Source organism: Rutidosis leptorrhynchoides, chromosome 4, assembly GCF_046630445.1.
Source record: "Rutidosis leptorrhynchoides isolate AG116_Rl617_1_P2 chromosome 4, CSIRO_AGI_Rlap_v1, whole genome shotgun sequence".
NCBI lineage: Eukaryota > Viridiplantae > Streptophyta > Magnoliopsida > Asterales > Asteraceae > Rutidosis > Rutidosis leptorrhynchoides.
The window spans coordinates 72,204,317-72,257,896 of NC_092336.1; the positions used below are offsets into that span (position 1 = coordinate 72,204,317).

At 33.8% G+C, this 53,580-nt stretch overlaps 3 protein-coding genes across 3 annotated transcripts; 2 read left to right on the forward strand and 1 right to left on the reverse strand.

Annotated features, from left to right (window-relative positions):
* The first annotated feature begins 12,545 nt into the window (after nucleotides 1-12,545).
* LOC139840052 (hydroxyacylglutathione hydrolase 2, mitochondrial-like) lies at nucleotides 12,546-17,063 on the forward strand. The gene is made up of 8 exons (XM_071830277.1): nucleotides 12,546-12,687; nucleotides 13,468-13,650; nucleotides 13,809-14,012; nucleotides 14,536-14,659; nucleotides 15,149-15,249; nucleotides 15,877-15,951; nucleotides 16,397-16,495; nucleotides 16,689-17,063. The coding sequence occupies exons 1-8, from the start codon at nucleotides 12,628-12,630 to the stop codon at nucleotides 16,833-16,835; spliced, it is 993 nt and encodes a 330-aa protein (XP_071686378.1). The 5' UTR covers nucleotides 12,546-12,627; the 3' UTR covers nucleotides 16,836-17,063.
* Nucleotides 17,064-21,927: 4,864 nt separating this feature from the next.
* LOC139844150 (uncharacterized) lies at nucleotides 21,928-31,749 on the forward strand. Its single transcript, XM_071834355.1, has 7 exons — nucleotides 21,928-22,135; nucleotides 22,271-22,384; nucleotides 22,469-22,636; nucleotides 23,277-23,438; nucleotides 23,567-23,680; nucleotides 30,067-30,171; nucleotides 31,080-31,749. Exons 1-7 carry the CDS (start codon nucleotides 22,118-22,120, stop codon nucleotides 31,548-31,550), a joined length of 1,152 nt encoding a protein of 383 aa, XP_071690456.1. The 5' UTR covers nucleotides 21,928-22,117; the 3' UTR covers nucleotides 31,551-31,749.
* Nucleotides 31,750-39,343: 7,594 nt separating this feature from the next.
* LOC139843954 (calmodulin-like protein 3) lies at nucleotides 39,344-40,028 on the reverse strand. The gene has a single exon (XM_071834140.1). It carries the CDS (start codon nucleotides 39,997-39,999, stop codon nucleotides 39,367-39,369), a length of 633 nt encoding a protein of 210 aa, XP_071690241.1. The 5' UTR covers nucleotides 40,000-40,028; the 3' UTR covers nucleotides 39,344-39,366.
* Between the last annotated feature and the right edge of the window lie 13,552 nt (nucleotides 40,029-53,580).

Here is a 53,580-nt window from a genome sequence, read left to right on the forward strand (position 1 = left end):
TCTTTTCAATACTCGTCCAATACGTGAATTCATTATTAAACGAAACGTATAATCTAGCAAGACATGATCCATATCGTTACGGGGCCAATTATCCTCTAAAATTTAGCAGCCTTAAACCCCGTCCCCGAACCCAATCTTTTGTGAACGAACTAAAAAAATGTATAATCTAGCAAGCCATATGATCCATATCGTTACGGTGTCGATTATCCTCCAAAATTTAGCCACTTAAAACTCCATTCCCGAACTCAATCTTTCGTGAACGAGGCAAAAGATAATGGGGTAGACCATCTAACGTACAACCACCGAAAAAGTTCCGACCAAATCAAACTCGTCTTGATCTTAGAGTTTATTGGAGAATAATTCATTGCAGAAAATTACGACAACTAAATACTAAGTAACATACAAATTAACGGCTAATAGAAAGGTCTAAAATATATATTTTTTAAAAAACAAAAAAGCGTAAAAATAATTTTTTTTTATATTTAAGTTAAATTGTATTTAGGGTTTGAAATTTCAGGGTTTATGGTATATGGTTCAAATTTAGGGTTTAGAACTTAAAAACTAAACTTAAAATTTGAAATCGAGTTGAATTTAATAAAAATTCGAGGGAAAAATCTATTTTTTTCAGTTATTTTTTGACAATCGCTAATATTTCTGTTACTTAGTCTTTACATTTTGCGTTTTCACCAATCATTAGTTTTAACGTGATCTTCACCCATTTTCTTATCTTATAAATAATAATTATGTTTTTTTCAATAGATTGAACTTTAACACTTAGATAATTTTTTAACTTTAATTTTTTAACATTGATCCAAGCAAAAAAATTTGAATTTCAATCATTATTTCATTATTTCTAATTTTAACCTTTAATTTGATACATAAAATCTACTTATTAAAATTAATCAAATCAATAATTAACTTGCTATAATTATTAATTATTAAATTATTAGTTATTCCACTAAATTACGACTTATTATAAACTAGTATTAAAATTAAATTAAATTAAACAAATCACATCACAAATATATAGTTTCTATTAAAATTCTAAAATGATGATGTCATTATTAAGCTAATTCCTTTGTTAAGAAAAAAATCAAAAATACAAAGAAAAAAAATCTAAGCATGGTGGGTGATGTCATTAATTTAAATAATTTTGAATTAAAATTAAATCTTATTAATTAATTATTATTATTAAATCTTATTAATTAATTATTATTATTAAATCTTATTAATAATTATTTTAATTACTAAAATTAAATAATTTTGAATTATTTTAATTAATTATTTTGAATTGAGTACGAGAAGGTATAAAAGCTATGTAAAAGGAAACAAATTCTAAATTTATATTTTAATTTACACTTTTAAAATAGGGAAAAGCTAACAAATGCCCTAAGGGCATGAGATAAAAGCTCCAAGATTCCTATCTCAACAATATTACCAAATTAGTAGGATGTGGTTTTCCTTCCTCTTCTATTTATACCCTTCCTTGATATAAATAATTAATTAAAATTAATTAATTTTTACGATATTGTGAAACAGAAACGTGGTAGCACTTATTTTTATGTATAACCTCAATAAACATTATATTTAAATATTGTATCTCAAATCTCAATTAATTTACCACCTCTAGTAATATTGCAGGCTATTGATGCTCTAATGTCTAGTAGTAGACTGATAATGACATCTTCTATTATCAATCTATCATATCTTCCCATGCATTTATTATAATGAAATACATGACCAACTGTGTACAAAACTTGAGTAGTACTGCACAAAACACCGTAGCCAAGTTGATTAGGCTGACTACGCATCAGTAAAACCTGTAGTAGTTGTCTCACCGCTTACCTTATGTACAACAACCCATGCAAAAAAATTATAGCATGTCAAAAAGTAACACAAATAAAAACTTGAAGACTTAAATCCATTATTACAAACCATAACAATAATAAGTTGAAAGAAATATAAACGATACAATCATAAAATCCAAGCAAAATATAAATCTCAACGATGAAATTACACTCCTAACATTTCTTAAATAAAATTGGGTTAACATCTTCACAATTTGAATCAATTCTCTTTTTCTTATGAAACTTATGATAATGTGCTGATAGAAAGGACACAAAATATTCATTTTCTCGTGGACATTGGGTCATCTGATCATGCTGAAATTATGATCATATAATAACAAAAGCAATGTTACTTTAAAAAAAAAATTGTAAAGGATTGTACCTTGAATATTGAGTCGTACTATATTAAAAGTACGAAATATAAGAATGTAAATATTCATGAAACTTATGATAATGTGCTGATAGAAAGGACACAAAATATTCATTTTCTCGTGGACATTGGGTCATCTGATCATGCTGAAATTATGATCATATAATAACAAAAGCAATGTTACTTTAAAAAAAATATTGTAAAGGATTGTACCTTGAATGGTAGTCAAAAATTTAAAATTTGATGTATATTGAGTCGTACATAAAAATAGGGAGTATCACTTTTGAAAGGACCCGTTCATATACATTATAAACGATTCACATTAGTTGATTACATCGCGAGGTATTTTGAGCTCTATATGATACATTTTACAAATATTGCATTCGTTTTTAAAAGACAAACTTTCTTTACAACGAAAGTTGACGGCATGCACACCATTTCATAATACATCCAACTATAATTGACATAATAATAATCTTGATGAACTCAATGACTCGAATGCAACGTCTTTCAAAATATGCCATGAATGACTCCAAGTAATATCCTTAAAATGAGCTAATGCACAGCGGAAGATTTCTTTAATACCTGAGAATAAACATGCTTTAAAGTGTCAACCAAAAGGTTGGTGAGTTCATAGGTTTATCATAACAATCATTTCAATATATTAATAGACCACAAGATTTCCGTTTATAAATATATGTACACTCGCAAGTGTATAAGAGTATTCTATAAATTGTAGGCACCCGGTAACAAGCCTTAACGTTCATGTTTTACCCTCTGAAGTACACCAGATCAGGTGTGTTTAATATAACCTCGAAGTACTAAAGCATCCCATAGTCAGGATGGGGTTTGTCAGGCCCAATAGATCTATCTTTAGGATTCGCGCCTACCGTACATAGATAAGTAGTTTAATGTTACCAAGCTAAGGGTATATTTCTGGTTTAAACCCACGTAGAATTAGTTTTAGTACTTGTGTCTATTTCGTAAAACATTTATAAAACAGCGCATGTATTCTCAGCCCAAAAATATATATTGCAAAAGCAATTAAAAAGGGAGCAAATGAAACTCACCATACTGTATTTCGTAGTAAAAATACATATAACGTCATTTAACAAGTGTAAGGTTGGCCTCGGATTCACGAACCTATATTAATTATATATATTTATATGTTGGTCAATATTTGTCTAACAATTTTTGGTCAAGTCATAGTGTACCACAATTCTAATGCTCGAGACTAATATGCAAAAGTCAACAAAAGTCAACTTGACCCAAAATGACTTCTAAAATTTATACGTGCTTATTATATAACTTAACTATAGTCGTTTTATATATTTAAATATATTTATTAGATTTTATAATAATAAAAGTCATTTATTAATAAAAATTTATATTAACGTTTATATATGATAAAATATACTTTTATATATCTTAAGTAGTAAAATTTATAAAGTTCACTTAATATCTTAAATCTATAGTGGTAAGTATTATTAATGTAATTATATTACGCGTGGTGAAAAATATCTTTGTATCCCTTATTTATTTGATAAAATAATATTGATCATAATAATAATAAGTAAAAGTTGTATTATTTTGTAATAATAATTATTATTATTCTATAACAATATTTATATTTACTAAAAATGTTATTATGATAAAATGATAATACTAACATAATAGTAATAATGATATTTTATAATAACAATGATATTTCTATTAAAATAATAACGAAGATAGTAATAATAATCATTTTAACAATAATACTAAAATTCAGTTGACTATAACTTCAAATCCGTTCATCGAAACCATTCGATATCTAAATGAAAAGTTCTTAATTTTTTTCGCTAGCTTTCCAATGACATGCATATCATATACCCTATCTCAGTAGCATATGTATCTAATTCAGGATTCAACAAACCTATCTAAGGATAATATCGAATGTACAAGCATGCATAATCCTATATACTCGAGCACTAGTCAGGGATACACTATTGATATATAAAAGTTAAGTTATGAGTGCTCACGTATCAATATTGAGATTCAATATTGCAGGAAAGTACGTAGACGCAACGGAGATGATAAACACTAGATTGACCTCACGAGCATACCCATGAACCATACCCATCACCTCCATAGCTATAACCCATAATTTCCTTAGCTTCGACTCATTCAAAAAACTATTTTGAAATCACTCGGACATCACTCCGTCGTAATATTTTATGTATACTAATAATATCTTGAAATAATACAGAGCAAATATATATATATATATATATATGTAAATCGATTGAGAGAGTTTAGAGAAATATATTTTTAAGTTTCTATGAAATAATGAAACCTATTGAATTTTATTTATAATAGATTTTTGAATTATTAAAGTGAATTATTAAAGTTAAAGTAAAGTAAAAGTAAAGTAAAGGTAAAGTTAAAGTATAGTAAAAGTATAAAAACTATGTATGTATAATACGCGTATAAATATATATTATATTAATTTAAATCGTTATATATATTTAATGAAATAAAATATAAATATCGTTATATTTATTATACTGGTTAAGTAATGAGTTGTCAAAAGTGATTCTAGATATTTATAAAAGTTATATACGTTTTAATAATAAAGTTCTTTTTAAACTGAAAACGTTTTTGTACGTTTGAAAATAGATTAATAGAATATTATGGAAACCAATTCTCCACTAGCTTTTGTCTAACTTTCGTAAATGACACTTTTTATTTTTATTTATAAATAGCTTTACAAATTATTCCGAATATCATTAAGAGGAATAGATTTTTCAAATCATAGTGGACCTCTCAACAGAGACTTGTAATCATAATTCAATGTTTCTGATAATTCAATCATTTAATATATATTTTTTTTAATTTCGTCAATAATCATATTGAAACAAATACGTTCATATAAAGCATTATACTTTTAAATACTTTGTTGACATTTTCAATTTATAACATATACACATATACATACATATTCATATATGTTCATTTAATGGTTCGTGAATCATTGGAATTTGGTCGAGGTTTAAATGAATGTATAAACATAGTTTAAAATCCTTGAGATTTAACTTAACAAACATTGCTTATCGTGTCAGAAAAATATAAAGATAAAGTTTAAATTTAGTCGGAAATTTCCGGGTCATCACAGTACCTACCCGTTAAAGAAATTTCGTCCCCGAAATTTGATAGAGGTCGTTATGGCTAACAATGAGAATGTTATTATGACGATTATGAAGTTTTATCATGTCTAAGAAGTATGGATAAAATAATTCGATTACTCAAAGCGCATGAGGGAAGTTATCGTAAATGAAGGAAATAAGATTATAGTGATTCGTCATATCTTTTGACGTCATCACAATTGATCTCCGAATTTAAAGAAAATCTTTATAATCTATGTTGGATTTGATGCTTCGGTGATTAAGGAGATTATGATTCTCTTTGAATTAATACGATAATCCATCTTGATTTCTCCGTCGGGTATTTCACTATAAATCCACCTCCTTCGTTTCCTTACAACTCACACCTTCTATTCTTTCTCCCTCAACTCATATTTTAAAGTATTTGTCAATATGCTTCATCCAGTACTGATTCTCGATATACTCCTCACTTTCATATCTGTCGTTCTTCTTTTTCATCTGCCTCCGGAAGAATCTATTTACTTCTGCTATACTCTCGGTTTTATAGTATTTTTAGTTCTTCCGTGTCTTTATATTGCTATATGCATCGATATATACGGTTTATAATTTTTGGGTGGTTGTTGGATTTTATATCTTCCCTTATATTTCAAAGCCCCTGCTTTTGTCTCCTATAATCATTGACATCCACAGTTAATGCTCCCTTCTATTTGCTGCGATTTATACTCCAATTTCTATTTTGGAGTTTTGTCCTTTTGTTTCTTCTTCTTGCGATTAAGCAACGTTTGTAATGGTCCAGTATTCGCAGATATGAATTTCAGAATGAACATAGTTAATGTTCTAAGAAGGAAATGGTAATGGCACGATCTTGATTTGTTAATTTACCAGAATACCCTGAAAAGACCGAATCATCAAGAAAATATATTCTTGATATTTTTAGAGAATAAAATAGAATACAAGAGTCGTGTAACATGGAACATGATGACGGCATGGTCTGTGAATCGTCATGTCCCATTAGAAACTCAGCATGACTTACTGTAATATAATCACGTTGATCAAGTGTCATTATATTATACTAACTCATGCTTCAGTTCCCAACACTACTTCAAAACATTCATAATTTAAACTCGAAAGTTTATAGAATATAGAAACTAATAGTTTCTTATATGATGTAACACTGATAGCGCAAAGAGATAAATGACTTCAGATAAGATTAGTTGTGAAAATATCTTCAGAAATATCGCGGATATTTATAATGAAAGATATGATAATATCTTAGAATTTCTAATATTGATGGATGATGATGAAGATTTGTCTGTAAAGGTTTAGAATAAAGAGTAAGGTATTCGTTAATGACTTTAGCAGGCACTGAATCATTTGGATTCTTTGAAGGCAAATTTAGTCTTTGTGATTTGTCCACAGCCTCCTTCATAGTCTGTTCAATCCGTTTTCCATTTCCAAACCTTCTCTTTTTCTCAGCTTTACCACCTTACTATTCTTTGTCATCAAACTTTTTACTGTTAAGATCGTTTACAGTTTTTGATGCTTCGTCAGCATTTCAAGAACTACTTTGCAGTTCAAAATATTTTTCAGAACTTCACATTCAAAGTATGTAAGTCCAGGAGATAGACGTTTTACGTACACATATAACTGTTGGTGTAGACATGCTGCGAGATTTCAAAATACTGGTTACTATTTTTCGATGATTCGTATGAAAATTCTCGTTACAAGATGCGAATGAGTAAATGATGTGATTTCAATAAATATAATGATTTTCCGAAAAGTCAAAGATAATTGAAGTTGTTGGTAAGTTTATTGCTAAGGTGGCGAGATATGAAAGGTCCCCAGTAACGATGACGAAAGGGCAACGTATCTATCGAGGTTATAGTAAGACTAGTTCGACTGAAAAGTCGAAGTTGACTTGCTGGAGCTGTGACAAAACTGTCTACTTTGAAAAGGAATTGAAAAGTCATTTTAACTAATAAATGCCAAAGGGTCTGACACGGATACGCGTCGAACTATGACTTTGGCTTCGAGAGCTTTTTAGGTACATAAATGTGGGTAATATGTGGTTGGATCATCATCTCGATTGTTCATTGTTTGAAGTGTCTTCGAAAACTTCGGAGAGTTTGAACACAGTTTGTAATCGTTAATATACATATGATGTTCTACCACGGTTTTAAAGTCAAAGTATAGCTTTGAAAGATGTAGGAATCTAAGAGTGATGTCTTCTGTTAAATCATGACTTGGATTTTGATTTGTCAAAATCAGAATGCGTAATCAAATTTGGGTGAGAATGGTTGTTTTGATTTCTATACAAGAATGTATATTGTTGTGAGATTTTGGGAGTATAGTTGATGATTTGCTTAATCAGATTCGAAAAATGTAATATATTAATTGTGAATTTATATATCTCTCGGGTATTACCTACCCGTTAAAAAAAATTTCACAATTAATATTTTGTACAACAGAATTTTATTACAGTCTTTATGAAAATATATATGTGCATATTTTCTTCAGATGTAACATAGATTTAATGAGTTAATATTAAATTAAACTCATTTGATTTACGGTTGAAACTAGAACTGAATAATCCCTAAAGACTTTAGAAATTACATAACTTTTACGGAGTATTTATTCAATAAAATTGAAATTATGAATTAATACTTCGTTATTTGTTGGTTTTTGTAACCCTTGCACCATATTCTCTAAAGCCACTACTCGAGCGCGAAGCTCGTTGACTTCTTCTATTACACCGGGGTGATTGTCGGTTCGGACGAGCGGATAAATAAAATCTAGAATTTGATGTAGTATATAATTGTGACGAGATACTCTGAAAATGAGAGAGAAAATGGTGTTTCGGACCGGTTCGCCGGTAAGTGCTTCAGGTTCATTGCCAAGAGGGCAATGTGGTGGATGGAAGGGATCACCTTCTTCTTGTCTCCAATTATTGAGGAGGCTACGAACCTATCCCCAATTTATCCAGAATAGATGATGGCTAATTGGTTGATCCATTCCGGTCACACTGCTTTCGGAGCTTGAGTGGGATTCCATATCGGAATTCGAGGGACTTGAACTAATGACGAATTCCATTTAGTTCGATTGAATAAAGAATTTTTCGATATGAAATGATTTTTCGGCTATCGGGTGGTATTCTAATTACATAGAATATCTATATATATAGCGCAAAAGATTTCGTAGATTATGGAGGAAATTACGGGATATGTCAGGCAAAGTTTACAGTAACAGATACGCTAAGATATGAATTTTGTCTATACATTATTCATGCAATCAATGCAGTAAGACGTGTCTAGACTAAGAATGATAAGCAGGCAATTTCCGACAAAAATGATAAGCAAAACTTTTGACATGCAGACACGGTCGAAGTCCAGGCTCATTAATGCATCCTAACGACTATCAGTTAGACACACTAATACAGACCTGGTTCGCTAAGACCACTGCTCTGATACCAACTGAAAGGACCCGTTCATATACATTATAAACGATTCACATTAGTTGATTACATCGCGAGGTATTTTGAGCTCTATATGATACATTTTACAAATATTGCATTCGTTTTTAAAAGACAAACTTTCTTTACAACGAAAGTTGACGGCATGCACACCATTTCATAATACATCCAACTATAATTGACATAATAATAATCTTGATGAACTCAATGACTCGAATGCAACGTCTTTCAAAATATGCCATGAATGACTCCAAGTAATATCCTTAAAATGAGCTAATGCACAGCGGAAGATTTCTTTAATACCTGAGAATAAACATGCTTTAAAGTGTCAACCAAAAGGTTGGTGAGTTCATAGGTTTATCATAACAATCATTTCAATATATTAATAGACCACAAGATTTCCGTTTATAAATATATGTACACTCGCAATTGTATAAGAGTATTCTATAAATTGTAGGCACCCGGTAACAAGCCTTAACGTTCATGTTTTACCCTCTGAAGTACACCAGATCAGGTGTGTTTAATATAACCTCGAAGTACTAAAGCATCCCATAGTCAGGATGGGGTTTGTCAGGCCCAATAGATCTATCTTTAGGATTCGCGCCTACCGTACATAGACAAGTAGTTTAATGTTACCAAGCTAAGGGTATATTTCTGGTTTAAACCCACGTAGAATTAGTTTTAGTACTTGTGTCTATTTCGTAAAACATTTATAAAACAGCGCATGTATTCTCAGCCCAAAAATATATATTGCAAAAGCAATTAAAAAGGGAGCAAATGAAACTCACCATACTGTATTTCGTAGTAAAAATACATATAACGTCATTTAACAAGTGTAAGGTTGGCCTCGGATTCACGAACCTATATTAATTATATATATTTATATGTTGGTCAATATTTGTCTAACAATTTTTGGTCAAGTCATAGTGTACCACAATCCTAATGCTCGAGACTAATATGCAAAAGTCAACAAAAGTCAACTTGACCCAAAATGACTTCTAAAATTTATACGTGTTTATTATATAACTTAACTATAGTCGTTTTATATATTTAAATATATTTATTAGATTTTATAATAATAAAAGTCATTTATTAATAAAAATTTATATTAACGTTTATATATGATAAAATATACTTTTATATATCTTAAGTAGTAAAATTTATAAAGTTCACTTAATATCTTAAATCTATAGTGGTAAGTATTATTAATGTAATTATATTACGCGTGGTGAAAAATATCTTTGTATCCCCTATTTATTTGATAAAATAATATTGATCATAATAATAATAAGTAAAAGTTGTATTATTTTGTAATAATAATTATTATTATTCTATAACAATATTTATATTTAATAAAAATGTTATTATGATAAAATGATAATACTAACATAATAGTAATAATGATATTTTATAATAACAATGATATTTCTATTAAAATAATAACGAAGATAGTAATAATAATCATTTTAACAATAATACTAAAATTCAGTTGACTATAACTTCAAATCAGTTCATCGAAACCATTCGATATCTAAATGAAAAGTTCTTAATTTTTTTCGCTAGCTTTCCAATGACATGCATATCATATACCCTATCTCAGTAGCATATGTATCTAATTCAGGATTCAACAAACCTATCTAAGGATAATATCGAATGTACAAGCATGCATAATCCTATATACTCTAGCACTAGTCAGGGATACACTATTGATATATAAAAGTTAAGTTATGAGTGCTCACGTATCAATATTGAGATTCAATATTGCAGGAAAGTACGTAGACGCAACGGAGATGATAAACACTAGATTGACCTCACGAGCATACCCATGAACCATACCCATCACCTCCATAGCTATAACCCATAATTTCCTTAGCTTCGACTCATTCAAAAAACTATTTTGAAATCACTCGGACATCACTCCGTCGTAATATTTTATGTATACTAATAATATCTTGAAATAATACAGAGCAAATATATATATATATATGTAAATCGATTGAGAGAGTTTAGAGAAATATATTTTTAAGTTTCTATGAAATAATGAAACCTATTGAATTCTATTTATAATAGATTTTTGAATTATTAAAGTGAATTATTAAAGTTAAAGTAAAGTAAAAGTAAAGTAAAGGTAAAGTTAAAGTATAGTAAAAGTATAAAAACTATGTATGTATAATACGCGTATAAATATATATAATATTAATTTAAATCGTTATATATATTTAATGAAATAAAATATAAATATCGTTATATTTATTATACTGGTTAAGTAATGAGTTGTCAAAAGTGATTCTAGATATTTATAAAAGTTATATACGTTTTAATAATAAAGTTCTTTTTAAACTGAAAACGTTTTTGTACGTTTGAAAATAGATTAATAGAATATTATGGAAACCAATTCTCCACTAGCTTTTGTCTAACTTTCGTAAATGACACTTTTTATTTTTATTTATAAATAGCTTTACAAATTATTCCGAATATCATTAAGAGGAATAGATTTTTCAAATCATAGTGGACCTCTCAACAGAGACTTGTAATCATAATTCAATGTTTCTGATAATTCAATCATTTAATATATTTTTTTTTAATTTCGTCAATAATCATATTGAAACAAATACGTTCATATAAAGCATTATACTTTTAAATACTTTGTTGACATTTTCAATTTATAACATATACACATATACATACATATTCATATATGTTCATTTAATGGTTCGTGAATAATTGGAATTTGGTCGAGGTTTAAATGAATGTATAAACATAGTTTAAAATCCTTGAGATTTAACTTAACAAACATTGCTTATCGTGTCAGAAAAATATAAAGATAAAGTTTAAATTTAGTCGGAAATTTCCGGGTCGTCACAACTTTTCTGTTACAGACTAATCCTAAAAATTAATTTTAATTATTAATATTACAGAAGGGTATAAATGAAAGAGGAAGGAAAACCACATCCTACTAATTTGGTAATATTGTTGAGATAGGAATCTTGGAGCTTTTATCTCATGCCTTCCCTTTAAAATAAAATGACAATCAATATTATCTCTTATGGTTAAATGTTAATTGTTTAATATCATTTTAGGTGTTTGATGAAATGTTCAGCTGACGAGTTTCTTAGTCAGACTCTGTAGTTCCACGGGTCATTAAACTAAATAACTTTAGCATTTACGTTCACTTAATACCTAAAACATATTATTAAACTATTTCGTTTAAACAAACCCGTAGTTCCACGGGTCATTTCACTAGTATTTTCCTATAATATAAAGGATCACACACACGACATGGTTAGACCACCCCCTATGGTTAGTTACCCGCCCATTACCCGCTCATTACCCGTAACTAACCATAGGCACCACTTAGTTACCCGCGTTAGTTAACCGCTTTCACCATAGATTTAACGGAAGAGTTATAGGAATTGCGGGTCCCAGTGTTTTTTATTGTTGGACTTGATGCTTTATTGCTTGTACGTTGTATATTAAGAGGAGTATTGTTTTAGCCATGATAGGGAGTGTTTAGTTATGAGTTAGTTATAGGATATTGGTGTTGATGTGACGCTGATGTGAAAGGTTAAGAGGATGAATAGTTTAGTTACGATAGGGGAGTAGCCTTATATGATGCCCTAGAGTTGTAGATATGTAAAAAAGTGAAAAGAAAACGCGTGGAAGGTATAGTTGTGAAAGCACTTATGTAAACCCATACCCGTTTATTGTTGTATCAAAATCAAAATACATTATATTTCTCTCTCTTCTTGTTGTTAGTGTATTGCTTTCATTACAAAAAGCAAAATTCGCACAATAAAAATGCAAATGCTTTGTAGATCATTCCTACCTTCTGCCGTCTCTGCACTCCCTCCTACTGAGGTTTCTCCCTTTTTGATCTCACTAGGTTTTCACTATTTGTTACTATATGTCAATTCACTATCTGATTGATTTAAATTGCGGTTTTCACTAGTGTTATATGTCAATTATGTGTTAGATATACGCGGATTGTATATTCTCCGACGCTATTATCGTCATTGAGGTTTATTGATTTAGTTACTGTTTATAGCGGATTATACCTTTAGGTCATTATGATTTTGTGAATTATTGATTTGTTATTGTGGAACGATGAATTTGGGGATTTGTGTGGAATATGTATGATACTTGAGATGTGAATTTAGATAGATATATGTTTAGTTGAGTGACGTGTTGTCTTGTTAGGGTTAGGGCGTATGTTGAATTTTTTGGGCATTTAGCTAAACTGATACTGTATATAGTATATTGTGTGTTGATCAGGGTAAAAAAAAAAAACTGAAATATCAGGAGCCTTTGTCAAAATTGGAAGAAAAAGTAAAGATGAGTCAACCAAATAAAAAATTTGCCTAATCAGGACAATGTTTGGGAAAAATAGTTAACTTACTTTATATCTTTTGTTTTAGTTATTATATAGAGTTAGGTCAACAATACAGCTTGCTCATATGTACTAGGGGTACTAAATGAGGGAATATTGGAATATAATCATCCTGATGCCAATATTATGATAGCGTGACAGAGAGGTATTTTATAATTTATGTATTGATGTGTACATTGTGCTTTGTCAAAGTTCATATTGTATCACAGCTTTTAATAGATAACACGTAGATTTTTTGTTTAATGTGTCAGGCGAGAAGGATGGTCCGTGCATTGCCAGGTATAAGACAACTCAGCCTTCGAAAGAATCTTATGTACGGGTTTATGCAGTTGTTTTCGTTTCCGTTCAAAACCTTGCGAGGAGTCAGTCGATCTCTTGGTGTTTCTCATTTGTGTAGCATTTCTAATATGTCTTCATCATTGCAAATAGAATTGGTGAGTTTTCACTTCATTTATCTTCAGTTCCCAGATATTCGTTGTGTTTTATTTTCAGTTTAACTGAATCATGCAAACATAGTCACCCACTACCTTCTTTGTTGTCCTGTAGTTTTACCTTCGATGGTGTTAATAGTGTTTTATTGTGCCTATGTTAGGTACCATGTCTCAAGGACAATTATGCATATCTTTTGCATGATTTAGATACTGGGACTGTTGGAGTGGTTGATCCGTCTGAGTCTTCACCGATAATAGAGGTTTTGAGTAGGAACAATCGAAATCTGAATTACGTCTTGAATACTCATCATCATTATGATCACACAGGTGGTAATGTGGATTTGAAAGCAAGATATGGGGCAAAGGTGAGCCATTTATTATTTTGGTGCAATTTTCAGTATATATGTGATTAAACTTTCTGGTTAGTATAATACTACCTAATTTGCATAAATTATATATGTATATGTGTGTACTAAGTCATAGCTAAGACAAAGGGGGGTGTATGTGTAATTTTGTTGGTGGTGAAGTTGTTCTTCTGTGGTTGTATATTAATATTCTTTTGATTATTATTTTTTCAATAAGGTCATTTTGAAACTTGCGTATAGGTGGAACTAGATAATATGGGGAACTAGATAATAACAACATAAAATAAGAATTACTAGGCAATACTGCTATTTGTTGGTTGTGTTACCAATCCAATATTATTACTTAGTAAATTCATGGTGCCTTTTGTTGCGAGAATAATTGACGAATCTTAAACGAGAGTGCAAGAGAGACATTTGAATTGAGAACTACTACTCGAAGAGTGCTCAGAAAGGGAATAGTTATCTTATGCTTATTAGTGTCTTTTTTATTTTTATTTTTAATGATGTGTTTGTTATCTTTCAGGTAATTGGATCAAATATAGACAAGGAAAGAATTCCCGGCATTGATATCAGCTTGAATGATGGGGACACGTGGATGTTTGCAGGGCATGAGGTGCATGTTATTGCAACCCCGGGTCACACTAAAGGTTTTCTTCTAATTTGCTACTCATTTTTTTTTTTTTTTTTCAAGCTTTATACATTTAGATAGGCATCGTTTCATACTGAAACTTTTTCAGACAAAAGATATATATTGTCTCTCTAGATATTCTCCAAACCCATTTTTTCTACACCAGGTTACTGTTGAAATTTATGCGTCTTTGACTGTTGCGAACTACGATTATTTCCCCTGTGAACAAAACTATTACTTTGGGGTCATGAGCATAAGTAATACAGTACGGGATTCTCGAAGCATTTTGAAAAAATAATTACAAAAATGTTGAATTTTGTTGTTGATAGGGGATACTTTTTTGGATATAGACCAAGACCTAATTTTTGTATGTTGGTAATTGTTATAATGGATGTGTCAATGGTTGAAAAATTGGGATTATTGAAATAGGCAACCAAATCTTTCCAAAAATAGAAATAGAGGATAATTGACGTAACAAACTGTTAATTCTTTGGTTTTGTTCATGCAGGACATATCAGCTTTTATTTTCCGGCATCTGGGGTCATTTTCACTGGAGACACTTTATTCAGCTTATCATGTGGCAAACTATTCGAAGGAACACCTGAACAGGTAATCAAACTACACATTTAGTTGTAACTGATTGGCTTCCGATTTGAGGTGTTTAATTTAATAATTATTCAACTTCTTTACATATCAACACCTAAATCTTTTGCATATTTTTTTTGTTAAAATTTCCTGAAGAGGATTGATGTCTTTGTTGGTTATTACTAAATGTATGTGTTAGTGATTACATAACTCAAAGAAGAAAGACAATTGCATTAAAAATTCATTCATTGAAGGGTAATTGGAAAGCTTTAGAACCAAAAGTTGGTAGCGTACTGCATCTATGTGTATGTGTTAGTGATCAAATACTATGTACTACATGTATGCATTGTGATTGTATATACATTCCTTTCTGGCATCTTCATCCACTGTTTGAGCATATATCTTTAAAGTGGTATGTATTGATGAAAATTCCAAAGTTCGCTTTAGATGGATGACTTTTCTATCTCTGAGTTTTTATTATTTTTTAAGTGGTTTTCCTACTGATTTAATGTAGAACGATGCATGTTTTGGTACTCGCTTATGCTAGTTTACTATGTGCTTGCCAGTTACAGTTTATCTATTTTAACAATTTACTTGTGCTTTATATAACACAAGTATTAATTGTACAAGTTGTTCTTGTTTGTGTTTCAGATGTATACGTCCCTTGAGAAGTTATTATCGTTGCCAGAAGACACATCTATATATTGTGGTCATGAATATACATTGGTAAGTGCTGCTATTCTTTTATATAGATATGAAAATCTTGAACCATTTGCATACAAATGAGGCATATTGATAATATATCTCTAACGTGTAATATCGAAATATTTAGCTTAAAGTAATTGAGTCCAAAGTTATCTGAGTATATTCTTAATGCATACTAAATTAAATTAAATATTAAGTATTATTAAATATCAATATAATATGATTTTGGTAATTGTATTTGACACATTAAAGTATTATTATACATGTGTTTTCTTGGACAAATAGTGTTTTGGATTAACCTAAACCCAACTTACCAACATAACCTGTTTTAAACTATACCAGTGAGTTAATCATTCTGACTCAAACCACTTAATCTTACTACCTCCGTTATTGAAATACTTTTCACCATTCCTTACCATGTGGTCAGCAATCAAGCTTATTTTAACAATGAGAAGGTCATTTTCAGAGTAATTCAAAGTTTGCACTATCCATTGAACCTGGAAATGAAGAACTAAAGTCATATGCCGCAACTGTAGCCAATCTTCGGAAAAAGCACTTGCCTACGGTAATTTTGACCCACCTTTGAACTTTGTCATGCAATAACTTTGACTTGAACCTCATTCTTAACTTTTATATGATTATAATCGATTGAAATTCCTAAAGTTATCTACTTTTATTGCTTTTATAGAAGAGACCTGGGTTTTATTGGACCTTGATGTGAGTTTTAAGCATCTTTGACCATTGGTTTTGTGCTTCAGGTTCCAACCACCTTAAAGAAGGAAAAGTTATGCAATCCTTTTCTGCGTACTTCAAGTCAAGAAATACGTCGTTCGTTAAATATTCCAGCCAATGCGAGTGATGCAGAGGCATTGGGTGTGATCCGACAAGCCAAGGATAACTTTTAAATATTTTTTGTATACCTTTTGCTCCTGTCATGCACATAAGATTTAGGTCTAGCATCTTGGAAGATTGTTTTAGCAACTATACGCAGTGTTGGAGTTTCACAAAATTAAGAATGAATGATCACTTGGTCCTTGTATCTGTGTTCAATCTTCGGTGCAGAATATTTCCCTTGATGTCACATGCATAACCATTTGACCAGCCTATAATTTCATAATTCCTGGTTTTAAGCACTTTGTATTCCTTAAAGATAAAGTGTCTATCTTGATAACACCAAATTGCTTATATCAAGGATCCAAGATCAAGTATATTACCCGTAAGGTTTGTTAAATAGGGCGTGCACTTAACAACGAAATGATATTGTCATTCATGGTTGTTACTGTTAGACCATTTGTTACGAGGCAAATTTGTAGTTTTGAGGAGTTTTTTGGGTATTTTGATTGACGTAACAGTGTCAATTAATGGGTGTACTAGTGAGTGTCAAATTTATGTGGCAAAATATATTTGGAGTTGGAAGGAAACGAAAAAAATATTAAAACAACAATATGAAAATGAGGTGTCAAATATGATTGAAAGTCAAATCTTGGTTTTTTCATCATCCAATGTAGGGGGTTCATAATATCCGAATCCGTCAGCCGAATAATCCGAAAATCCGAAAGTATCCGAAAAATCGGATATCCGGATTTTCGGATATCCGATTTTTCGGATTCGGATTTCGGATGGCATTTATAAAAAATTCGAATATTCGGATATATCCGAATATCCGAAATTACATAAACTTTGTCACCTAACACAAATCTAAAAGGAATAAAAGGAGCGTTCTAGTTACCAAAAAGTAAAAACTTTAAATACCCCAGATCTAACGCTGCATTCTTGAGTATTTTTTTTTAAGGGAAAGGAAAGGAGATTAGGGGATAGTGTTCCAATTAACCATTCTTGAGTTTTTTTTACAAAAGAAAGGAAAGAATAGGGAAGGGGTTGGGGTGATAGTCCATGGGCTTTTTGTCTACATTCCTATCCGTCCAAAATTGAGAGGGTTTGAGCTGATAGCATGTCTTATATGTGTATAATGACTATTTTATCCACTACATTGTAACCCTATTATTTATTATTGTTTACGGTACCAACATTCTCCAACTTTCATACTGCCGCATAGTTCCAGTAGGTAACAGTAGCAGTAGGTGATTCAGGTACTCATACTATCTTTTGAAAGTCAACAACATAAGAGCATGCATGTGATTGTACTATATTAATATTACATTATATTATAATATATGTCACCATATGAGTATGTAATATGAATGACACGATGATGATTTATATTACAGAGTATATAACTAAATGACTTGTTCTTAAGTTCTTATAATAACAACAATCATAAAATCAATATTGTTATATCATTATAAATAAATAAATATTTAATATGTTTGTATCTTTCTAGTCTATTTGTACTTTTGCAGTAATATATATTCGTCTATATGTTCATTCTTTAGAATATAGTCTATATATGTGCTTTTACAAATCATTTGTAGTAGATTATATAGTTTAAATATTTTTACATGAAATATAATATTATAATATTATAATATGAACTATAATATTATAATATGTGGGCCATATTGAATAAAAGAGGTGTTTAGATTTGATAAATGGGTTGTAATGATGCAATGTTATTTACACATTGGTTTACTTTAATTGAATGCGTTATTAAAAATGTTTTCTCATTTTGTTACATGTTCAGAATTGCAATGGATGATAATCTATATTATATGGCTAAAAGTCAACATTTAGCAGCAATTCACTTGATTTGTCTAGTGGCAGCTCTAATTGCACATCGTAGGTTTTTTAATAGAAGTCGTTTGTGTAACAGGTACAGCTGCTGCAAAAGTAATTCATCACTACGAAAGTTTGCAACTTTTATTTTTTAAGGATAGAGCAACAGGTACAGCTGCTGCAACTGCAAAAGAGAGAACTAATCAACAAACTAAGGAGCCAATAACGGTAACTATTGATGATATTGACCAGTACGTTGAAACTAATGACATTGGTTTAGAGAACTTCGATACTATGGATGAAGTTAACCCTACATTAACCACACCACCATCAAATGGAAAGCTGCCAATTAAATCGAAAAGTAAGAAAAGGAAGCAAAAGAAGTTAGAGGAAGAAGAAGATTTTACATCGAAATTCTTGGGTACAATGACTAATGTTGCTGATGTTATCGATCGAAGTACAAAGGTATTGATTTAAATTACATTATATAATAATATTATTACTGTTATCAGTATTATTATATTATATTAATGTTTGACACTATATATCTATAATAAGGTAATGGAGAGTTCTCGTCCGCACGTTTATTCAGAGGCAGAAATCTATAAAGAACTAGAGTTTATGGGTATGGAAGATGACGATACTGAAAATGCATACCTTTTTTTGGTTGATCGTCCCGACAAGGTGCGAGCTCTATTTGGATGTCCTATTCATAAGCGTATGTCTATGTTGGCAAAAATGATGAGAGCGTAAAAGTGGAGGGTTTTTTATTTATATTCAGAGTTTTACGATCATATATTGTTTTTGTTTGGATTAAAATAGATTTTTGGAGTTTCATGCATTTTTTATTTATCTCTAGACTTAATTTATGGTTTATTAATTTGAATTTCAACCATTTTGCATACATGTATTTTATTTATTATTTACAATTAATTCTAATAATTGAAATGTATGAAAGGGTATAATTGTACAATTATATATTCTAATACTTTCCTTTCTTTTCCACTATAACTCAAGAATATAAATAACTAACTACTATCCTTTCCTTTCTTTTAGTATCCTTTCAACTCAAGAATTCTCATCAAATATTTTTTTATTACAATCCTTTCCATCTTTATTCTCCCTTCTCTTTTCCACCCCACTCCTTTCCACTTAAAAAAAACTCGAGAACACAGCGTAAAACTTAAAAAATCGGTGGGGTTTTTTCTACCTTCTTTTACAAGAACAACAACATTTGGTAGTAGAGGAATTTCTAGCAATGGAGAAACAAGAATATGCAATTGTTGATGCTTCCAAACTGCTACAAACAGCTTCTAATTTATCATTTGATACTGGTTCACTAACTATATATGATGAGTCTTTCTAATTTTAATTATTAAGTTTGCACTGACCTGCTTTCATTGTTATTCTAATTGTTAATTTTGCTAATCGATCGGAAGTTGTTTCGAAGAACTTTTCTGCTTTTTCCCCCCTTCGTGTTATAATAAAGTAGAATTCTATATATGTATATCCTCTTATTTGTTCTACCCATATTATTAAGTAATTACTCCGTAATATTTGTGTTAGTAGTTTAATAACTTTTCTTCAAATTTGTTGTTGAAATCAAGAGATACATATGAAATCCAATAAAAAGTTCGGATATTCGGATATCGGATGGCTAAATCCACTATCCGATTTTCCGGATATCTTCGGATATCCGATTTTGAACACCCCTAATCCAATGTACTCAACATGTGCTATAGGTACAACAACAACCATACCCAATCCCGCACAATGCGAGGTATGGGGGAGGTGAGCTGTAGACAATCCTTCCTCTATCCTAGAATAGAATAGAAGTCGTCTCTGTACTCACAAGTTGAGAAAAATCTTCACTCACCAGAAGAGAAAGTCATTCCTTTCTCTATTCCAGGATAGAGAGATTGCTATAGCTACGTAAGTTAATTTTTCCCGGTATAAAATTATGTGTTTTTTTGTTTTGTTTTATAAAAGGGTGTGTACAAAGTATCAAGCATGATTTAGATTACGAGTGAGATAAAACTGGAAATATTTACGATTTATTTACCAACACATTTAATTTGTTGTATGTTGCAACACTTTCTATTTTCAGTGAAGACATCTCAACCAACAAATATTACTCAATGAAGATAACATTAGAAAGATGCGAAATTTGAATGAAAAATCTTGCGCATAATAAAGAATTAGTGGTGTAAGTTGAATATGTCATAATAGGGTATCTTTTTTTTATGGTTTAGTGTAAAGGTGGATTATGTATGCTTTTTTTTTTTTTTTTTTTTTGTGTGTTGCATTAGTTTTTAGATGAATAAAAAAATGTGTTTTCTGTTGAATGTTATAACTATATGATGTGACGAAATTTTTGAGTATAGATGATCTGTATGTAATGTTTATAAATAGTAAATATGTTGCTCCATATAGGTTTTTGCTTGTGTGTTTTGGGCATGAATCATCCTGACTCATAGTTGGTCTTCTTGCATGTGGTGATTGTTTGTTTTTATTTTATATATTCTTTATATTCGTAAAAAGTAAAATATAATAACTTGAATTGACAACCAATGTTAACTAACATTTATATATCGGAACCGCCGAATTGACATCTGAAATCGTTCAACATGAAAACAAACGAAATCTTTAATTTCGTATGGAAAGAAAACGAACCACTTCTATTCTCGAATGTTACGGAGCGGTATATGAAGAATTTTTGGTTCCTTTCGTCCAGTAGTTATGACATCGTCGTTTCATGTCGAAGACATGAGTTTGATCCCCCTAAGAAATCATTCAATTTTTATTCATTTCATTGTTAGGGTAAAAAGTAAATTTACAATCATTGAGTGAATTCATTCAACGTAAAAGTGATTAACAGTACTCTTATTCACATACTCTTATCCACAATAAACGTGTCATCAATTGACGAAAATAATGCATCTTACGAGCCGTCATTTTTAACAACGCAGGGTATCAAACACATGAAATAACTTGCATAAATTGAGTCGTGAAGGTGATGTAACGGCTTTCGATTTCTTTTATTTTCATGTTTGTTATTTCTATTTTCTTACCATAACTAATAACCTCGTGTATATATATATATATATATAATTTTTCCACACAAACATCATTCATTCTCATTCTATTTTCACAAAAATATCATTCGCATTATAGTTTCACACAACTTATAATTCTCTAAAATAACCCTTAACAATACTCCATAACAAATGACATTTTTTCTATTTTTTTTTTTTTTTTGTTGCATCAAACCAAAACCTAAAAATAGAAACACAACTACCAATGAAACTACTAGTAACCATTTGCTAAAAATAGACAGGTTCTATATCTTTTGACAATAATTTCAGCCTGCACCTACATTCCCTCATCATTGATACCTGCTTATCCACGTCAGATTTGATTTTCTCTCGATTCAGCGCCCATCAAATCGCATTCAACAAATCGAATCTGCTTCCAATTTTCCCTCCTATGATAAAATATACTAAACATCAAAATCATGGAAGATACTTTACGTGTAATTCCAATTCCAATTCCAATTCCAATTCCAATTCCAATTCATTGTTTTATTTTCCTTAATTCAATTCAATTCAATCATTAAGCATTTATCCTCATTGGTTCAATTCTGCTAACATTGTTTTAATTACGTTAGGTTAAAGTTGTGGATAAAAAAGAGGATGAAATTGGTGAATTTAACGAGACTGATGCATTTTTGGAATTACATCCTGTGAAGAAATCCGATAACCTCGTGTTGCGAAAGCTTCTTGTAAGTTGATTTTATGCATTGATTAACGTATTTCAATTTGTTGTAAGCTTGTAATGACTTATTTGATGAGTTAGATATATACAGCGTGGACCTAGGTATTTTGATCCAGCTAGCAATTGGGGAAATTGTTGTAATTGTGGTGAAAGTGACCATACGGTTGCCAGCTGTGCAGTAATTAGTGCCGTAAATAAGCGTAAGAAGCCGTGTTATATATGTGCAAGTTTTGAGCACGATGGAAGGCACTGTGAACAGGTTAGGATGTAAGTTTCAAGATAATATTTGACTAACCTTTTCACACTTTAGGGTGCGTTGTGTTTGCTTCTTGATTGAATGATTCAACACTGAATGACGAACCAATGTGTTTGTTAGTGAAAACTGAATGACAAATGATGTTGAACCTTTTGTCGATATGTGTTGAACCATTTAGAGTCGATATGTGCTGAACCATTCAGAAGTTAAATTACTCTATTACGCATTCTGCACATCAATTTCCTTTAATATCTTCCTTAAATCATATACAAAATACTTATCAAACATATATATTCTTTTATTTATTCATTTAAAAGGTTAATACATTGATTTCACATCTTGCATATGGTTCATTCAATATGATTATCAAACAGGTTATTGTCGTTTAGAACCAAGTTCAGTCAGAACCTTTTAATCATTCAGATTTTAAACCATTCTGTACTTAATCATTATGTTTTATCAAATGCACCCTTACTTACATTCTTCAAGTGTTGTGTGTGTATACACACACACCTTGCCTAGTTAAAAGGTGCTTGTGATCGTTGTATTACTAGTATTAATTATGGTTTTTTTTTTTGGATTAACCTGGGTACCCGACTTGTTTTTCGAACTAATATTAATTATAGTTGTATTATTGTGGCAGGGAAAGGGTTGTCTTATTTGCAATAAAAAAGGTCATCGTGCTAAAAACTGCCCTGAAAAATCCGTTGAAGGATTTCGTAAGACTGATTTATGTTTAAAATGTGGTGATTCTGGGCATGATATGTTCACATGCAAGTCTGCGTACTCCTTGGATGACCTCAAGGTCGGTCTCATATTTTAGGCTTTTTTCATATTTCTAAACTATATACGTCTGTTTTTTGTTTGTTATGCTTGTTACAATGAACTCCCTCAAGAACAAACTCGTTTATGACACTTATAAAACTTTTTCAGGAAATACAATGTTACCTCTGTAAAGGTTTTGGCCATCTTTGTTGTACAAACTATTGCAAAGGTCTAAGTGATGTTTCTTGCTACAGATGCGGTCAGTTGGGCCATAACGGTTTGGTATGTAGTAGCTTATAGTTTTTTATTTATTTATTTTTTTTAAACGGCGTTTAGGAGTCACTGACGGGGTCCGAACAAGATGCCAGAACCCACCCACCCGATCATTTCCTGGGACGAACCATTACAATCCTACCGCCCCTTAGGCGCCGAATCCATACAGGCATCACGTGTGGTAAAACCACTCGGGTGAGGCTCGAAACGCAAGACGTCCGAGACCTCCGAGACCCATGAAATGAGCGGGTAACCTCAAGGCAAATATCTTGCACCTCACGGGGTCGAACCCCTGACCTCCTTATGGGAAGTTAGGTCACCACCAATACACCAACACCTTGACGTTATGTAGTACTAATTTGTCATTTATGAGTAATTACAATTCGTACAATCACAATGTTCTAGTACTCATTAATGTTGGAAGCTTCGACGAGCCCAACACACCCACTATAGAGGATCTAGACTATACAAGACTCACTACACCAATACTTTGACGTTAATTAGCCTTTAATTTTATGAATTCTTAGTGCACAATAGTACTTAGGCGACAGTGTCGACCATATATCATTCAGGCGGTATAACCGACCATATATCACTTAGGCGGCAGAGCCGACCATATAATAAAAATAACACAAGTGCACTAAGAACTTAAACACAAACTACGGCTTAACCGGGAAACTTAACAAAGAACACTTTTATTAATACAAAATACAATTACAATATTACTTACTTACAAGCTTTTCTTCTCTACTCACACTCTTCACTTCTTACTTCTTCTCTACTTCTCAACTCACTCTTTTCATAACTTCCTCACAACTCTCACACCTTGCACACAAATGAAATCATCACCCATATTTATACTACTCCATGGAAGTTTCTAGAAACTAGATATTTCCATGGATAAATTAATATCTAGATATTTCTATACAAATATGTATATTTTTCTTTTCTAGATTTTTCTTTTCTAGATTTTTCTTTCATTTTCTAATATCTAGATATTTTCTTATACATATTAATATCTAGATATTTTACATATATACATCTACTACTTCCATATTTTATAATACCAAATTTGCATTGTATTTTAACCCTCCCCTTCAATGCAAATTTTCTTCCAACGACGTCTTGCAGACCATTCCAAGTGCTTCTCTGAATTTTGTAAACTTCGGTTTACTTAGGCTCTTGGTGAATATATCTGCAACCTGTTCATCTGTCTTTGTTGGCATCATCTTGATTTTCCCTTCAAGGACCTTCTCGCGAACATAATGATAGTGCACTTCTATATGTTTTGTTCTTGCATGAAAGACTGGATTCTCTGCTAGACGTATAGCTGATAAGTTATCGCAGAAAAGCTTTCTTGATAATCAGTTGGTTGGTGAAGATCTTCCATTAGTTGCTTCAACCAAGTAATTTCTTGTGTTGCTGATGCTGCCGATCGATATTCTGCTTCAGTGCTTGATAAGGATACTGTTGGTTGTCTCTTGCTACACCATGATATTACTCCCGATCCAAGACTAAACATGTATCCAGTTGTTGATCGTCGTGTATCATAGTCTCCAGCATAATCGGCGTCACAATATCCAGTCACATGACATTCTTTTGTTTTCTTGTATAAAATACCAAAGTTGATAGTGCCTTTAACATACCTTAAGATGCATCGTACAACATCAAGGTGAGGCTTCTTCGGATTGCTCATGTATCGACTAACCACTCCAACTGCATAAGATATGTCTGGCCGGCTTAGTGTGAGATAAATAAGACTTCCGACCATCTTTTGATACATGGTAACATCTTGAAGACTTTTTCCTTCATCTGCTCGTAGTTTTGTATTCGGATCCATCGGAGTTGAGATAGGTTTGCAATTAAGCATTCCGTACTTTTGTAAAAGATCTCGCGCATATTTCTGTTGTCCCAGAAATAATCCTTCTCTCTTTTCTGCTCTATTTCGAGTCCAAGAAAATGTTTGAGTTCTCCAAGCTCCTTCATATGAAATCTGATAGACAGATTCCCTTTTGTCCTTTGGATCTCCTCATAGTGATCTCCCGTGATGATTAAGTCATCCACATATACTAGCACTATGGCTAGTTTTCCTTGATCTTGTTTCACAAATAAACTAGAATCTGAAGGAGCAACTGTGAAACCACTTTGTACCAAGAACTCGCCAATCTTCCCGTACCAAGCTCTTGGAGCCTGCTTCAAGCCGTATAGTGCTTTCTTTAATTTGCAGACATGCTCGGGATGGATTTTGTTCTCAAAGCCTCTTGGTTGATCCATATAAATGTCTTTGTCAAGTTCTCCATGTAAGAAAGCGTTCTTGATATCCATCTGCCACAGCTTCCAAGATTTGCTAGCGGTTAAAGCTAGTAGAGCTCGAATTGTTGTGATCTTCGCCACTGGACTAAACGTTTCTTCATAATCCAGCCCATATCGTTGAGAAAAACCTCTAGCAACAAGTCGAGCTTTATACCTTTCAATGGAGCCATCTGATTGAGTCTTCACCTTGTAAACCCATTTACAAGATATTGGTTTTACATCTTTTGGCTTTGGAACTAAACTCCATGTCTGGTTTTCTTTTAGTGCATTAATTTCTTCTTCCATCGCTTTATGCCATTCTCGACTTTGTGCTGCTTCTTCATAAGTAGAAGGCTCAATAGGTATTGATTCATCCACATGAGCAGCATTGGCATACCTCGGATTAGGTTGCTTCGGTCTTGTTGATCTCCGTAATTCTTGTACATGCTCCTCGACATCCATTTGGCTTGGACGAACCTCCTTGGATACAGATTGATGCACACCAGTTTTCCATGGACTCGTTTCCTTAGAGTACGACCCATCTCCTTCTTTAATTGGATCCGATATGTGCTCTTTATGTTCTTCTTTTTCTTCTGGAACTTCTTCTAATCCATGAGATTCTGGAAGCTCTATCTTTTGAGGTGACCACCATGAAGAAGCTTCATCAAATACCACATTTCTTGAAGTATGGCACTTTCCAGTATTTGGATCACAACATCTCCATCCTTTTCTTGATTTATCATAACCGACAAAAATGCACCGAATTGCCTTCTTATCAAATTTGCTTCGTAGATGATCTGGCACGAAGACGTAGCATACACATCCAAAAACCTTGAGATGATTGACGGTTGGCTTGATCTTCCATAATCTTTCATATGGTGAAATATATCCCAACTTTGTTTGTGGGAGTCTGTTAATCACGTATGAAGCCGTCCTCATACATTCGGCCCAAAATCTTCCTGGTACATTCTTACCATGAAGCATACTTCGACAAGTTTCAGCAAGATGACGATTCTTACGTTCTGCCATTCCATTCTGTTGTGGAGTATTAGGGCAAGTTAATTGCCTTCTGATCTTGTGCTTCTCAAGATACATATTGAACTCAGTCGATAAATATTCTCCTCCATTATCTGTGCGTAAGTACCTAATCTTATTATTGAGCTCACTTTCTATTTTCTTCTTGAACTCTTTAAACTTCTGAAAAGTCTCCGACTTTTCCTTCATGAAGTAAACCCACACATACCTTGAGAAGTCATCAATGAATGTCACCATATACTTCATTCCTCCAAGTGATGTTTGTTTCACTGGGCCAAAGACGTCTGAGTGTATGAGCTCTAGTGGTGTCTTGGACTGATGTTGTGACTCCTTGAATGGCAATTGGTGAGCTTTTCCAAATTGACATCCAGCACATATTGTATCTGTTCGGATATCAATTTGAGGAAGCCCATTTACTATGTGTTTCACCATCATCTCCTTTAACTTGTTGTAGCCCACATGCCCAAGACGTTCATGCCAAAGATCAGCCGTCTCATTCTTTCGAGTCTTATCCACATATGCTGTTTCAGCAGATAGTACATAGACCGACTCTATTCTTCTTCCTTGCATAATTGGATTGCCAACCACCTTCACTCTCTTGAATACGGACACATCTTCTGGTCCAAAGAGCACATAGTTCCCTTCTGCTGTTAATTGTGGTACTGACAGTAAATTCTTCTTTAGGCCAGGGACAAGATACACCTTCTCGAGTTGGAGCTTATGAGAGTCGCCTTCATTTGAAATTATTGTCTTTCCAATGTGAGAAATAAACAACCTTGAATTGTTGGCTGTCAACACGACTCTCTTTCCTTTGTAATCCTCCATTTCTTGCAGCTTTGTCCCATCGTTGGTCATATGATTTGAGCACCCAGAATCGATGATCCAATCATCTTTGTAGTTTATTTTTGACTTTAAAGTTGTTGTAAGAGCTTGATCATCTATGTCAGATTCAACAGAGAGTCCAGCTTCTGCATCCCATGTTTCCTCATTAATGGTTGCTTCGAATGTGATCTTTTTCTTCTCATCTCTTGCGGCGGCCACATTTCCTTCGAAAGTTCGCCTTCTGGGGAATCTACAATCTCGAGCAAAATGACCCTTTTTGCCACAATTGAAGCATTCACCATTCTTTCTCTTATCATGTTCCCCGTATTGTTGGCGATGATCTCTTCTTCCTTGTTGAGCTCCCCCTGAAGCATTGCCTTTAGGTTTTAGATGAACTTTGCCTCCATATTTATGTCTTTCTTTCGTCACTTCTTGTCTTCGAGACATAGCTTTCTTCTTATTGGAGAAAAGTGCCTCTTCTTCGCCTTTTATGCTTACTTCACTCATCTGCTTGGCTAATGCTTCTTGGTTAGCCAATAAATTCTCCAACTCTATTAATGATGGTTGAGTAGGCCATCCTCTCACAGCGGCTATAAAACCATTATATTCGGACCTTAAGCCGTGGATGATAATTCTCTTCATCCTTGCATCACTCACTTTCTCTTCAGGAGCAAGTTGAGATATCTCACGACAAATAGATTTCACCTTGGTGAAATACTGAGAAATAGATAGACTTCCTTGTGAGATAACTGCGAGTTCATTTTCCAAGAGCTGGAGGCGTGCTTCATTCTTCTTTGAAAATAATTTTTCAAAAGTTTCCCAAGCTGCCTTTGGTGTTTTCTCGTCACGGATGTGCTCCAATAGATCCTCCTCGATTGTAGTCTTCAATATAAATAAAGCCTTCCCGGCCTTGATGTTCCATTTTCTCAAGGCTTCGGCATTTTCTTTCGGTGGAGGCGTTGTGTCACTGCCAGCAACTATTTCCCACAAATCATGTCCTTGTAGGTAGGATTCTATGCAAGTCCGCCAATAACCATAGTTGTGGTTATTGAGACTCTTGATTCCACTGCTCGTACTTGCAAGATCTGCCATCATGACGTCCAACGTCCAATAAGCTTGGTCCCAGACCGATGAGCTTTCACAGTTCCTAACTGTGCTCCGACAGAATCTCCCTTAGAGCTTCGGTGTTAACAAGTTGAAGTAAACGTCCAACGTTTACCGATGTTTTCCTCCACTAGAACTGGTCCCGAACAGCCTTGCTCTGATACCAATTGTTGGAAGCTTCGACGAGCCCAACACGCCCACTATAGAGGATCTAGACTATACTAGACTCACTACACCAATACTTTGACGTTAATTAGCCTTTAATTTTATGAATTCTTAGTGCACAATAGTACTTAGGCGACAATGTCTACCATATATCATTTAGGCGGTATAACCGATCATATATCACTTAGGCGGCAGAGCCGACCATATAATAAAAATAACACAAGTGCACTAAGAACTTAAACACAAACTACGGCTTAACCGGGAAACTTAACAAAGAACACTTTTATTAATACAAAATACAAATTACAATATTACTTACTTACAAGCTTTTCTTCTCTACTCACACTCTTCTCACTTCTTACTTCTTCTCTACTTCTCAACTCACTCTTTTCATAACTTCCTCACAACTCTCACACCTTGCACACAAATGAAATCATCACCCATATTTATACTACTCCATGGAAGTTTCTAGAAACTAGATATTTCTATGGATAAATTAATATCTAGATATTTCTATACAAATATCTATATTTTTCTTTTCTAGATTTTTCTTTCATTTTCTAATATCTAGATATTTTCTTATACATATTAATATCTAATATTTTACATATATACATCTACTACTTCCATATTTTATAATACCAAATTTGCATTGTATTTTAACAATTAATAGTTTTCTCACCAAAGTTAAATAAGAATAAGAATGATCATAAATGCAACTCATTATATACTACTAAAAATTAAAATGTACACAACTCATTATTCAAATCTTTGAAATCTCTGAGATCTGGTTAGTGTTTTGGTTATTGAATCCATTAAAAAAAGTTCCAATCAAGTTGTTTATCCTTAGTTCTGCATCAATTAAATGAGACATGGGTTGTCATTATCCAAAACTTATATCTTGCTTAACCTGTTTTAACCGTTCCTTAATCCAAAACTTAGATCTTTGTTTTTTATATGCTGTTATTATTTAACAGGAGTGCCAAAGTTCGAGTGTACCTGCAGAGACAACTAACACAACATCACGTGCTTCTTGCCGAAAATGTGGTGAGGAAGGACATAAGGGACGTAAACGTCAAAAGGTAATACTCCGTTATAAAACCAGTAGCGTTTGGAGATTGGTAATTTCCTTTTATTTAATAAAACACGCACTGATTATGTTATGCTTATTCTCTGACGGGCTAAGGGTTAAGATGGACTGTTAACTATAGAGGTTTTTGGATTTGATTTTTGGTTTTTGTCATCCGATTATTGTTTTTACTTAAAATTGCAATTATCAGCATTCTAAGCTTGAATCAACAGATTTTTCTTTTGACTAGAAATCGGTCTCACGTGAGCTGCAACAAAACGCATTATATAAGAACAGATTACAATCACATGTATCAGGGGTGTTTAAGTTTCCAATTAACTAAAAATCCCTTTTTTCAGATTGGTATCCTTTTTGGTCGTTTAATTTATTGATTCCCTAAAGAATCAGAATATATTAACATTTAAACATATGATTTATCTTATTTTGGTATATTACAACTTCAGATTGCGTAGGCACATCGAAACACTGTATTCTACACCCTGTTTTATCTGGGTTTACAGTATTTCCATGATGAGATATTTACATAAAATTTAGGAAGACGGGTCAAAAGATAACATTTCCTTTTGACCCATTTCCACTCACACTTACAGTTACCCATTTTGCAAGAGGTCTTAGGTTCGAGTCCTGTCTAGGACGAATATTTAGTGGTGGCCAGGGATGGGTTGAAAACAGCCAAGGAGTAATCCTGCTGGGCTGCGTACATCAGAGTATGGGGTTCGATTACTCGCCCTCCCGGGTAGCCCGAACAGGGAAAACCTTTTACCTTTGACTTACAGTTACACATTATAACCCGGGAACCAACATACCCTGCCCATTTTCTACATCTAGATACTTTTTGTTTATCATGTCTTAGTTTGTCTTCTTAAAGATATCTAAGCAATTCCCCTTTTCTTGATTTAGAGACGAAAGAGGAATAATGGTAAGCAGTGTCATTTAAACGATAACAGAGATAATCCAGGGGTTAAGTCTGCACCTCATGAGCTATCTCAGGCTTATAAAAGGAATAAAATGGAAAATGGATACTCAAATTCATCTCAACCCAAGCGTACGGGTGGGTCGATCATTGAAGATCGTGGTAACAATGGTACGCAGTGGGGTCCACCTTCAACATCTGGGTGGATCAATAAAAATCCTGTTGATCACCATGGTACCCAGTGGCGATCTCCTTCAACACCAGATAATTATAGATCTAATGATAGTTTCCACGAAGAACATGGTGTTACTGGTAATGATTCAGGTTTTCAGTTTGACGTATCGGGTTCTAATGGGTATCAACACAGTTTTCAGCATCCAGATTTGGCTAATCCAGCAATTAAGGAACAAAAGAATAAGGTCGAGATTATTAGCCTTGGCGGGACCTGTGAAAATTGATTTTCGTAAATTTATCATTGAAAATCGAGTGTTGTATCGTTGGTGCCAAAGTTTATGTAACAGATTTTGTTTTTCTTCATTCAACTTTTTCCAGTTAGGTTATCTGTAATCCTTAGTTCTTTTCAAGTAATTTATTGTTCGGGTCATAAACTAGTGAATTTGTAAACATTATATCATGTTGTGTTGTTGAAACAATAAAAATAGTGAATCAAATTTTTTGAACTATCTTGTTTCATCTTTTCCTTATTTAGAAATGTAGGTGTATATGCTATTTTTGTTGCAGTCCTGTAGGTTGTATTCTCGAGTTTTTTTTTAGGACGGAAAGGAATGGAATTGAGCGGATTAGAAAATAATGGACATTCTCGAGTTTTTATTTTGGGTGGAAAGGAATAGAGAGGAGAGGATTAGGAAGAAGAGTTTATATGATTTTTGTTAACAACACTTTCCGTCCATATTTGGGCGGATTGAAAGGGAAAGCGACATATAACTCTTAATATTATCTCTAATCCTCTCATTATTTTATAACCAACGTTAGTTTTTGTATTTTTATTTTTCTCTGAAAATCAAAAGATATTTTTATTATATATGAAATATGAATTGTACAGTTGCTTTAATGCATGTATATGCTTCAAGCATACGAAATGGGGCATCAGTATCAACCCATCGAATGTGTACAGTAGGCAAGCGAGATCAACAGCTACAAAATGATTTTATCCAACTCCAAACTCTTTGATTTGATATGATTTAATGGAGTCAACATTATTTATTTTTTTACTTACGTTGACATAAGATAATAAAAGAAAAATAATCGATTCGTCTTTTATCTACTTTTTCATCTTCGAAAACAATAATTATAATAATATGAATAAAACTAACAATTAAATAGATGTATATGTGAATCATATGATTTATTTACAAATAAATTTAGTTCAAATATGCAAATGATATAATTGTAAAAATGTCTATTTTGCTTATATTCTTTTCTTTTCTGTTACTCTAATTACAACTCGAGAATACATGTATTTTATTCTGTATTACATTCTTTTTCATCCTAATTATCTCTTCTCATTTCCATCCCACTCTTTTCCACTTTAAAAATACTCGAGAACACAGTGGTAATGATTAGCACAAGTAACGATATATGATAATTTACAAATGAGGAATTTACTGAAATAGACACTTTTAACCCCCTCTCCCATATATAAGCATTGTCAGACCAATTTTTACGCGTATAAGCATGGATTTTGCCTAATGTTAAGGCGTATTAGGCGAAACACCTTCCAACCGATAAAAACGTTTCACGTCATCAAAAAATCTCCGCCTAGTTTTATTTTCCAAATTTTTAAAAGACTTCGTTTAACCTACCTTTTTTTAGGCGAATTAGGCCAAATGTTCTAAAAATAGCCTTCTTCTTCCTTTTCAGTTCCAGTTGCAATTTTTGGCAAAAATAATCTCAGAAAGTGAACAAATTCTATGACAAAAAAATAACCACAAGTAAGTTGAGAAAAGAATATTCAAAACCGGGTAGCACAAATTCATATAATGGTAATGCTACGTCATGTACATCACAAGTGACTCTCTCTATTTGATAATGAACATCTTGAAAATCGTTTATAAATGTCATTTTTAAAATAAAAGAGAGTTTCATATCACCCTGGTTTATATGTCATGCCAAACTAAAATTACATATATCATCTTCCGCAAAATCATTCCAACTTGTAGTGATAAAGATACTTAACTGCATAAAACTAAAACTAAAAACCAAAAGGAAATTTTTTAAAGTGTATATATATATGCCTGCCTTTTAAAGTGCATATATAATATATACATCCATAATTGAATGTATGACATTATAACCAAAAATTGCAACTGAAACTGAAAAGGAAGAAGAAGACTTCTTTTTTAGAACATTTCGCCTAATTCGCCTAAAAATGATAGGTAAGGCGAAAACTTATAACACACGTGGCGGATTTTGATTGATTTCATGGCTACGCGTAACCCGCCTAACATGATTTCGCTTAATTCACCTAATAAAGGTTTGTTAGGAGAAAATTTTTAAAAAACTGACAAAAAAACACAAGACGGAAGTTTCTTGTATATGTGGTGAGTTTTGGTTGGTTAAAAAAGATTTCGCCTAACACGCCTTACACATTAGGCGAAATATATGTCTATTGTTTAAAAAAGCATTCTGACAATGTCCATATGAGAGAATGAAATTTGTCTATTTGAGTGATTTTCTCTTTACAAATTATAAAGATTGAAATTGAAATTGAATAAACAAAGTAAAAATCTTTATGACAAATTCATTACTTAAGGTTATTGTGCAATTAACCACAGAATTTTTCCATTTATGATTAAAAGTGTACGTTAGGAGTAATAGTGTAATAAATTAAAGACAAAATTGTGCGGTTGGTCCGTAATCTTTGTACCAAACATGGAAAACCTTTATATATTTTTTTGACTTCGATGACCTTCAACTTTCGAATTTTGACATGGATGACCCCGGCATTTAACTCTGTTACTTTTCAGTCGTTAAGCCCCCTCACATGCTAGGCATGTGAGGGCAATATCGTCCGTTCAGATTTGCGTTGTTGGATTTATATCCCTCAAACTCTCCCTCAAAAATTGAATACGTTCTCATCTGACGCTCCCAAATAAGAACCCTAAGTTCAAGTTGCACGAAATTGAATACGGTTTCAAGGTTTCCTCCCGGGAAGCGATGAGGGCGGGGTTATTATCGCTGCATCGGCATAGTCGAAACAGTAGATGATCGCAACGGGTGGTTTAGTCCCTCTCGGGTGATCCCATTCACTGTCCAAAAAAAATGTAGCATTTGTTTATGCAAGTGTATAATGACACTTTCTTTATACACTTATTTATGGAAGTGTAACATGACAGTTTCATCGTGCTCCCCGCCGGTTGTTGGAACGACCAGAGGCGGACCTAGTATACATCGAGTGGTAGCACAGGACACCACTAAAATACGCGATGTAGTAGAATTTTTTAAGGTTTTTGACTAGTGACATCAGTGGATAAAGTCGAATCTTGCTTGGGACACCCAGATCAGGTCCTCCTCGGTGCAAAAAAGATAATTTCATAAAATTTTGTGTAATTTTTGAAAAAAAAAGTTGAAGGTGAATATTAGTTGGAGAGGAGGAAATGAGTTAGGATGAAGATGGAAAGAAAATGAAGATGAAAGAGAAATAAAGATGTGATGAACTAATATAACCCATATTGAAATTGGTATACCCTCTAGCCAATCACGTCATTTCATAAGTCTCAATTTTCTTTTCTTTTTTTTTTAATTAACCTTAACCTTATATACTAAATCCCCAACGGGTTTTGGTCGTTTTAACCCCAACCCCTCACAAAAATTGTCAAAACGACAATAGTAGAAAACAAAAAAAAAACCAAACACCCCCTCAACTTTTTCTCAACTTTCAAATCCAACCCCTCTTTCAGGGGTTAAACATGAAACTTAATATTTTAATTAAAAATCTTAATTAAACTTCACTCATTTTTTCAACGGGACATATCTTTCCGCTCGCCTCGCGTTAAATTTTTTCGAACACACCGTTGAACTCAAAAAAACCTTATGAACACAACGGGACTAACTATACGCGAAACGGACACTTCTAAAAAAAACGCTAAATATCTCGGATATATTTAATACATACACACACCTAGGTACTATCTATTCTGTAAATACATAACGCTCCGTTAACTATGAATGCGCAACCCAGAAGTCCCGCAGCATCGCGCGGGCCCATTTTGCTAGTTAAAACTAAAAGGAATAGATTATGTTAACTAGTAGCTATAGTACAGTATATTTAATCTTTTCTTGTCTTTCTTTTTTCGATAATAATGTACTGTACTACCTTTGTCCCAACTTTGTTGTTCGATATTTTTTTTTTCGAAAGGCAATAATTTTATTAATAATATAACTAGCAAGATGCTAGGAGTTACATAACACGAATACAAAACACGACCTCCGCCTAACACGACATCCGCCTAACAATACACGAATACACTAAAACCATACACGATTAGTTGACAACCTGCAACATCAACGATTCTAAAATTCACACTCGAAGCAATACACGACTAAGACAATACTCGAGCAATCCAAACGAAAAAGCCTGTAAAACAAACGATGTCCACCTTGTTAACCAAAGAACAAACACATTATTATCACATCAGGGCAAGCACCCGAAAGAACACATGGAAACGGAGCAGCGACGACGACCCGAGAACCTCCCAACACCCCACGAAGATCAAAGTAACTCCGATCACACACAATCAAATCGAGTGGTGATAACGTATCATGTCCAGATGTTAACAAGAATAATCCACGAAATTACCGAATACACGAATATTACCACGAACCCACGAATCGAAACCCACAACCACGAAACCAACACAAACCGAACCTACCGGCTGCGGAGAACGCTCCATAAGGATCACCAAAACTCAAGTCGAAGGCCTATCTGATGACCCGAAATCAAAACCAAGAACACCAAAATCCACCGCAGACCACCCCAACCCGAACACGGAATCACCCAAACCACCAATTCAACAGAGTTCACAAAAGCAGCCCGCTCAACATTCTGAACAAGTGGAACCGGCTGCTAGAAACTCACAAACAGTGGTGAACGAGCGGGAGAGCAGCGGCACAGGGATAAAATGTCCGGAGAAAAAAACGAAGACGAGACGCGTAAGGCATTGAAAGAGAAGGAGACAATGAAACTCCGTCAAGACCCGAGGAAACACCACACCGGCGACCCCCATCGCCGGAAACCAAAACGATTGCACCAACACACACGAATACCCACGAATACAAATTGGAACCGGCTGCTAAACCAACACTCAGATACACACGAATGCAAACAGAATACAAGAACAAATTGTTAAAAAAACAAAACATTCCTTGTAAACAATGAAGTAGTAACTACCATATGAACACTACAAAGTGTCTAAAACTTCAAACAACACCATCTCCCAAAACAACCATAGCCGGGAGAACCCCGCGTTAGATCCACCCCAAACCGAGACTATAACACAGCACGGAATCACCCAATCGTCTCATAAAAAGCAGGCAACCAAACTACATACCTAGACCAAACCGAGGTGAAGAACAATACCTGCACCAAGGAGAAGACAGGAGGCATAGGAGGGAGCTCTGGAATGAGAAGAGCCGGAGAAGCTCGGGAGAAGCACAAGGATCCATCACCGGATAAACTCGCCGGAATTTACCGCCGGAAAATCAAAGAAGTGGTGTCGGCCGAAATCAAAGACAGAAGAAACGCTCATTCAGTCCATCTCCTACGAGTACCAACCCCACAACCACCAAACAACCATCCATACCACCAGATCCACAGACTACCGGAGAAAGGTAGTCGCCGCCTGTAGATGGCGGAAAGAGAGAGCCAGCCGTCGTGAGCCAGAAACCCGAAGAAGAACCAGAGCAGAACAGAGCCGAAGGAGATAAAAACAAACCGGGAGTAAAAGAGGAAGCCGGACCACCGGCGGCAGCCGGTGGCCGGAGAAGGAGGAGACAAGCTGTTGTTCGATATTTTATGTTAGGATGTTTTAAATTAATTGATACTTTCATCAAAAAATAATGTGACAAAACTTTTTTTCCCCTTATTTTATTAACGTAGGACAAAAAGATAGATAAAAAGTAAGAGGTAAGACCGAAAAGTTAACAAAAAAGTACATCTGACTGGAAAAAATAATTTTTAGCCCCCCTTAAAAAATTTGGATTCGCCACTCACCACTGGTAGAATTTTTTTTTTAATTTTAAACGGTGATACCACTGACTAATATTCCTAGATCCGCCTCTGGGAACGACGCGAGCCAAGCCGGGTCAAACATGAAACATGGCTATTGACCTAGTGTAAGAGGCAGTTGTACCATAATGGTTCAAGTAGCAATTGTTTATGCAAGTGTATAATGACACTTTCATTGTACACTTGTCGATGCAAGTGTAAAATGACAGGTTAGTCAAGTAAAGTGCTGGACATAGTAGTTTTTGATCCAGTTTATGCGTAATGACAGTTTATACTCAAATGGTCAATTGAGCATTGTTTTGACCCAATTAGTCAACATTGGTCAACAGATTTATAGTTGCAATTTTTTTAAGAACATTTTTATAGAACAACAATTATGACCAAAATTGATTAAATTATTTAGAATAATTTTATAGATCAACAGTTATGAACAAAATTGACCAATTTTTTTTTTTTTTTGTTTTTTGTTACTGCCATGAGTAAAAAATATGGTTTACGTGATTCAATGAAACAATTGTTATATTTACATCGTGAGTAAAAATAGGGTTTACGTGATTCAATGAATCAATTGTTATAATTACCAGCAACAGTTTATTCTCCAACAAAGCAAATGTGAAACAGACGATATTGCCCTCACATGCCTAGCATGTGAGGCAGCTTAAGGACTGAAAAGTAACAGAGTTAAACAACGGGGTCATCCATGTCAAAATTCAAAAGTTGAAGGTCATCTAAGTCAAAAATATAGATAAAGGTTATCTGTGTTGTTCGGTACAAAGATCACGGACCAACGGCGCAATTTTGTCTAAATTAAAATAAAATTGGTAACGAGAATTTTGAATTTATATTTTAACCAACTAATCATTTTGCTTTGTCCACAAATATGGCTGTTGAGTGTTTAAACAAAAAACCAAGTTGACCTCCCCTGCTCCACATCCACTACCAACGGTACGTAGCCAGCTATGTCCAGATTTATTTATTTAAAATATATTATTTATATATTTTATTGACAAATCCGTTAAATAAAATCAGGAAAACGCGTTAGAGTAAGACATAAATAAAATTTAGTAAGTATATATAATCCGTATTATACCATCCTAAATAAAGCATTAGCAAACTAAATTAAGTTGATTAATACTCGTACGAGTAAAACACTAAACGCACTTTGTTCTAGTAGTATCTGATTAGCTGATAGACCGAAAGGTTGTGGTTTCAACTTTCAAGTTTCAAATATTACGTTTTTTTTTTTTTTTTTTTGAAAGACAAGTTGTTGACATTAAATACTCTCATTTGCCACGCATGCACGCGCTTTCGGATAGAAATTCAAACCGCATTACAGGGATCCGAACCTTACACCATCCCGAGGGGAAGGCGGGTCGGACATGGGCCCTGAATACGGGTCGGTAAAACCTCCCCGAAGCAATTAGACTTTCAGTAGATAATTCGCGAATATTTTTAGGAGGAGTTACTCGAACTTGAAAAGTTGTGAACCACTGGACTAATAGAGTGAGTTCTTCAAATATTACATTTCTATAAAGAAAAAAAGAAAGATTATTAAAAACACAATTTCATCTCTGCCATGAAGTATCCACCCATGGCATAAAGGGGATGGGTGTTTTACTTGGCCGTGCCTTTGGATCGGTTTCAAGGTTTACTCCCGGGCAGCGATGGGGGCGGGGTTATTATCGCTGCATCGGCATAGTCGAAACGGGAGATGATCGCAACTGGTGGTAAAGTCCCCTCGGGTGATCCCAATCGCTGTTAAAAAAAATAAAATTAATTATATAATTTTTTAAGTATGACGCTCCTGTAAATTACAGATTCACCAATAGTTAACCTACTTACATTCTGATAAAGAAGACACCATAAACCATTTCAATCCAGATCATCCCAAAATCATGGCAACAAAACCAATAAGATTTAAGATAAACAAATAAGATAAATAAATAAATAAGTTAACAATATTGTATTGATTAAAGAACAAATGAACATAAATGAATTGAATGATTATGATTATAGCTACAAAACCATCAATTTTGAGTCATAGCAACAAAACCACCCGATCTCATCATGTTCTTAAACTCATTAAAACTAACTAAACCATCACCATCCACATCAACTTTCATGATCATTTTCCTACAATCATCCGTTTTTCGACCTTGTTTAATCCCTAACGAACTCAAAACCGATCCCAATTCCTCAACCGCAATAAACCCATCGCGATTTTGATCAAAAACATTAAAAGCTTCCATCATATCTTCTTCATTCTCCTTATCATCCATAATTGTTCGATACAACTCACCAAATTCTTCAATATCAACGCAACCGTCCCCATTCACATCAATCTTTTCGATCATTTGTACAAGATCATCGTCTGAAATGAATATGGACATGTTGTATAAGGAATCATTGAGTTCTTGTTTGGTTATTCTTCCATCGCCATTTTTGTCGAACATCTGGAAAATGCGGTTGAGATCATTTTGATCCATGCGACACGAACGTGGTGGTTGTGATGGTTCGATTAGTGGTGTAATGTTGGTGTTTTGAATTTGTGGTTGTTGGTTTTGGTTGTAAGGTTTAGGGAGGTAATGTTTGAGTTTTTTGGGAAGTAAAGATAGGAAGATTGAGTATATGAGGTTGTAGAAGAGATATATTATTGACATTGTTGGTTTTTAAGGTTTTTGTTGTTCTGTTTTTGCAGAACAAAAAAAGGTAAAGAGTGTGATTTGTGTTGTGAAGAAAGTGAAGGAAGGATGTAAAATTTATAATAAAGTTAGGTATGTTGTGGGGTTGGGGAGTAAACTGCTTGAAATGTGTGTATGTATTTTCAGTATTATTTATTTATTATTTATTACTCGTATTTATATTTATTTATTTGCGATTTGGAGAATCTATGAGATATTGTTGCGTAAGGTTAAATGGATAATGAGAAAAAGTGGATCATGAAAATCATATAAACTTTATTAAAATAAATTTTTTTTTTTTTTTTTCGAAAAGCAAGAAGGATTTAAAATTAACACAAGGCCATGCTATAGGAAGAATTGCAATGCACAATCCACCCCATAACACCCCAACAATACAAAGTTCACAATATTACATTATAAGGGTTGCAAAGAGAGCAACACCAAGAACAAGAATACAAAGAGACTAAACAAAAGAGAAGCAAACTACGAATTAAGATACACACTCGGATCGTTTAGCCATGTTAGCCAATCGATCTTTTTGTTTCTCAACCTTTTTGAAACCCACTCAAAAGACTTCACTTGGATCTCATTTAAAGCTAACGGCCCGGACCAATGCTTTCCTCGAAAAACCATCTCATTCCGATTCTTCCATATTAGATACGCACATACCCATTCCACCGCTTGCCAAATTTTCGAACCAAGGATTGATGTTGAGGTTGGAGTGTTGCCCCGAAGAAGCTCATCTATGCTTAGATTGTTTAGGGGCCCGAAACCCCACCAACCACAAACACGATTCCAAACGTCCATCGCTTTATCACAAAATATTAACGAGTGGTCCACGGTTTCAAGGTCATCATCACACAACGGGCATCTCACACTATGAAGGTCTATTCCCCTCTTGTCAAGTTCAATTTTTACCGGCAATCTTTTTTGTCTTGCACGCCATACAAAAACTTCAACTTTTTTTGGAACTAGATTATTTCGGATAGTTTCTTGCACATTGTTATTGACTGATAAGGAGTAAACATTCACAAGAGAGGTTAGAGCCTTAACAGTGAAAATACCGTTGTGAGCTAGAGACCATTCCCATGCATCGTTTCTGTTTCGATCAAACTTGTATCCTGCGATTAAACCAGTTAAAGTCTGCAGCTCGCCTTCGGTTCTACCTGATGGAACTCGCAACCATTCCCAGCAACAGTTTGTGACGCCAGCAGCAGTCCCAGTTCGATCAGCAACTCGTACAGTAGGGTTCTTTTCTAGTCTGTATAATCTTGGGAATAGGTTTTTGAGTTTATCTTCCCCGATCCATCTCTCGTCCCAGAATGTTGTTGATTGCCCGTTTCCCACAGTCTTCTTGAAAGAGTTCCTGAAGCTTATGCCTTTTTCCTCAAGCTCATTACCTGTTAACAAAATATCACGCCAAGTGGAGGGGTAAAAGGATCGAATGTTATCAACATCAAGATCCAATCCCCCACTAGGCCCGTACACACTACGGATAACTTTAACCCATAAAGAATCGGTTTCGGTATAAAACCTCCACCACCATTTACCCAACAAAGCAAGATTTTTACTTTTAAGTGACCCAATATTTAGCCCCCCATTCCCATAAGTATCTAAGATTAGATCCCATTTAACCCACGGAATTTTTGAATCCGTATCCGACCCGCCCCAAAAGAACATTCTTCTCACACACTCGAGTTGTTTTATCACACACGGTGGGGCACGGTAAAGCGAGAAGTAGTACAATGGAAGGCTACTAAGAACCGACTTGATAAGAGTTAATCGTCCTCCAAATGACATCGTTCTCATTTTCCAATTTGAGAGTCGGGATTTTATTTTTTCCACTACCGGTTCCCAATCTTTCGTCTTTTTCATTCGGGCACCCATCGGTAAGCCTAGGTAGGTGAACGGAAAACCACCCACTTGGCATCCGAAGATGTTTGCAATCAGACTAGTTTCCTCATTATTGACCCCAATCCCATACATACAACTCTTTTGAAAATTTATTTTTAACCCAGACGCCAATTCAAAACATTTAAGAAGGTTGTGAAGATTATGCACATTTGTTCGACTCCATTCGCCCATAAAGATAGTGTCGTCCGCGTATTGAAGATGGGAGATAGGAACCTTGTCATTACCAACCTCTATGCCTTTAAAAAGTCTCCTATCCAATGCGGCTTTTGCCAAAATGTTTAGACCCTCCGAAGCAATGATGAATAAAAATGGAGATAAGGGGTCACCTTGGCGAACCCCACGGGAAGGTTTAAATTCGGATGTGGGGGACCCATTAACTAATATGGAGATGGAAGTTGAGCTTAGGCAAGAGAAGATCCATTTCCTCCATCTTGTACCGAATCCCATGCACTTCATAACATCAATCAAAAAATTCCAATTAAGGCAATCAAACGCCTTTTCAAAATCAACTTTAAAGAGAAAACCTCTCCGCTTTTTTGCTTTCAAAAAATCAATGCTTTCGTTCACGATTAGAGCCCCGTCAAGTATGTATCTACCTTTAACAAAAGCGCTTTGTTCCATCCCGATAATACCCGGTATGATAGTCTTTAGCCGATTGGATAAAATTTTAGCTATAATCTTGTAGTAGCTACTTATAAGACTAATAGGACGAAAGTCACCAAGCCCGACCGGGTTGCTCTTCTTTGGAACCAAAGTAACAAAGGAAGCGTTACAACCTCTTGAGAATTCTCCCCTATCCCAAAACCATTTAATAGCCATAATGAGTTCATCTTTTAACAATTCCCAATACTTTTTATAAAAACTCATGTTAAAACCATCGGGCCCGGGAGCCTTATTACTACCACATTCGAACACCGCTTCTTTAATTTCTTTGTCTTCAAAGGGTGATTCAAGAGCTGTTGCATGTGCTGTCGAAATGCTAGGGTAAATAAGCTCTTCCATTGATGGTCTATCACTATCAGGTTCATCAAAAATTGCCTTAAAGTGTTCAAAAACAGCCCCCTTAATATCTTTAGGATTGTTGTTCCAGATTCCATTTATATTAAGACCTTTGATATTGCAATAGTTGTTTTTTCTTCGGATAATAGAATGGAAGTACCGGGTATTTTCGTCACCTTCTAATATCCATTTCACACGTGCTTTCTGTTTGAGCATGTCAACTTTAATTTTTTCTTTTTCAAGCCACTGTTTCCTGGCATCCCTCCAATTGTTTCTCTCGACATCACTCAGAACAGATGTTTCAGCCTTCAGTTCGAGACTGTTTGCCGTGGATTTAAGCACTTCGATTTCATCATCAAGATTTTTGAATTTTTTTCCGCTCCACACTTTTAAAGCCCCTTTAAGATTTTTCATTCGATTCCTAAAAGAACAGTCCTTTCTACTTTGAATGGGGCAATCAGTCTTCCACGCATCTAAAACAACTTGCTCGACATCATCACAATCAAACCAAGCATCGAATATCTTAAAAGGTTTAGGACCAAAATTTCTATCCTCATCTTTTAAAACAATTGGACAATGGTCCGAGTGTTCCCTATCTAGTGCCACCGAAGTAAGGTCCCTCCATAACGAATAGAATTTATCACTTACAAGAAAACGATCCAACCTACTGAATTTTAAGCCGTCGTCACTAACTCTTGTGAAGTTTCTACCGCCTAGTGGTATATCAATTAGATTCGATCTACTTATGAATTCGTTAAAACGTTTTGCTCTATGTTCAACAAACTCACAGTTGAATCTTTCCGTCTCGTCTCTCACTTCGTTGAAATCCCCACCTATGATCCAAGCATCATCTTGTTGCGTTATTAACAGTTCCAACTTATCCCATAACTTTTGTTTTTTATCGTCTTCGTGAGGACCGTATATGTTAAGAATGTTGAAGTTTTGTCCAAGTTCTTTCCAGACTCCTTTCACACCAAGAATACTATCCTCACTAATTACATCTTCAGCCACAAAACAACCTTTATCCCAAATAATCATCTGCCCACCCGATTTACCAACCTTACCTTTTTGAGTAAAATCACAATCATCAGACCCCCAAAGTTTGTAAACCCACTTGTAATTCACTGGTTTCAGTTTGGTTTCTTGAAGGATAACAAAGTTAGGTTTCTCTTTAATGATCATTCTTTTTAACCAACTAAATTTATTCACACCTTTCGCAAGACAAAACCCTCTAATATTTAACGACAAGATCTTCATGAGAAAACTAAACTACGATAGAAAGGACATAAAACAACTAGGTGTGTCTTTTTTTCCATTTAAGACCCAATTTCTTTCCATATTCCTTGACCCCTAACTCATCAGAAGCTGAAGACATATTTTCTAAATTCACCTTATTAATTGAAGAAGAGTTTGAGGACTTACTGATATCACAGTTGCTGCATTTCGATCTAATTGGTTGCTCATTAGGTCTTACTTTTCTTGCACTTCTTTTTACATTCATGAGCCTGGATGAAGATTTCCAGTTACGCAGATTGGACCAACAACAAGTGTTTTGATTCACGATGATTCCAGTTTTTGATTTTGATCTGTTGGCTTGTGTTGCTTCTTCTTTTGAATTAAACGAATTGGATTGTCTGTTCGGTTTTGAAGGGTTAGGTATTGATGACTTTGATTTATTCTTCCTGCTCGAAGTTGCTTGTTGACTCTTCCTCTGGTCAAATTTATCAACATGACACGTTTCCTCAATTCTCATATCTGGACCATCGACTTCTTGTCCCAAATTATTGATTGAAATTTTTTTCTTTTTTAATCTATTATTAGCCTGCCCCACCTTCTCTTTCTTCATTGAATCGATATTTAAATCAGCTTGTGGGCTTTCACTTGAGCCCAAAGTCTCCTTAACCGAACTTGGGCTTGAACAATTCCCATTATTATTACGTGTTGGGCTCTCTTCATCTACCATACGTATTGGGCTAACTTCATTTGAATCTGCCATACGTGTTGGGCTATCTCCATTTGACAAACATATTGGGCTATTATTATCACCCACATGTTGTTTTGGACTAACAATACCGTTGGACTTTTCATTTAAAATACAGTTGGGACTTTTCGTTTGCCGACCAGACTCCATCGATTCTGTAACTTTGCCATCATTAGGGTTTTTATCCCTCCAACAATCATCATCACGCTCATCACGCCTAGCACGTTCTTCAACATTGACTTCTTGGAACTGACTACTCGCCACGTGGCATTCCGATTCTCTGTCTTCATTGATTGGGCTGTCCCTTGGGTTATCCGGCTTGAATCCGGTACCGGAAAACCCATTGTCGACCGGAGAGTTGTTTTCTGGTAATTTTTCCTCAAATACACCAATACCTTCATACTCAGAGTCGAAATCACTTTCGTTGTAATCTTCATCAGAATTCTCGTATGTATCATCTATAAACTCATCATCTTCTAGACCATCATCGTTATAATTTAAATTGCCCAAGTCATTCTCAGGATTATTAATCTCCTTATTAACCTCCACCACATCTTCAACTTTTATCTCAACAGTCTGACTAGAATCTTCCTGAACATGAACTTCAAAACAAGCACCATTAGTTCCAAACCCAATTAACCCTTTATCATTAATATATTCCATAGTTTTGGATAGTATGAGGACATGTCCAAAAACTAGGTTTTGATCTCCAACCAAGTGACAGTTTACTGTTTCTATTGTTTTGCCCCATTGGTTTGCAATGTTAGTGAAGGTTTTTTCATCCCAGCAAGTCACCGGTACCCCGAAAATCTTCACCCAAATCAACCTTTCCTTGATAACATGATGACTATTTAATAACCAAACTCTATTACACCATTTATGAATAGCATGCTCATTGTTGTTAATTATCCTTTTAGCTTCAAAGGATGAGTTGAAGATTAGCATAACTTCAAAACCTCCAAGATACTTGATATCACAGTTGATCATGCCTTCCGCCCTACACAAATCTTTTATTTGAGAGATAATCTTCCAATCCTTCAAAACACATATCAGCGAACGTTTGAATAGATCTTTGGAGAAGTTTTTATCTTGAATATTGATGAATCTAGGTTTGACTTCCTTTTCCATCCCACCTTTTTCTAACCCACATTTTTCTATCCCACCTTTTCCAGCAGAACTCTCTCCATTGTAAAAGTCCCTTTCACCCCTTTTGGCTTCATATTTTTTCTCCAGTTTTTGGCGCAGATCTGGTTTGAACAACTTATCTCTTAAATCTTCATCATTAACATATGGTTTGGACAGCTTGTCCCTTAAATCTGCACCTCTAACTTTAATGCCAGCTACATCTCTATATTGTCTATGATCCCGAAAGTTATGCTCTTTGAAAGCAGCATGGATTCTTTCGTTAATGGTGCCCCGAGTGTCACCATTATTTGTATCTCTTCCTCTTGTGTTTCCAATCTCTTTTCTCTCTGTTGCCTTAAAGATCTTAATGGGATAGTCATCAAAGTTGATGTTGCTGAGTGATAGAAGGAGTCGATCTGCATTGTTAACATTTCCAAATCTAACAAATGCATATCTGTGGCCGTCTTTGAGTTTTTTGGCAGCCATATACACATCCCTAATGTCACCATACGGTTTAAAGACTCTCCACAGATCCGCCACACTCCAATACTCCGGGAAATTGTAAAACATGAACGATGTTAATTGAATTCCGAATATCCTAGCTAGTCGATCTTGCATACCACCATTGGATTGATCTCGCTTGTGTGTGCCTGCCCATGTGCGATTTATGGTGTACTCTCTCCTAGCTCTCTCTCTCCTCTCTTTCTCTCTCACACACCCCATGTACTCTCTTTTTTTTTTTTTTTTATTAAAATAAATTAGAATCATGTTTAAAAAGCATAACTTTTGCATGGTAATTTACGGGAAATTGGTTCTTATATTCTCAATAGGAAAATCAGGTTTAAACTTAACTAAGAAAATACTTTAAAGCGGATAGACAAAATAGTAGAATATATCACGAAATGACTTGATAAAACTTGATAAGTCGGATACATGTAAGTAAACTATTTTACTTCCTTTATAGACTAAAACTTGAAATTTATATCGATTTATCCGTATTTTAGGGAGAATCTTTTATAATTCTAGTAGACCGTCCCTTATATCGATTTGGCACAAGTACACCGTCCCTTGTGGGGCGTGGTTTTGAAATATTATTGGGGTGTGAGGCGTGCAACCTTAGGCGCAATCACAAATTTTATTGATTTGTGATTGATTATTGATTAAAATTTTATTTGCTATTTTGACTTAACAAAATTTTAACACATCATTCACAATCTTCCACAACCCTTTTCCATACCAGATCATTTTATCACGTCCCAATATCCTTCTCGACAGCCTTTCTCCCCATAACTAAGATATATACCCACTAGAGTATCTGCCATCAAGATTTACTATTTTGCGTAACTAAAATTATAATTTATGTTATAATTCAGTAGGCTTATAACTACCTTTAGTGGCTTAGTTCTTGACTGTAGACTAATAAGTATATAGAGAGAATATGAGAGAATATATATTTTAGTGTGTCTTTTATAAACTCATAACACACATATTTATACTCAAAAAATCTACTATACAATATCTATAATAATAATAAAATTAACATCCAATTTAACTTTTATAACACTCCCCATTGGATGACAATTTTATTAGAGAATAACTAGTACTGCCTCGTTAAAAATCTTGCTAAAGAAAACCCATTGGGATAAAACTTTAGCTAAGGGAAAAAGAGTGCAGCATAGAGTTGAATCCCCCTCAAGTAGGCAACGCCTGATTTGTTACATCTTCTGAACATGCCTCATGCCAATATTGTAGTGACCCGAACTTTTCCATGTTTATATATATTAATTGAGATTGATATTTACATGATTAAATGTTTCCAACATGTTAAGCAATCAAACTTGTTAAGACTTGATTAATTGAAATATGTTTCATATAGACAATTGACCACCCAAGTTGACCGGTGATTCACGAACGTTAAAACTTGTAAAAACTATACGATGACATATATATGGTTATATATATAGTTAACATGTTTTTATTATAAGTATGTATCTCATTAGGTATTTTAACAATGAGTTATATACATAAAAATGAGACTATTAATTTAAGAAACTCGAAAACGATATATATAACGATTATCGTTATAACAACGTCTTACTAGGTACATATGAATCATATTAAGATATTGATACACTTGGTTAATTATGTTAAATGATAAGTAAATATATTATTAAGTGTATTAACAATGAAATACATATGTAAAAATAAGGCTACTAACTTAATGATTTCGAAACGAGACATATATGTAACGATTATCGTTGTAACGACATTTAACTGTATATACATCATACTAAGATATATTATATATCATAATATCATGATAATATAATAATTTAACATCTCATTTGTTATAATAAACAATGGGTTAACAACATTCAACAAGATCGTTAACCTAAAGGTTTCAAAACAACATTTACATGTAACGACTAACGATGACTTAACGACTCAGTTAAAATGTATATACATGTAGTGTTTTAATATGTATTCATACACTTTTGAAAGACTTCAAGACACTTATCAAAATACTTCTACTTAACAAAAATGCTTACAATTACATCCTCGTTCAGTTTCATCAACAATTCTACTCGTATGCACCCGTATTCGTACTCGTACAATACACAGCTTTTAGATGTATGTACTATTGGTATATACACTCCAATGATCAGCTCTTAGCAGCCCATGTGAGTCACCTAACACATGTGGGAACCATCATTTGGCAACTAGCATGAAATATCTCATAAAATTACAAAAATATGAGTAATCATTCATGACTTATTTACATGAAAACAAAATTACATATCCTTTATATCTAATCCATACACCAACGACCAAAAACACCTACAAACACTTTCATTCTTCAATTTTCTTCATCTAATTGATCTCTCTCAAGTTCTATCTTCAAGTTCTAAGTGTTCTTCATAAATTTCAAAAGTTCTAGTTTCATAAAATCAAGAATACTTTCAAGTTTGCTAGCTCACTTCCAATCTTGTAAGGTGATCATCCAACCTCAAGAAATCTTTGTTTCTTACAGTAGGTTATCATTCTAATACAAGGTAATAATCATATTCAAACTTTGGTTCAATTTCTATAACTATAACAATCTTATTTCAAGTGATGATCTTACTTGAACTTGTTTTCGTGTCATGATTCTGCTTCAAGAACTTCGAGCCATCCAAGGATCCGTTGAAGCTAGATCCATTTTTTCTCTTTTCCAGTAGGTTTATCCAAGGAACTTAAGGTAGTAATGATGTTCATAACATCATTCGATTCATACATATAAAGCTATCTTATTCGAAGGTTTAAACTTGTAATCACTAGAACATAGTTTAGTTAATTCTAAACTTGTTCGCAAACAAAAGTTAATCCTTCTAACTTGACTTTTAAAATCAACTAAACACATGTTCTATATCTATATGATATGCTAACTTAATGATTTAAAACCTGGAAACACGAAAAACACCGTAAAACCGGATTTACGCCGTCGTAGTAACACCGCGGGCTGTTTTGGGTTAGTTAATTAAAAACTATGATAAACTTTGATTTAAAAGTTGTTATTCTGAGAAAATGATTTTTATTATGAACATGAAACTATATCCAAAAATTATGGTTAAACTCAAAGTGGAAGTATGTTTTCTAAAATGGTCATCTAGACGTCGTTCTTTCGACTGAAATGACTACCTTTACAAAAACGACTTGTAACTTATTTTCCGACTATAAACCTATACTTTTTCTGTTTAGATTCATAAAATAGAGTTCAATATGAAACCATAGCAATTTGATTCACTCAAAACGGATTTAAAATGAAGAAGTTATGGGTAAAACAAGATTGGATAATTTTTCTCATTTTAGCTACGTGAAAATTGGTAACAAATCTATTCCAACCAAAACTTAATCAACTTGCATTGTATATTATGTAATCTTTAGATACCATAGACACGTATACAATGTTTCGACCTATCATGTCGACACATCTATATATATTTCGGAACAACCATAGACACTCTATATGTGAATGTTGGAGTTAGCTATACAGGGTTGAGGTTGATTCCAAAATATATATAGTTTGATTTGTGATCAATACTGAGATACGTATACACTGGGTCGTGGATTGATTCAAGATAATATTTATCGATTTATTTCTGTACATCTAACTGTGGACAACTAGTTGTAGGTTACTAACGAGGACAGCTGACTTAATAAACTTAAAACATCAAAATATATTAAAAGTGTTGTAAATATATTTTGAACATACTTTGATATATATGTATATATTGTTATAGGTTCGTGAATCAACCAGTGGCCAAGTCTTACTTCCCGACGAAGTAAAAATCTGTGAAAGTGAGTTATAGTCCCACTTTTAAAATCTAATATTTTTGGGATGAGAATAGATGCAGGTTTTATAAATGATTTACAAAATAGACACAAGTACGTGAAACTACATTCTATGGTTGAATTATCGAAATCGAATATGCCCCTTTTTATTAAGTCTGGTAATCTAAGAATTAGGGAACAGACACCCTAATTGACGCGAATCCTAAAGATAGATCTATTGGGCCTAACAAACCCCATCCAAAGTACCGGATGCTTTAGTACTTCGAAATTTATATCATATCCGAAGGGTGTCCCGGAATGATGGGGATATTCTTATATATGCATCTTGTTAATGTCGATTACCAGGTGTTCACCATATGAATGATTTTTATCTCTATGTATGGGATGTGTATTGAAATATGAAATCTTGTGGTCTATTATTATGATTTGATATATATAGGTTAAACCTATAACGCACCAACATTTTTGTTGACGTTTTAAGCATGTTTATTCTCAGGTGATTATTAAGAGCTTCCGCTGTCGCATACTTAAATAAGGACGAGATTTGGAGTCCATACTTGTATGATATTGTGTAAAAACTGCATTCAAGAAACTTATTTTGTTGTAACATATTTGTATTGTAAACCATTATGTAATGGTCGTGTGTAAACAGGATATTTTAGATTATCATTATTTGATAATCTACGTAAAGCTTTTTAAAACCTTTATCTATGAAATAAAGGTTATGGTTTGTTTTAAAAATGAATGCAGTCTTTGAAAAACGTCTCATATAGAGGTCAAAACCTCGCAACGAAATCAATTAATATGGAACGTTTTTAATCAATAAGAACGGGACATTTCAGTTGGTATCCGAGCGTTGGTCTTAGAGAACCAGAAAATTTGCATTAGTGTGTCTTATCGAGTTTGTTAGGATGCATTAGTGATTCTGGACTTCGACCGTGTTTTCTTTAAAAATGATTGCTTAACATTTTTGTTGGAAACTATATATTTTTAACATATGAATATTATGTGATATATTAATCTCTTAACGTGTTTGATATTATGTGATAGATGTCTACCTCTAGAACAAGTCCCATTGACTCACCTAATAATAATGAAGAGTCAAATGTAAATTGGAATGATTCATGGACTGATTCACAAGTTCCCGAAGAGGAACCGGAAGAAGAGTCGGAACCGGAAGAAGAATCGGAACCGGACGAAGAATCGGAACCGGAAGAAGAATCGGAACCGGTGGGGGAAATAATAAAACGGTTAAGTAAAAGAGAATCCTCAACCAACCGACCAAGGTTAATTATGGTCAATGGTGTTTCCGCCAAGGAAGCAAAATATTGGGAGGATTACCAATTCTCCGATGAATCGGATTCCGACGAGAATTCCAATGATGTTATAGAAATTACCCCAACTGAATTTAAAAAGGCAAAAGAAAATAATAAGGGAAAGGGCATAAAAATAGAGAAATCTAATTCCAACCCCGATGAACTTTATATGTATCGTCAACCCCCGAAGTTCTTAAGTTGTAACAATGACCCGGGAACCTCTAAACCACCAGGTTTTTCTAAACCAATGTGGACAACGACGGCTCGTATTAGGGGAACATCATATATCCCTAGAAACTTGGCAAAACGAACCAAAACCGAAGAAGAAGAAACGAGCGAGTCGGAATAAGATAGTTGTATTCGTGTGGTGTAATATATGTAATATAGCGTTCTTATGCTTTATGATATATGTAAAAATTGCTTGTATTAATAAGTATTTTTTTTTTGAATCTAACTCTTGTCTATTTTACAGTTTAAAAACACAAAATGGATAGACAACCCAATATTTTAAGAGACCTACCCGGAGACATGATTGATGAAATATTGTCTAGAGTCGGCCAGAATTCCTCGGCACAACTATTTAAGGCGAGATCAGTTTGTAAGACATTCGAAGAACGTTCCAAGAATGTCTTGGTTTATAAGAGACTTTCGTTTGAAAGATGGGGGATATCACATTGGGAAACCCATAAGTTACGATGTGTTTACTTTGACGCATATATTGCGGGGAACCCAAATGCTATTTTACGCAACGGGTTAAGAAATTATTTTGACTCAATATATCCGAATATTGGACTTCGTGATTTAGAAAAAGCGGCTAACATGCAACATAAAGAAGCATGTTATGCTTACGGATTAGTAATGTTCGCTTCTCACCAAAGTGAGAACAAGAACATCGGGCTACAACTATTAAACAAAATGTTTCCACAAGTGACGGAGTCGGTAATTGGGGTAAGAAATGAGGTTTTTAGATTATTACGGGACTGTTGGACATTACGTAACCCTCGTCCCTTTGACGAAGTTACAACACGCTGTCTTATCAACGGCCATAGCGGTTATGTTGCACAAGACCAAGGATGGGAACTAGTCCTAGTAAAACCAGAATGCATGACTTGTTTCTGGACGTATGAATTACGTGTCTTTATTGCCTTTGCTGAACGACTTGTGTACTAGCTAGAATTATCTTCACAACTATCTTGTATCAAAGTTATTGTGTGCTATATTTCATGCTTTATGTAAAATAAGCGGTATTGTAAGTTTGTAAAATATTGTATAAAAGTTTGAACGCGAAATATTATTATAATCAGTTTTTCATATAGAATTGTAGTAGTTGAATTGTATATTAGCTACTAAGTATGAACTTAACGGGTAGGTACTACCCGAATTTAAACTTATAAAACGCTAATATGAAGAAAAAGCTTTTATAAATGAGTTCATATTATGCTACGAAATACTATTAACTACTCTTAATATTCTGTATGATTAACTTGTTCCATTTGACTATTTTGAAGGAAATGGCACCGACTACTCGACACACCGTGAATATGAATGAAGAGGAATTCCGTACTTTTCTAGCTTCAAACATAGCCGCAGTACAGGCTGCGCTACATACCAACAATAACCTTGGATCTAGCAGTACAGGAAATCGTGTAGGATGCACCTACAAAGAATTCACTGCCTGCAAACCTTTGGAATTTGATGGAACCGAAGGACCGATCGGATTGAAACGGTGGACCGAGAAGGTCGAATCGGTGTTTGCCATAAGTAAGTGTACTGAAGAGGACAAAGTGAAGTACGCTACGCATACCTTCACAGGTTCTGCGTTAACATGGTGGAATACCTATCTAGAGCAAGTGGGACAAGACGATGCGTACGCACTACCGTGGTCAGCATTCA

Coding starts and splice junctions, on each gene's coding strand:
- LOC139840052 (XM_071830277.1), top strand. CDS start 12,628: ATGCAAATGCTTTGTAGATCATTCCTACCTTCTGCCGTCTCTGCACTC. Junction 14,660..15,148: donor AACCCCGGGTCACACTAAAG/GTTTTCTTCTAA, acceptor TTGTTCATGCAG/GACATATCAGCTTTTATTTT. Junction 16,496..16,688: donor GGAAAAAGCACTTGCCTACG/GTAATTTTGACC, acceptor TTTGTGCTTCAG/GTTCCAACCACCTTAAAGAA.
- LOC139844150 (XM_071834355.1), top strand. Junction 23,681..30,066: donor AGTTGGGCCATAACGGTTTG/GTATGTAGTAGC, acceptor ATTATTTAACAG/GAGTGCCAAAGTTCGAGTGT. Junction 30,172..31,079: donor AGGGACGTAAACGTCAAAAG/GTAATACTCCGT, acceptor TTCTTGATTTAG/AGACGAAAGAGGAATAATGG.
- LOC139843954 (XM_071834140.1), bottom strand. CDS start 39,999: ATGTCAATAATATATCTCTTCTACAACCTCATATACTCAATCTTCCTA.